Here is a 64,762-nt window from a genome sequence, read left to right as displayed (position 1 = left end):
GGCACGCAGGGTTATTTCCTTTACTTAAACGTGCTATATTTAATAGCCTGTTGCCAATGGAATGTTTCATCTTTTTCTCCCAAAAAACAGCTAGTTAGATATTTTCCTCCAGGGCCAAATCCTGAGATGTTTTCCTAGCATCAGAATTTCCTCCTCCTAGAATTCTCCCTGGTATTCTACCTCTTTCCCATAGAAACACACTCCTAGAATTCTCCCTGGTATTCTACCTCTTTCCCATAGAAACACACTCCTAGAATTCCTATTCCTGATTCCCCATTCTGAAATGTAATGCTGTCCCCTAATAATTTTGCCCTCTCCTATATCTCCTTCCACTAATGGGCAATAACGCAATTCTATCAGAACCATCTTTTCCTGGGAACCATTTGCTCGACCAAAATAACTTGTCTTTGATGAGCCAGATCTTCCTTTATCTACTTTGCAAGAAAGTAAACATTCTAAACAATCAAAAGACAATGTTCAGGGCGTCCCTGGTGGCGCAGTAGTTAAGAATTCGCCTGCCAACGCAGGGGACACGGGTTCGAGCCCTGGTCCAGGAAGATCCCACATGCCGCGGAGCAACTAAGCCCATGTGCCACAACCACTGAGACTGCACTCTAGAGCCTGCAACCCACAACTGCTGAGCCTGCGTGCCACAACTACTGAAGCCCGCGCGCCTAGAGACCGTGCTCCGCAACAAGAGAAGCCACCGCAGTGAGAAGCCAGCGCACTGCAATGAAGAGCAGCCCCTGCTTGCCTCAACTAGAGAAAGCCCGTGTGCAGCCACGAAAACCCAACGCAGCCAAAAAAAAAAGAGAATAATTTTTTTTTAAGTTAAAAAATAAAAATAGACAACATTCACGGCTGTACACCATAGAAGGAAAAAAAAAACCTTCTAGAACATCCTTATGACATCACCCCAAGCAGCCACTGGACTTGACCCTTTGTTACCACGTAGCAGTCCCAGCCTGGAGCCAGCCAGGGCCACACGCTCCCTCCCTCAGCCTGTCTGTTGTCACCATTGTCAGAACCCTCCTTAGCAACCAAGTAAGACCACAAAGAGAAAGCCAGGTCCTCTACCCAAAGCAGGTGGAAGACCCATCAACACTGGAGGCCAAGTCAAAGGCCCTCAATGATGAGTCACACACTCATGTTTCCTGAAGATATTTATTACCATCCAAACATATTTTCAACAGGGAAAGGCATGATTCCTAATTTCCCCAGGATCCACGTTTTCAAAGTCTCCCAGGGAACCCACCTTTCATGGAACCCTCTGAGGACTTGATCTCTGCAAAGGGTAAACTAATTAAGACCCCGGTTTCCTCTGCCAATTCCTGGGCTGACCTGCAAATTCCATCTTACTATTTCTCTTAGGTCTCTGGTTCCTTTTTGTTTGAGGTGACAATTACATGCATGACCTGCCAATGAGCCCTACTGTCAGGCCACTGAGGGCAGCACTGTGGTGGCTGCCCGGGATTGCTTGTGGCTTCTCAGCCAGGACTTCAGAAGAGCTGCAACTCACCACCAGTCTTTTGGTGCCTCCAGCTGGTCTCCCAGGAGACCTGGCCCCTCTTCTTTGGTCTCAAGGGCTTCAGGAGCCCAAAAGCTCCTGATGAATGTCCCAAGTGAGGAAGCAATACCAGGAAGTCTGTGGATTCCCAAAGTTGTTGGGATACACACTGGACACAGTAAGGCACCCAAGTCTCAAGTTGGCTAAATATGCTGAGGGGGTAGGTGTGCCCTGAGACTGGAAAAACTTCAGAGGGGATTCCACCCTGAGAGGGTCACTTCAAAGACGTGCCATCCTCATGAGTTCCAACAGAATTCCTTTTCAGTTTTCCGCTAATCCTTTGCTGCCTCTGCACCTCCCTCACAACGACCCTCCCCTGGTTCCTCTTTGGAGTAATTACCTTAAAGATGCAGATCATGCTGGGTAAGGAATACCAGCTCTTAACAAGAGGCCCCTCTGAATATGCCACCTTATGTGGGCCCAAAAGAAATCCCATTGTTTCTATCCAGTGTGAGTTCTCTGATGACTCATAAGGCGTGAACTCCGAGAAAAGCTTTCTCCACATTCGGAACATTTATAGGGTCTCTCTCCTGTATGGGTTCTCAGATGACGAATCCGATTGGAGCTGTGAGAGAAACTGTCTCCACACTCATGACAGGTATAGGGTTTCTCTCCCGTGTGAATTCTCTGGTGTCTGATTAAGTTGGATCTATGAGAGAAGTTTTCCCCACAGAGGGTACATTTATATGGTTTCTCTCCTGTGTGTGTTCTCTGGTGTCTGGTGAGGTGCATGCCCTGCCGGAAGCTTTTCCCACAAGTTAAACACTGAAAGAGTTTCTTCTCTGCCTTGTGGGTCCCATGATTGGCAAGAAAGAGGGTGCTGTCACTCACTGCTTCCCCACACTCAGAGAAGGGGTACAGCCTCTCTTTCTCGTGAGTTCTTTCATGAATGACAAGGTGAGAACTGCGAGAGAAACTTTTCCCACACTCGGAACACTTATAAGGTCTCTCTCCTGTGTGAATTCTCTGGTGCCTAAGGAGGTTGGAACTGTGAGCAAAGATCTCCCCGCACTCAGGGCACTTGTAGGGCTTTTCACCTGTGTGCGTTCTCTGGTGCCTGTGGAGGTTGGAGTTGCAAGAGAAGCTCTTTCCACACTCCTTACATTGATAGGGCTTCTCGCCTGTGTGGGTACGCTGATGCCGAGTCAGGTGGGTATTCTGACTGAAGCTTTTTCCACACTCAGGGCACTTATGGGCCTCCTCTCCCAACTGTGCTCTGTGTAGTGACAAAAAGTGTGGATTCCTGCCGAAGATTTCAGCACGCCCCACACCCATACACAGTCTTTCTGCTGCATGTATTCTCTGGTGCCTAATCAGGTTCGAGTTGTTAGAGAAATTTTTGCCACACAAGGGACATAAATGGAGCTTCTTCGGCCGCAGTTCCTTTGGCCGCCCCAGTTCTCTGCAACTTGTGGCTCCCACTAAGGACTGCTCCATCCGAACCTCTGGGGGAGGCTCCCAATGCTCTTCGGCCCTGTCACGAGGCCTTCCCTGCTCAGGACTCCAGGGTACCTCCCCTCCGGCCTGGCCAGGTAGCAGCGCCCGAGGGTGGATGCTCTCAGGGCAAACGGACTGAGCACTTTCTTCCAGGTTGTCAAATTTCTCTTCCCCTGGAAGATCGAGAGAAACCAAACCCGTGTTATTTCTACACCAGAGAAAAGGAAATCCCATGTGTGCTACTGCCTGTAGGTCAGAAGTCCAGAAGGGCTGGCTCTACCTCAGTTTCCCATCTTCCCCATATAGGTAAAGCACCGTAGACAGGCATCCACATAAGGGGTGGGGCCGTCACTCAGGAATCAGAGCTCAAACCAGTCTTGAATTCCCTTGTAGGGGCCCCGACCTCCCTCTCCAACTGAGCCTCTGGCTTCTGCCCTTGGGAAATGGGTGAGATGGAGCAGGACTGGGACTAGGGTGGGCAAATGAGCCCAGGAGTGAATGCCTCCTTACACTTTGCACCCTGGGTACCTCGCCTGCCATCATTGGGATGGAAGTGGGCAGTGGGGACACTGGAAGAATGTACCTCCCTGGCAGTGGTGATGGGCTAGCCTTACACCAAGACCCTCAAATGCCTCATTCCCAACAGCGGGAGGATAGCTGCGCAGGCAGCTCAACTGTGTTTCTTACCTGGAGCTGGGCTCCTGGGGCTCAGGCCCTCCTTGCAAGTCTGGACACTGGGATCCCAGGGCTTTCCTTCTTGTTCCACCTGGGTGCTCAGGGCCTCCTGACTGGGAACCTGAGACTCTGTTCACAATGAAAGAAAAGGATTTCTATGTCACCATTTTCCTCTACCAGCCAGGGCAAACAAAGATAGTCTTGTTCCCTGCCTTCAGTGAATGGATACAGAAATCTGACAGCAATTACTTGGAACATACACTAAACTCTTCCCACTGGTTACCCCTAGAGAAAGAAATTAGAGGAAGGAGACTGTGGCTTTTTCTTTTTACACTTTTGTAGTACTGGGGATTTTTTGCAATGAGAATGTAAAACTTTTGTAATTAAAACAACAATCAAACAAACAAACATGGTCAGGGTGGTCAGTTCCTTGAGGAATCAGTTTAATACTGTGAAAGAGCCTTGACTCTTACGGATACATATAAAATACAACTAAGTTTGACTGGGCAATTCCAGAAGGAGAAAATGTAATATGATGGACAATCAGAAAAGGACCTGGGGCTCTGAGAGGACCCTGAGATTAAAACCCAAAAGTGCCACCCTGTGCTATGCTCACTCTAACTCCAGCAAACACGGACTTTAAAAAGTTTAGTTTCAAGAACTTGTGATCCGAACTCTTCCTATTTAGCACTCACTAAAACAGCTGTGCTCAACTTAGGGCACCAAGCCACAGCACAGTGACAGAAAACCTGGAGAAGGCCCCCGTGAAGGCAACCAAACCCAGCAGTGACCCCCTTGCAACATTAGTGCAAGTGAGATGATAGCTGTGCTTTTCTTTACGAAAACCTCATGTATGAAAACAAAGTGCAGTGTGACTCTTCTACCGGGTGTGCATCAATATAGCTATAATGGTAACGTACACAATCCTGTTTTATGCTGTTTTTTAAGACTCCCCCAACTTTTTATTATGAGAATTTTCATACATGCAGAAAAAATGAAGGAATTATACAATACCCACACACTCTCCACCTAAATCCAACTACCAGTTTTTGGTCATATTTCACAGACCTCATTTTTAATCTCTGCATAATAGTTCAACACATAGATGCATCTTAATTTATATCTAACTTACTCAGACCCTGTTTTAGATATATATCATTTCAAATTTCCACAAAGCCTTCCCCTTTCCTGAATTCTTAAGGACTGGGACAGCCACTGAGCTGGAATGTTGATGCCAGTGCCCCTGAAATTTGTGCCTCTGGGGAAGAGCCCAGAAATACTAATGGAGCATAGAAAACATAAGTGAGGTCAGAAGAATAAGCATTTTGAACTTGCAAGGTATCAAGAACTTAGAGCCCTATAGCATCCTGTGATCTGTGTGTGAGGGGTGGGAAGTGGGGATGGGGTGGGGGGAGGGGATGGGCACCATTTGATTTGACGTGTTCTGCCTTAGTAAGTTCATTATGGCTCAGACTCCCCGCCCTCAGCCCTGGCAGCTGGGGCCCTTAAGTGTGCCAACTGTGGCACCTGGCAAATATTTAAGTGATCTTAGTCCAAGGGACTTTAGACAAAGGCAGGTCGTCTGGCTAAACTCAGAACTTATACCCGGGAGGTGAGCGCCTAAGGGACAGGACCCTGGTCAGAAATGGCTCAGCCTTCATCCCTGGAAAAGAAGTCCTTACCCAGTGAGTCCACATTCTCATAACTCTCCTGCACCGTGTCCTGGGAGAGGGCCCTCTTACTAGGATGCTGATGCCCCCACTCCTCCTGGGAGATGTACATAGCCACGTCCTCTAAGCTCTCAGGCAACTGAAACAGCACAAGATCGCCTTTAGGCCCTGAGGCACCAAGAACAATTCAAGCAGAGTCATGGGTTAAAGGGGCAAAACCCAGGTGTGCTGAGGACACATTTGAAGGGGAAGAAGGGGGAGGTCTACAAGTGAGGTGTGGAGGACAAATAAAGAAGGTGGGGGAGATGCATGTGGTGAGGTAGAAAGGATCCTCTCCAAGTGGCAAAAGGACCCCACCCCCACAAGAGCAACTTCGGGGAGACAATGGGAACTTCCACATCACCTGGGGCCCAGTCAGCTCCTTGTCTTCCATGTTTCCTTCGGGAGGAAAGAGAGAAAGCCAGGGAGCAGATAATGCTGAAGGTGACAGAAATTATGATGAGAACGGCATTCCTAATTCTTGGCAACCCAAGGATTATCACAACACAGTATCCATTCCCCAACACCCAGTCTCCGCTCTGAGGATCGAACACTGAACAAAAGAAGGCAATCGAGGAATAATAAAGCGATATTCAAAACAACAGAGTACCAGCAGTCTTCCCTGCTGGCCCAAGCATTAAAGCCCTCAATCATTCACTGAGCTCTAAATGTCTCCGTTCTGCATACAAAAGGGCTTACTAAGAGATCCCCCTCCCTCCACCCACCCCAAGAGGAATCCAAACCACTTCTAGGTCTTTCACGCCACATCTGGAAACCTTCAGGTCAGAAATGCCCCCTCCTTGGCAGCCATGCTGCATTCTGCTGGTGTCAGGGGCAACCCCAAAGCGCCTCCTCCCTCCCACTTGCCCAGAGAACTGTTCCTCACCCCTCTCCTTTACAGTCTGGGGATCCCTTTTGGGGCTGGGGCCTAGCAGCTCCTGCAGCCTGCGGCCAGGGCTTCGTTCAGTCTCCATTGGCTCCAGCTTGAAGCTCGGTGACTCTCGTGCTGTTTCCAGAGGCAAAGGCTCCTCCAAAAGCACTTCTGTTCCCCGCCCATGGTTTGTCACCTGGGAACCAACCCACATCACTCACCATCACAACAGGGCCCGAAAGGAAGGGAAATTAGTACAGAATTCTGAGGGCAAGCCTTCAACGGAGAACCACTGGCAATCCCTTTGGACCCACCAAGAGAGAAGAATGGATTACACTAAAACCAAACTTTTCTGACCCCGTGTACACCTGAGAAAACGTGTGTGAGGGGTGGGGGGAGTTCACTTCCAGTGCACACCTTCCCCACACAGCTCTTCTGACACACCTCACTCCCTCTCGCTTTCCCCCACCTTTTCAAGATGCGTCCATTCCTGACTACTGGGTAAGTTAAACTTGGGTGGCCCTGGGGCAAGTGGCCTCAGAGCTTCAGTGCCAGTTTTTTAAGTCCACTATTAACTGCCACCCAGCTTTGTAGAGATTAGACTGCTGACTGTAATTTAACAATAGCTAACAGCTATTAAGCACTAACTGTAAACCAGTAGTGTGATCAAAACTACATCCTGCTCTCTCTAATGCTCAAAGCAACCCTAGAGAGGTATTTTACCAAATCTGAGACCCAAAGAAATTAAGTAACTTGCCCAAAGTCCCAAAGCTAGTACGAAGCAGAGTGAGCATTTGAACCTAGCGAGCTAACTCCTGGGCTCACACTGATGCAGAGACACTGCCTCCACGTGGAAACAGGGCACTCTTCACTGCTCGCTCTGTCCACTTGGGGAAAATCTGGAGAATAAAAGTTCCTCGCTAAACTACAAAAAGGCTTCTTGCCCACCTAAGGTCTACTCAGGGCAACCAAGTAAATTCGTAGGGGTAACTGGGCCAACGCGATGTCCCAGTCCTCAGGGCCAAACAAACCGCAAATAAAACAGCTCTTTCTCTCACCTGTTGCCTCAGTCTCCCAAGCTCTTTCTGCATATCCTCCACCAGAGTCACCGCTTCCTCGCCGCTCTCCGGATGCAGCTCCTGCACCCTGCTCTGGATCTCCTGGGGCAGGATGGTCAGAAACTGTTCCAGCACCAACACCTCCAGGATCTGCTCCTTGGTACGCATCTCAGGCCGCAGCCACCCATGGCAAAGCTCCTGGAGCCGACTGAGGGCTTCCCGGGGCCCAGCGGCCTCTTGGAAGCGGAACCGTCTGAAGCGCTGATGGGAGGCCTCCGGACTGGGTGCTGGGTCTGTCGGGGGCAGCTCCTGGCTCCAGGCGAAGTCCTCCTCCAGTTTCACTATCAGGAGCCCTTCCCGGTCTTGGAAGCCCGGACCCGACGCCATCTTCAGGTCTCCACACCGCCTTGGCCCCGAAACCAGCTGCGCCCAGTTAGGAAGGCGCCCCGGGCCCCGCGCAAGGATGGCGGGCGTCCACAAGAGCCGGGGGCCCCGAAGCCCCAAATCCCGGCCGAGGAGCCCGGCTCCAGGGCGGGCGCAGCCGTCTCCGGCGCCTCGGCGTCAGTCGTTTGCAGACGCCGCCGCACCACCCCCTGGCCCGCCCCCGCCAGGACCGCCCCAGGGCAGGACCTAAGCACCAGGCTTTCCCCCTTGCCGCGGACTCACGCAGGACTCGGAGCTCGACTCCCACGCCGGAAGTCTCAGAGCGCGTTAGGCGTCAACAACCAACGGCGCCTGCTCCGGACCAACTTCCCGGTCACGTTCCGAGAACTCTAGCGCCCATTGGGTCAGGTCTCGCCACACACTCACCGCTGACCAACCAGAAGAAAAGATTTGCCTGCAGGGGCGGGACGAGCGAGGGGCCAATTGGGGACGAGAGGCGGGGCCATCGGGCGAGCTCCGGGATCTCGGAAACCCCTGGGAGCCGGAATCCGTAGGTCGGTTAGTGGAAATTAAGCCCAAATCGGGTGTGACCGGCGGACTACCAGGGTCAGAATCCCTCGTAAAGCTTACTTAAGTGCAGATCTCCGAGTCACGCGAGATCCTGTGCCTCTGAGTGTCGGGGTGGGGCCCGAAAATCTGAATTGTTAACAAGCTCCTCCACAGACAAGTGGAAAAATTCTTCCCCCACAGACAAATTTGAGAATCGCTGTCCGGGTCAAAACGGATTTCAAGGTGGTCCCCACCCGCTGCAGTTAGGCGGAGCTGCAGCAGAGGGTCCACCCGCCCGCGCAGCCTCCAAGGCATTTGAGCCAGGGTCCACTCGGCCGCCTGCTCGGTGCCTGGGAGAGGCGGAGAAAAGTGGGCCCCGGACGGGTGAGCACCGCCGCAGGGCCTGCGGAGAGATGCCGTAGGCAGCGCGGCCAGCGCCTGCGCCCTTGAGGTGCTGGCGCTGCGGGGCCGGGTGCAGAGGCCGTCAGTGGGGAGAATGGGCTTGTGGCCCGTGGCGCTCTCGCGGCTGGACGTCCCCTAGGGCCGCTGCGGACCCAGCCGGCACCACCGGCTTCCGATTTTAAACTTGCCGGGGGCGTGCCTTTTATTGTCCAGCCCTGAGGGGGCGAGATCCTTGTTCATCTCCCTCCTTGGTCCGCCGTGAAATTTCATCGTGAGGGGCAAGTGGAAGGAAACCCGGAGGGTCGATTCCCTGGCCGGCGCAGTCGAGGCTTTGTGCTGGTGAGGGGAGGGCTGCCCAGCTGTGAGACACGGCCCAGGTCGGCCCACCTCCTCCATTCCCGCCAGCGACGGTCAGGCCCGTGATCTCAGGAGATAAAAAGGTCGTAGGGTTGAATCATGACAAACAGTAATCGTTTATTGAGCGCCTGCTTACATGCAACTGGATCCTCACAGCACACAGAATTGTAGGAACGAGACGCTATTATTATCATCCCCATGTTACAGAGTGTCAGTTAAGTCACTTGCCCAGGATCACACTTTAGTCTGTCGCTAAAGTTCAGGCTGCCATGATGGTAAAGAGTGATGTGGGGACGGAGAGGGTCAACTTTCAATGATGGGGTGGAAAGAGTCCTGAGTACTGTATTTTTTTTTTTTTTCTTGTTCCACTTGTCTACTTAAAAAAAGAAATGCACAACGTGAGAGTTGTGAGTTAAGTTTTATTTGGGTCAAAATGAGGACTGCAGCCCAGTAGACAGCGTACCAGATAGCTCTGAGAAACTGCTCCAAAGAGGCAGGGGGGAAGGTCAGTATATAAATGATTTTGGTGAAGGGGGAATACATGCAATCAAGCACATAGTTTTTACAGAAGGTTTCTGCTAGTCTCGTGTAGGTTACTGCTAGTCACGAGGAGCAGACGTCACCATGAAGGATTTTAGTGCTTTTCTAGATATGAGGAGATACAAGAATTGGGCTCATAAAATTGGCTCCTGAAAATATCTAACTATCTGAAGACCTGTTCTGCCAGTTTTTCCCAGAGCACAGAGTGCCTCATTTCAGCTCTCCACCCTGAACTCCTTTCAAGGCGTGTTGAAAGTCAGCAGCTGCAGCAGCACGATTTAATCTTTGTAGAGGTAGATGGCAAGTGCCAATGGAAAATGCCAATTTGTAGTTGACACCCTCCAGAGAAAAGGTTCACCAGCTGTTGTGGCAAATTCAGACCCAGAGGCCTCATAGCACACAGGCTGGTGCAGGTCCATTTCAGAAAGCCTTGTTGAGACATGTGACCACAGAGTCCTGTAAGACCATTTTTTTCATGTTTTAGATCTTCACATTTCAGGAGAAAATAGATTCTAACCTAATAACCACCTCTCTGGCATTTACTATGTCATCTCAGATAAATTATTCAATCTCACTAAGCCTCAAACCTCAGTTCCTTCACCTGTTTTGAGGGGATAATACTATACCCACCTTATAACACTGGGTGAGGATTAACCGGGCTAGCATATGTAGGATGCTTAGAATCATACCTGTCACTTAGTATGAACTCAATATTAGCTGTTACTAATGCACAGCAAATTCCTGAAGGCTTACCCTATCTCACAGAAAAGCCACTCGGATTATTACTGCAGGATGTGGAGCATGGGAATGTTTGCAAAACTACACATACCTTGAGATGGTAAGAATGAAGGATAAACCAATTTGCTAAGTTCCCTTTGATTTTAGGTTATTAACAGGTACTTAAAGCTAGATAGACTTTCAGAGTTATTCACAATTACTGATAGTATTCCTCCATTTCTTTGAGGCCTATCTATATTCAGGCAGAGAAAATAGCTTTTACAGATGGTATTTTATAGTCAAATACCAATTTGACTGGGAGTGGTGTTACAGGCCAGCAGAACTACAGGGGTTCATTTGGGGCAGGAGTTCTTAACCTAGGGTCTAGAAATTCTAGAGCAGCAGTTCTAAGTACAATAGAACTTACTGTGATGGCGGCTACTGAGCACTTAAAATTCAGCTAGTGTTGCTAAGACCCACTAGGTAGTGGCTACCATCAACACAGTTCTGGAGGGTCACATGGGTGGATCTGGAGAGTTTGTAAACCTTTTGATATTGTACACAAAACTGCATGTGTACATGGACTAGGAAGTGGATCCATGGCTTTCATTAAGTTCTCTAAATGATGAAAAAGATTAAACCCACTACTTTAAGACTGGGTGAAATGTAAGTTAAGGGAAGTAAGTATGCCCTCTAGTAACCACTGTTGATTTCACTTTCTTATACAGTTGACCCTTGAACAGTGCAGTGGGGGGTTGGGGCGCTAACCCTCTGCACATTGGAAAATTCATCTGCAACTTTACAGCCTTCCATATCTGTGGTTCTGCATCCACGGATTCAACCACCAGTGGGTTGTGTAATACTGTAATAAGTATTTATTGAAAAATTTTCATGTGTAAGTGGACTCACGCAGTTCAAACCCATGTTGTACAAGTCAACTGTATTTTCTTATCCTTAGCTATCGGTGGCTCCCTATTATGTAGAAGAAAAAGGATTTTGAATTTCAGATTAAAAAAACCCTACTACTGGTCTTAGTTCTCATGGGTACTAAATTCTGTCTCTAGAGCTACTTTCAGTCCTTACCTGAGTCTTATAGATTCCCTTGCACTCAAGGGGCGGGGTGTAGCTGTCTGTGCCTGGTTTTCAAAATGACATTTGATGAAATCTGCAGCGTTAAGAATTTCACATCTGTGCTCTTTGGCATAGGAGCAAATAAGCAGCTCCTGTCATTCTGAAATGCTTTTCCTGACTCTCATCTTAGGATATCCTGGCCTCCAGGTTTCTGCCACCCTAAGCCTTTGCTATTTGCCACTCTCTCCAGTTTTGGTTTCTTCCCACTTTACTTGACTACAGTTTTCCTGTGATCTATGGCTTCAGGTTTGCTTTTACCTGTAACACATTATTCTTTGATCCCACAGTTAGCTTTGAATCCAAACATAAACAAAACAGTGACTTTAAGTGGCATTTCATTTGAAACACATTTTCTTTTTTAAATAATTTTTTTAAAGGAATGAACTGTTTTTTTAAAAATTTATTATTTATTTATTTATCTTGGCTGTGCTGGGTCTTAGTTGCGGCATGTGGGATCTTTAGCTGTGGCATGCATGCAGGATCTAGTTCCCCGACCAGGTATCGAACCCTGGCCCCCTGCACTGGGAGCGTGGAGTCTTACCCACTGGACTACCAGGGAAGTCCCGAAAGACATTTTTTTTTAATTGATCTGAAATATATTGCCCTTTCTCCATGAAAATATAAGGCATTTTGATAAAATGTTCTGGAATTTAAATTTTCCTTCAAATTAACGTTAAACTAACTTGCTAATATTGTTCGGTAACGTTAATATTTAAACACTTTTCTCTATTTGGATCTTAAATCACTATTTATCAACTCACATTTTACTGCAGACCAGTAAAGTTTGTTAGATGTGAGGAAGGAGAGGAAGGGACACAGAAAAAGGGTACAAACCATAACTGCTCTCAGTGAGAAAAGGAATGGTAGGACATGGCAGGAAATTGAGCTGGAGAAAATTTTACTAGTTGTCCTTAGATTGCCAGAAACACTGTTAGATAGTTGTTTTGATTAATTTCAAGATAATCCACTTCTAGATTTCAGCTGAAACATATAAAGACATTTTTTGCTGGTCACCAACCAACCCAGTTCAGATACCAATTTTTATTTGAAAATCTCTTAACTGAAGATAATCCAGGACATAGTTCCAAAACTCCCACTTTTACCTCTCTCTCTTTCCTTGGGACTCAATAAGAGAATGTTTCTCAGCCTTAAAAGAGTCAGAATTTTAGGAAAATTACTTTACATTTTAGTCCTAACTTAGATAATTCTATTATCAAAATATTCCAAAGATAATATAAAGCTAATTTAGTTTATTGACTTTAACACAGAATTCACTGCTCTTCCGTAGACTGGAGGACGATGGCCTTAATTAACCACAAAAGGAGCTTTCTCCTCATTTTAGTTTTGTCCTAATGTTGAAAAACTGCCTGACAGAAGTTCCAGGGGAAATAATCCTAACTGAAAACAGAAATAGATATAGAGAGGCTGTCTGCCCCAGAAATCAGTCTGAATTCAGAAAAACCAGTGGTGACCCAAACTAACATGCCTCCTGTCAAGATATCCAGTACCAAAGCTGGCCTGAGCTTCCCTGTGGAGCACAGAGAAGAGTCACGGGTGAAGGAATTGCAGGATTTCAAAGAAATCCTTTCAAATAAATGAAACAATGATTTGACTTCAAAATAGTTGGGTTTTCAAGGAAAGAAAATTTCAGTCTTAATTGAAGCAAAAAGCTTTGGGATCTACTTAAGAGTTTCTATCATCCCATGACTGGTTTAGCACAACTCTTTCCCCCACTCTCTTTCTCCGTGGGATAGTGTGACATGTTCAACTTCTGTTTCTTCTCTCAGATTTTGAGATCAGGAGAGAAAATGAAGAAGCTTCTTCAAAGCAGAAAAAAAACCTGTGAACTCTGCATCCCTTCATTGTTCCTTTAGAGAGGGATGCTTCCCATGGTTCTATTTTACAAAAAAAAAAAAAAAAAAAGACTAAAAACATTTAGAAAGTCAGAGGAAAATGTTTAAATATTAACATTACCGAAAAATATTAGCAAGTTAGTTTGGTTAACGTTAATCCAAAGGAAAGTCAGTGCTAAATCCCCAGACTTAGCAAAGCTTAGGTCATCATAACCGCTCTATAGAAAGAGAACCCTAAGAGCTCCAACATGGAAGAACCTCTCGACATTAGACCTACTGAGCACCAGAGGACTCATTCAGGAGAGGAGCCTCACAAATGCCCTGGCTGTGAGAGAAGCTTTCTTCATTCAGACGTTTATAGATACCGACGTCTCCACATAGGAGAGAGACCCCATGAATGCACTATACTTTATGAAAAGCAATTTGACAGTGTGTTTTAAGAATCTTAAAATATTTCTCCTCTTTTATCAATCAGTTCCACATTTGAGAAACAATTCTGAAGGGAAAAAACAAAATAAAACAGAATTGTAACAATAAAAATAAAGTCCATGGGCCTCCCTGGTGGCACAGTGGATATGAATCTGCCTGCCAATGCAGGGGACACAGGTTCTATCCCTGGTCCGGGAAGATCCCACATGCCGCGGAGCAACTGAGCCCGTGCGCCACAACTACTGAGCCTGCGCTCTAGAGCCTGCGAGCCACAACTACTGAAGCCCGAATGCCTAGATCCTGTGCTCCCCAACAAAAGAAGCCACCGCAATGAGAAGCCTGCGCACCGCAACGAAGAGTAGCCCCCGCTCGCCACAACTAGAGAAAGCCCACGCGCAGCAACGAAGACCCAACGCAGCCAAAAATATAAATAAATAAATAAAAGTCTTTACACAAATATCCACCCACACAGACAGAACCTCCAATGGTGCCTCATTGCCCTGATAATAAAGCACAGATTCCTCAACAAGGCTGCAAAAACCATCATGGTGCAGGCCCTGAATTGCGGCAACAAGTACTGCAGTTGACTCCTGCCCCCTCCCCAAGTCAGAATTACTTTCTTTTGGGCTCCCTCAGTGCTTTGTTTAGAGATCATTTTTAGCACTTAACACAGTTCTTCTTAGCTGGGAGGATTAACTGCAATCATACTATGACCTGTGTCCTCTCCTGCCCTTCCAATATACATACATCAACATCACACACATGACTAGAGTTTTACAAGATTGAGAACAGCGGTAATTCATTTCTTTATCTCTTAAAGTACCCTGTACATACTAAACATTAATAAATGTTTGTAGCTTTGAATTAAGAGATGTAAAATAGCTCTTGGAAACTAAGAACATGGAACATTGCATGGATATGCCTTATAACTTTTGAGCATTTTGAAAAGATAAGGGCAAAAAACAGTGTCCACCTCATAAGTACTATAAAGAAATATATTTAAATATATATTTTAAAAATATATTTAAATATATTTAAAGAAATATATTTAGGGCTTCCCTGGGGGCGCAGTGGTTGAGAATCTGCCTGCCAATGCACGGGACACGGGTTCGAGCCCTGGTCTGGGAAGATCCCACATGCCGCAGAGCAACTAGGCCCGTGAGCCACAATTACTGAGCCTGCGCGTTTGGAGCCTGTGCTCCGCAACGGGAGAGGCCGCGATAGTGAGAGGCCCGCGCACCGCGATGAAGAGTGGCCCCCACTTGCCGCAACTAGAGAAAGCCCTCGCACAGAAACGAAGACCCAACACAGCCATAAATAAATAAATAAATAAATAAAATTTAAAAAAAAAACTGAAAACTTAAAAAAAAAAAAAGAAATATATTTAAATGCAGGCTCTATACAAAATAAATTTTCAATAAATATCAATGTATTTTATTTCTAGTCTTTGTTGTTTAATGGTAAAAGTGTTTAAGGCTATGAGTTTTCCTCTAAGTGCAGCTTTAGGTACATCCCATAATTTCTATATAAAATATTCTCCTTATTGATGATTTCAAAATAGTTTGTCATTACAGTTTTCATATTTCCTTCCTTCCTTCCTTCCCTCCCTCCCTCCCTCCTTCCTTTCTTTCTTTCCCCATGCAGCTTGTGAGATCTTAGTTCCCCAACCACTGGACTGCCAGGGAATTCCCATCATTGCAGTTTTTATTATTTCCTCTTTAAGCCAAGAGTTGGTCAACTGGTCAAGCTGGTCAAGAAAGTTTTCCTCTAAAAAAATTTTTTTTTACCGCATTGATTAGAAAATGAGATTCATTCTACTTCTTCTTTGAAAAGTTCATTTCGGTTTTCCTGTGGACTTATATTTTAAAAAATGTGTTAATTATCCCCCAAAGCCCTAGAAAACAAGGGTTCTATCCATAGGACAAAATCTAGAATAGTCTTGGACCTCTCAAGTATTTTTGTATCTTTGGAAGCATCTTTGGTGCTGTGTGAAGGGGAAGTGAGATGGAGGAGTTTAAGTTGCTTCCCAATTCTGCCTTCTGTTTTTTTGTTTTGTTTTTTAGCTTCCTCTTCCCTTGCTAAGAGTTTTTAAAAACAAACAACAAACAAAAAACTACTGTATGGATCTTTTTTTTTTTTTGGATGGGCCATGTGGCTTGTGAGATCTTAGTTCCCTGACCTGGGATCAAACCCAGGCCCTCAGCAGTGAAAGCACAGAGTCCTAACCACTGGACCACTAGGGAACTCCCTGTATGGATTTTATATAGCAATTGTTAATCACTGCCTAACTATTAAAGCTGGCAGTAAAAATAGGATACGAAAGGACCTAGGAGAGGCTCATCCCTCTCTAGTTGAGACAGTCCTCCTTAAGATGCCATGTTTTTTGTCTCTTGAAAGCAGAGAAATCCTGCAGGGGCCACTTTAAGATTTTTTTTCAATTGTGACTTTCCAGAATCTGCAGTAATTCTTTCACAGTGTATTGAGGATGTTGTATAGGCTAAAATCAAGGAAGTCAAGGAAGAGACTGGTGAATCCACCTCCAAGGGGCTCACAGTATGGTAGGGAGTGAGATACAGTACACTTCGCCCTGCTTACCTAGTCATTTTCACATTCCCAAAAAACCATCCTAAGGGCCCTCCAGGAAACTTCATGATCTTTAATTCTTTTTTTAAAAAATATTTATTTACTTATTTGGCTGTGCTGGGTCTTAGTTGCAGCATGCAGGATCTAGTTCCCTGACCAGGGATCGAACCCGGGCCCCCTGCACTGGGAGCACAGAGCCTTAGCCAGTGGACCATCAGGGAAGTCCCCCATGATCTTTAATTCTGAAATGAGTACACACTGTGAAATCCTCTCATATTTCTAGCCTAGTGATCTGGGCAGAATAATCTCAGAAACACCCAAAGCTCAGACTTAAGCCTCCAGGCTTGGCTCCCAGCTTCCTCTCAAGTCCCCTGTGAAGATGTAGAACGGGGTGGGAAGGGAAGCTCAGCTATTGGCCTCTCCTTAGCACTTATAATCAATTTATTCAGCCCCTAAATCTGGGCATTTTAACAACTGGAATGAGGGAAATTCTCCCCAGAATGATATAGGTTAGCCTCCGTCCTGTCTTTTCCAGTTGTCAAGACCTCCCAGAGGTCTAGCAAAGCCTATCCCCACATTTTTAAGGCTCCTAAAAAATTAAAATATTATTAAAATTGTGATATATTTTATGTATTTGCATTTAGCATCTTTAACACTCAACACAAGAATACGACTCGGGTGTTCTACTGGAGATAACTTCAAAACTCTAAAACTTGAGGCCCTGGGACTTCCCTGGAGGTCCAGTGGTTAAGATTCCACGTTTCCAGTGCAAAGGGCGCAGGTTTGATCCCTGGTAGGGGAACTAAAATCCCACATGCTGCGAGGCCAAAAATAAATAAATTAAAACTTGAGGCCTTTCATAAAGGTGAGACCATACCAAATGGCCCCAGGAGAGGCCTATCCATCCCTATTTTGCATTTTGTATTAACTGGGGCTCCTCCTAAGGGGGAGGGAGAGTGAAGGGCAGCAGCAAAGAACTAGCGGCCCTCACCTTGGTCTGGAGTGGGGCATACTTCCATTGCCCTAACTCCCCAGAAATACAGTTCACCCTGGACAGGGCGGCACTCCTCCTCTAAGATGTTCCTCTCAGGGTCCTCCAAATGCTAGAGAGCCCCCAACAATGACCAAGGCAAGGTGGTAAAAGGCCTTGCAGCTTCCATCTTGTTGGCTAGGAGAACTCGCTCTAGAAGGCCATGAAAGACATATGACTACCCTGCCAGCAATAAAAGTAGATGGTCCAGAGATGCGTTGTTTCTTATAAAATAGAAATAACAAAGTCAAGCAAATAGACACCATAACATTAATTATGAGTGTGATTACATAGGTATTTATGTTCTGTGTATTTGAACTAGTTCATTAAAAATATATCCATCTCCAAGGAAAGAGGCATAATGGCATGATTAGCAAGGTTATCCCAGGCAATCTTGCTGTTGGTTTGAAGCAAGGCTTGCACTCCAGCCTCTCCAGAAAGGAGAGGAAGAAAGTTGTAGGTTCTGCTAAGGCGAAGGCGCAGGAGAACACAAGGGGCAGTGAGGGACCTGGGGCCTTGGCCCTGACAGGTCTTCCTGTCGGTTCTGCAGGCTCTGAGATGCTGGGAGTATGCCTTGAACCTTTGCATTTTTTTTCAAGACCTTGCTGGCAGAAAAATAAGCCACTAACCTGAGTCTTCTTCCCAAAGGCTCCACTCTGTGTTCTTCTCCAGAAACTCAGGGTTTGCCAAAATCCCTGGGGGTCTATCAGGCAACTCCAATGGGGTAGAGCTTCCCCTGGGAAGTAAACAGGCAGCTTGTAGGATTTATGTTATTCCCCAAAGTGCTGTTTTCTGTCCTTAGAGCCATTTTGTTCAACAAGGCCCGTGAGCAAAGGACTTACAGGGTAAAAATCAGACGAGCACAGGCAGAACCTGCTCACAAGTTGTTCCATCCTTGCAGCTGGCTGTAGCAAGGGGGTGAAAGATGCCACCTCCTTAATTGTAAAGTCGAAGGGGGGCTCCCTGGGGAACAGGAGTCATCCCTGGAAAGGGAGGACCCAGCCTTTTACCATCAGTCAAGGCTTCTCAAGGCTTCCTGCAATTCCATGACCAGGTCCACACAGCCAATCCACTGCTTTGCCAACAATGATCACTGGCTGACGTGCTAAGGCGCTGCTTCTGGAAACTACTGGTACTGGAATAGTTATAATCTAGACCAGTGTTTCCCAGCCATGTGCACATTGGAATCACCTGGGAAGCTTTAAAAAAACCCTCTGATGCCTGGTGTGTCTTAAGTCTATTAGAGCTTCCAAAACAAAATTCCACATCCTTGGTAGCTTAGAAACAACAGAAATTTCCCACCATTCTGGAAGCTGGCAGTCCAAGACCAGGGTGCCAGTATGGTCAGGGGAGTGTCCTCTTCCAGGTTGCAGACTGCCAGCCTCTGTGTCCTCAAATGGTGAAAGGGGTAGGGAGCTCTGTGGGGTCTCTTTTATAAGAGGATTAATCCCATTAATGAGGGCTCCACCCCCATGACCTCAGCAACTCCCAAAGGCCCCACCTCTTAATACCATCACATCAAGCATTAGGATTTCAGCATATGAATTTTGAAGAGACATAAACATTCAGACTATAGCACCTGGGTACCACCCCCTAGAGATTCTGATGTATTTGGCTTCTGGACATCAGGATTCTTTACAGCTCCCCAGATGATTTAATGTGCAGCCAAAATTGAGAACTACTGATCTCGACATTAATTTGAAGAATTAATAGGAAACTTGGAAGGAAGCAATAGGCCTGGCAGAGGATTTCCAAAAAGGCTGTACATTTGTAATGACTGATGAAAGACATGTGAGAAGTGGGTGTGCTCTGTTTCAATGAAGGTTACTATAAATCATGGGTCAGGTTGAATTTCCTGTTAAGGGTCTAAGTGTAGTAAGTTAAAAAATGGCTGCAACTTCATGATTACTTCTCCTATTAAGAGGGGGTGTCAAATCCTCTTCCCCCGAATCTAGGCTGGCTGTAGTGACTTGCTTAGGCAATAGAATGAACTGGAAGTAACTTTCTGGGACTTCATAAGAAGTCTTGAAGCTGCCATCTGGGGCCTCTTGGAATGCTAGCTCTGGGAACACCAGCCACCATCTAGAAAGTCTGGTTACCTTAAGACTGTCATGCTTCGAGGAAGCCCAAGCTATAGAGACATGGAGAGAGATGCCTAGTCATCTCCAGCTGTTCCAGCCATCCTAGCCCAGGCACCAGACACAGGAGTGAAGAAGCCATTTTCGACATTCCAGTCCCAGCAGACACAACAGGGAGAAGAACCCAAGAATCACCTGCAGACAGCCAGTACTGATGCCTCAGACACACAACCCCAGTCGATTACAGCCATTCTAGTGATCCCCAGACATCTGAGTCACCCTAGCTGAAGCTCCAGTCATGGGGCAGACATAAGTTGTCCCTGCTGTGCCCTGATCAAAATCCCAACCACAAAATCATGAGCTATTATAATAAAAAGATTGTTTTTACACTAAGTTTTGGTGTTATGCTGCAAAAGATAACCAGAACAACAGTAATACACGCATGGTCATGGTACAAGAATCAAAGAATAGAGATAGATACAAAGAAAATGAGGAAATTTTTCCATCACCCCCTAGCTTCACTTCTGCTCCCTTTTTTATAGGTAACGGTTGTACATCCTACCGGTCTCCTTCTGATGTGTTTACATATGTATATGTATTCATTATATGTATTTATCATGCTACATATATAATATTTTCCCAGACTTTTTTAACTTCACAGTGTGCCTCTGAAATCTCTGAATCAAGATGAATAGGCCTTTCTTACTCTTAACAGCTGCACAGTATGGCACAGTAGGGGTGTAACATAATTACTATTTCTTCTGTTGATGGACATTCAGGTTGTTTCCAATTCTTGCTTTAATGAACAATTCTGCAATGAACACCTTATAATGCAACTTTGTGTACATTCAATAATTTCTTTAGAATAGAATCCTCAAAATGGAATAACTGAAGCAAAGGGTATGTGTATTTTTCAAGTTTTTTTTTGAGGGGGTGGTAAAATATACATAACATAAATTTTACCATTTTAACTATTGTTAAGGGTACAATTCAGTGGCATTACGTGCATTCACATTGTTGTATAACCATAACCACCATCCATCTCCAGAACTTTTTCATCATCCCAAACTGAAACTCTACCCATTAATAAACCCCCATTACCCTCTGCTCCCAACCCCTGGTAATCACTATTCTATTTTCTGTCTCTATGAGTTTGACTATTCTAGGTACCTCACATAGGTGAAATCATGAAATATTTGTCTCTTAGTTTTTGGCTTATTTCACTTAGCACAATGTTTTCAAGATTTATCCATGCTGTAGCATGTAACACAATTTCCTTCTTTGTCAAGGCTGAATAAGTAAGTAGGTACATCACTCGTCCAGTGTCACACAGCTGCTTAACTGTAGGGACATTATTCTCACTCAGGCAGTCTGACCCCAGAGCCTGTGCTATGAAGGCATATAAAGCACTCACATGATATTTGGTATATATAAAGTGCTCAGTATATGTTATCATTCATTGCTGTTCCAAAGCCATGACTTTTGGTATATTGATACCCCCACCCACCTCCACCATCACATCAGCCTTGGAAAATATTTTTCTGTGGTCTTTGATGTCCAATTTTAGCTTTGACTCACATAGTCATTTTCTCCTACTTCCTGCAGCATTAAGAATTGTTTCCAGCTGCTGGCTTTGGTGGAGGCTTGTACTTGTGGGTGGGGATGGGGGTGGGGTGGTGTCTAGTGTGCTTCCAGCTGCAGCCCCAGAGACCACGTGCGAGGGCACCCTCTATAGGACAGCAGGTGAAATGCCACCTGAGTTTTCTTTTTTTTTTTTAAAGAAATTCACGTTCTTTTATTTATTTATTTATTTATTTATTTATTTATTTATTTATTTATGACTGTGTTGGGTCCTCGTTTCTCTGCGAGGGCTTTCTCTAGCTGTGGCAAGTGGGGACCACTCCTCATCGCGGTGCGCGGGCCTCTCACCATCGCGGCCTCTCTTGTTGCGGAGCACAGGCTCCAGACGCGCAGGCTCAGTAATTGTGGCTCACGGGCCCAGTTGCTCCGTGGCATGTGGGATCTTCCCAGACCAGGGCTCGAACCCGTGTCCCCTGCATTGGCAGGCAGATTCTCAACCACTGCGCCACCAGGGAAGCCCCCACCTGATTTGATACTAATCTGTGCGTGAAGGACTTGTCCAGATACTAAGGCTTTGCTGAGCAAATATCCTTTCAGTCATTTTAGCTTATTTCAACCATATTTTTAAAATGTAAGCTTCTGCTCTATATCTTCAGGGGAGTTAAGGCATGAGCCCTTATGCTCTTGTTAAAGACTCTGTTGTCTGCATTAATTTGATGCCTGCAGTGTTGTATGTGTGTGTGTTTACTTTGGAGTTAGGTCTGTTCTGTGTTTCCTTCAGTATTGGCAAACCTCACATATTACTTGAAAACTTCACATATTTGTTTCTCTATGGACACAGACTGCTTTTTAAAAACCATTCCTAATCCTCTGCATTCCAGTGAATAATATTCCTGTTAATGAGATTTTTGGAAAGTTTTTATTATAAAAATAATGAGCGAAGCATGAAAGTCTTCCTCTAAGACTGAGCTTGGTATACTTTCTGTTTTGCCTTATTATTTTACACTGAAAATAAATTCACAGACTATGTTTCATGTGTCATAAAATGTTTAAATACTCATTGAAAACCACACAAATGTATAGAGGACATAGAGTAAAAAGCACAACCCCCACCTCCAATTCTACTCTCTAGAGGTTGCCACATTATTTCTTGAGTCTATCTTCAGATATTTAAATTTAAAACACATTTTTCCCATTATTTACAAACATGGGATTATACTATCACAGTGTACGGTAAACGTGCTCTTCTCATTTAATCATATATATTGACCATCTTTGCACATTAACACATGGAAATCCACTGCACTGTTTTCAAGGGATGCAGCGCAGCACACGGGATGGATTCACCAAAACTTACGAAGCCGGTCCCCAGGTGATAGCCATTTAAATTATTTACAGTTTCTGGTAATTCCCTGTCAGTCCAGTGGTTAGGGCGCATCGCTATCACTGCCCAGCCCAGGTTCAATCCCTGGTGGGGGAACTAAGATCCCGCAAGCCAGGCAGCCAAAACAGAAAAAAAATTGTTTACAGTTTCAAACTAATTGGCAAGTGTGGCAGGCAGGGGAATGTTCCAGAAGAATGACAAGGATCTGAATGAGAAGGTGCCCTTCACACCACCATGCTGGTGAATTCAGTCTGGTTATGTTTACCTGAGACTAGAAAGTAGTCTTGATGGGAAGGACTTAAATAGAATGTTGGAACTAGAATTACAGCTAGACCATCTATTTGGATGTTCCTTCTTTTTCTTTTTCTCCTGCAGTAGATTTGGATCAAAGGAAATCTTTCTTGAAGGTGAAATATGTAAAACAGTTAAAAAGCAGGGGCTGGACTTCCCTGGTGGCACAGTGGTTAAGAACCTGCCTGCCAATGCCAGGGCACACGTGTTCCACCCCTAGTCTGGGAAGATCCTACATGCCACGGAGCAACTAAGCCCGTGCGCAACAACTACTGAGCCTGCGCTCTAGAGCCCGCGCTCTAGAGCCCGCGAGCCACAACTACTGAGCCTGCGTGCCACAACTACTGAGGCCCGTGCGCCTAGAGCCCATGCTCCGCAACGAAGAGAAGCCACCGCAATGACAAGTGCGCGCACCGCAACGAAGAGTAGACCTCGCTCCATGCAACTAGAGAAAGCCCGCGTGCAGCAATGAAGACTGAAGGCAGCCAAAAAAAAATAAATAAATAAATTCAAAAATAAAATAAAAAGCAGGGGCTGCTCTAGCTGACGTGGGCGGAGGGGTGGGGGGAGGAGTGTCTGTCGAAAGACCCCTGCTAGATTTCTCCAGGTGGACTTCAGAAAGTCCATGAACCCCCTGAAATGATATACTTAACTGTAGAACTGTAGATGCATGTACTTTTTTCTGGACACACACACACACACACACACACAAAGAAAAACAAACAAAAGGGAATTCCCTGGCGTCCAGTGGTTGGGACTCTGGGCTTTCACTGCCGGGCTGGGCTCAGTCCCTAGTAGGGGAACTAAGATACCGCAAGCCGCGTGGCGCTGCCAAAAAACAAACAAAACCCCAAAAAACAAAAAACACTGCCCTTATGGTCCATAACCATATCACTAGATTTTTCAAAAAGTATCATGCTACAGAGTAGTTTAAGAATCTGCACTCTAGGGTTCCTAGGGGTAGCGTTTGAAAACCGAGAAGACGGCAGTGCTGGTGTTGGGTTCAATGATCCACTTCACAGCTCTTACCAGCACTGGAAATTACCGTTTACCCACCTCTCTCCTCCCCAGGAGATAAGCTCCTTGGGGCAGGGATACTGCCTGCCGTGACCACCCTCGCTGCTGCTGACACAGTAAGAGGTCCACAGTAGGCACTCGGTAAATATTCGCCGTAAAACATGAATGATCTATAGGCTTATCAGGGGCGGAAGACTAGGGATCTACGGCCCCAGAGCAGCCCCGTGGCGCCGAATCCCGCGAGCCCGGGGTCTTCACGTGCCGCGCTGACTCCACTTCCCAGCGCTGTGTCCGGGATACCAGCAGCTTCGGCCGCTCCTGCTCCGCGCCTGGAGTGCGGCCGCTCGGGCGGGAAGCAGCTATAGGCCATTGCGGTTGCCAATCTTATTAACGGCGGCTCAACCCAGCGCCCCCTTATAGACGTAGGTGCCGGAGGGCCCGCCCACCCGCCCTCCGATCGGCTCTTCATACTCCTGGAGCCTCCTGGGAGATGTAGTTCAGAGAGTCATCGCACAAATGCCGACGCCGCGGGTGCAGACCCCGGGGTGAGTCGCACGTCTCGGACTTTTCCCTCCCTCCGGCAGGCCCCGCGGGGTCCCGGCAGGGACGGTGTGCCGAGCGGGTCTCCATCCCAGCGCCTGCCCGCCTGTCGTTGCCCTGCGCAGACACTTCCCCTTTATCCTGGGGCCGTTCTTCCCGCAGACAAACCGCTCCTGCCCACCTCCGTAGACACCACCCACGACGTGCCAGGCGCTGGACACCAAAGAATGAAGCTGGCACTTCTCCCACGGTGCCAGGCGCGCTTGCAATCATTATCTCATTGAATTCCAGAAACGACCCGTTTGACAGACAGGAAAACAAGTTCAGAGAGGTCGAGTAATTTGCCCAGGTCACACAGGTCCTAAATCTTGGATTCCCATATCTCCTCACCACTCCGGGCAGCTTCGAAACTCATAAACAGTTTCACTGCAAGGTGGTGAACAGGAATGACCGGAGCACCAGGCAAGAGGGGTCAGCTCTGCCAGTGGGAGGTGGGAGTTGGGAGCAGGGGCAGGATTATGTAAACCGAACGTCAAAGGGTGCGGGGAAGGGAAAGCAGTTGCCTTTGGCTGTCAGGGACTGTATGCTCAAGGCGAGCCTCCTAATAGGGTCCATATAAACACTGGTAGAACAAAAAAAAATTTTTTTCAATTTTTAAAATTGTAAAATGTTGGGACTTACCTGGCGGTCCATGGTTAAGACCCCGCTTCCACTGCAGGGGGTACAGGTTCCATCCCTGGTCGGGAAAACTAAGATCCCAGATCCCGCATGCCACGCGAACGGGCCAAAAAAAAAAAAAGTTTAAATACATAGGAAAATTTAAAGAGTAAAATGAACACCCACTTACTCTCCATCTAGATTTAACAATCAGAATAATGTGTACTGCACTTTATAACTTATAAACCCTCTTGCTGAAGGTTACCATAGTGCAAACAAAGCTCTCATTTGGTAAGCCGATTGGAGACCTATTCTGACACCCCTACTCCATCACCTGGGACAGGTCAAAGCCACCCACTGCAACCTACTTTGGGAAGCTGGCTTCCTCTCCCTGCTTTCCCATTCTGCTCAGGGGGTCGGAGGTTGTCCAGAATTTGGTTCACCCTCAGAGACCACAGTTACAGTATGTTTCTCAGAGGGAAGTTCATTGCCTGGAAATTCACTTTGAACTTGAATGGTTAGCCTCTCAGTCTCAGATTTCTCCCTTAAAATTCAGTATACTGGTGGGTGAGGGAGAGTTTGGGTCACAGTAGGATCCATTATTTTCAGTTCCAGGTTAACACAGGAACTCTTCCACGATCTTCTCAACAGGTCTTTCCATTCTCTTAATAAGAGATATGTATTATATTCAAATACAGTAAACCTCCTTTATCATGATGGTTGCGGGGACAGGACTGAAATCAGCTTTGAAGCTAAGTTAATTATAAAATACTTTTTTAAAACTATCTTTTTTATTATAAAAGTAATACATATTGATTTTAAAATCCCAAAATGATACAAAAATGAATGTGGTAGAAAGTGATACCCCTGATGACCAGGAATGGAGAAAAGATCCGGGTGTCTGAGCTGTGCATCACTTAGGAGGAGAGCAAAAGTTGGACCCTTTGCAGCAGTTGTATTGGTTTTAGATTTGTCATGTCCCCAAATAAAGGCACAGAGGTACAAGACTGAAATCTGCTTTGAAGGTTACAGAGGTATAGTCACAGAGGTACAAGAAAGAAGAGTTCATCAACAATCCATTTTACTTGTTAAATCAAACATTTAAAATGCATCCCAAGGACTATAATCCTATTTTCACATTTCTTCATTTTAAATCACTGGAACCTCAAAAAATGGAAGTTTTGTGAACCTCTCTTGACCTAGAAAGGCCTCAGTGGCAACAAAACACTGCCTTTCAAGAAGTCCCTGCTTTAGAATTGCCCCTGTTGCAAAAAGTGTCACTAAAATTGCAAAATATCCTGCTGTAGACTGGAAAGCCCCACTTCCTACCCGATTCTGTCGTAGCTGCCTTAGTCTTAGCTTAGAGGAGTTTCCTGGCCAGACAAGACGGCGTCAGAGATCCCAGGAACACGAAGGATGCTTTGTGGCATTGCATGATTTCATCATTTCTGTCTCAGCAGTGGGAGACTGCCTTCCGGAATCTTGTACAGGTCCTGGTCCCAGAGAAACCCCAGTTAAAACCCTTCTGGCCTAACCTGAGAATTTCACACATCTGACATTTGCACCATAAAGGTGCATTTGGGTTCATTCATTTTTTAGGGAAGTTGTTGGGTTTGGGTATTATTTTCTCACCAGGATCCAGAAAACTGGATGCTGTCAGCTGTTAAACCCCAAACACTGAATACTCTGTAAGATATAAAGCCCATGGACCAATCGGACAATAAAATAAATTCAACCAACGAGAACTCATGGAAGCCTTGATCCCAGGTTGGTCATACAGAGGGGCTGTTTGTTCAGCCAGGCATCAGAATGCTGTCACTGACCTGAGGGAATGGTCAGCATGGCCCATTTTGAGCCTCGTTGGTCGCTGAAAAGGTGACATCTACGGTTAGTGATGAATAGTAAAATAACAAAGTATCATCATGCAGGGAGACAATACTGCAAAGTGGTTAATAGAGTGAGTTTGAACCCTGGCTCTGGGCAAGTCTCTAAGCCCGGCTGTAAATGGAGATGATGAATCCTGCACTGAAGGGATACTGCAGAGATTTTAGGGAATAATGGATATAAAGCACAGAGCTAAAAAAAAAAAAAAAAAAAGCACAGAGTAAGCATCGTTGAAGGGTAATTGTATTACCAACAAAACATCTGTAAGCCAAACATTTCATGAGGAAGACAGAAAGTTTAAACCAGGATATGCAAATGATGCCAACTAAGTGATAGAAATACCATTTTGCAACCACCACTCTAGCAACTGATTTAGGAAAGGATCATCAATGAAGGCTAACACCATGGGGTGAAAGATTGTGAGGGAGCGAGACCTTTCCATACACCGAGGTTCCATATTAATTACAAAGAAAAAAATGGCCTTTTACAATGGAGAGATCTCAAGGAGGCGTGGATGGACCCTCAGTCTAATAATGAGGAAACAATCACACAAATCTACATTGAGGGACACTGTGCTTGGAACGGACTTTTCAAAAACAGTAATGTCTTTTTTTTTTTTTTTTAAATAAGAGGGCTTGACGAAGCAAACCTCCAGGTCTGAGACCTCACCCACTGTCCCCACTTTATTTTTTATTTTTTATATTTATTTATTTATTTAATTTATTTTTTGGCTGCGTTGGGTCTTCGTTGCCGCGCGCGCTTTCTCTAGTTGCAGCGAGCAGGGGGCTACTCTTCGTCGAGGTGCGCGGGCTTCTCATTGCGGTGGCTTCTCTTGCTGCGGAGCACGGGGCTCTAGGCGCCTGGGCTTCAGTAGTTGTGGCTCAAGGGCTCTAGAGCGCAGGCTCAGTAGTTGGGGCGCACCGGCTTAGTTGCTCCGCGGCATGTGGGATTTTCCCGGGCCAGGGCTCAAACCCGTGTCCCCTGCGTTGGCAGGAGGATTCTTAACCACTACGCCACCAGAGAAGCCCTCAAAAACATTAATGTCTTGGAAGAATTTTAAAAGGTGAGGGGAATGTGAAAGTGTTCTAGATAAAAGGAGACTACAGAGATTTGGCAACTAAAGGCAATGCAGGATCTCTGATTGGATCCTGGATTGGGACAAAAAAAAAAAGCTGTCAAAGACATTATCAGGACAATTGGGGAAGTTGATTATGGAAAGCTTGTAGTATTGTAACAACATTAAATTTCCTGAGTGTGATACTACTACTGTGATTATTTAAAATAATATCCTTGGGAATTCCCTGGCGGTCCAGTGGTTAGGACTCGGTACTTTCACTGCAGAGGGCCTGGGTTCAATTCCTGGTCGGGAAATAAGATCTGACAAGCTGTGTGGGGGCAGCCAAAAATAAATAAATAAATAAAATTTAAATAAATAAATAATAAAATAATATCCTTGTATCCTCATTCTTAGCATTTAGGATAGCTAGGGTATTTGAAGTGATATCTGATATGTTTTCAATTTATTATGAAATGCTTCAAAAAAACAAAAAAGTGTGTGCATGTGTGAGAGAGAATCACTAAACATGAAATGTAAACGGTTGCTGAACCTAGGTAAAGGGTATGTAAGTGTTCATTGTACTATGCTCTCAAATTTTCTGTGGATTTGAAATATTTTGAACCAAAAAGTTGAGGATAAAAATCAATGTAGCAGAAAGACACAGCAGTTAATGGAGGAAGCAGTCAGCTCCCCCCATACAAACTCCATTAGCTTCGGAGCCACCGCTGGGGCCCCATACTGGGCTGCAAGCCCTAAGAACGCCTATGCCTTTTTCACCCTTGTTTCTCCAGCATCCTGGTCCAGAACATGTGTTCAGTACACATGCATGCATGACACCCTCCCTCCGGAGTCTGCTCCCAGGAAGCCACGGCAGAGTTAGTGCTGGGACAAATAAATCAGGATGGTGGCCCCAGGCGTCGCATTTCGAGGCCTTTGTGTTGCTGGAAGAACCAGACAACTGGAACTACGTCAACAGGGGCGACCCCAGGGCTTGTCTCCTGGCGGTGCCCTTCTGGCCTCACCTGCCTTCTTGGGCAGGGAGGGGCAGAGCTTGCAGGGCTGTATTTGCTGCTCCCCATCCCCCTGTCATTGGCTCCAGAGGGTCAATAAAACCCCAAGAGTCTGGAGGAGAGCAGTTGGCCAGAGGGGCTGACCTTCATCATGGTTCTCTCCAGCATGGGACCAGGGGCTCTGTTCACCCCACCCCCACCCCCGTATCCTGGGAGGGGACAGGGAAGCATCTGACTTCCTGCCCAAAGATCCAGAATCTGGAATCCAATCCCAGACCCTTCCTCAAAGACTTATCCACCACTCTGCAGCCCAGCCCAAGTCAGTGAGAGCTGGGGTGCTGACGACCACGTGTCTGACAAGGCATTGAGTCCTCCCAGTTGGAAAAGCCTCTGAATATGTAAGAAAGAGAACACAAACCAACAATGACACACTCACAGCCTTAGTCTCAGTTCCCACCAAAACACAGAGCATTTCCTGTGCCTTTTCCGTTATTTCACAAGCTGCTTCTTACGTCTCCCTCTGGGCTCCAGGACAGACAGCTGTTTCTCCCCTCAGAAGCCAGACAGTTGCCTCCAGCCTCTCCTGGTCAACGCCATGGCCAAGACCCGTAGTGACCATCTGCTGTACTCCCTGGAAGAGCTGGTGCCCTATGACTTCGAGAAGTTCAAGTTCAAGCTGCAGAACACCAGCCTGGAGAAGGAGCACTCCCGGATTCCCCGGGGCCAACTCCAGACAGCCAAGCCAGTGAAGCTGGCCACTCTGCTGGTCACCCATTACGGGGAGGAGGACGCCGTGCGGCTGACCCTGCAGGTCCTGAGGGCCATCAACCAGCACCTTCTGGCAGAGGAGCTCAACAGGGCAATCGGCCCAGGTAAGCGGCCCCACGCGCCCTCCTCTCCCACTGCGACTGCTGGCTGTTTGCAGAGTGGGGTGGAAGGTGCAAGAGGGACCAGTTCGGACCATTGCGTCCTGACTTGGGGGTTAGAAGTCCGAGGTCTGCAACAACCGCGGTGACTTCAGCCAAGCAAGTCCTTTCCCCCCTCTCTGGTCTTGGAAGCTGGAGTAAAGCTAAGGCTCAATGGCTTTTTTTAAAAAAACCCAGAAGTATGAGGTTCTGACTATGGGGCAGGATCAGGAAAGGCAGGAGCTGGATGCCTGTTGGTAGAGAATTCCTCACTTCATTTGTCATTAACACTTACCTACAGATGAGTATCTTTGGGTGAGCAAGAAACTAACCACTCCTGTCAACAGGGTTGATGGGTAATCTCATTGTTATCCACCTCATTTCAGTTTTGAGTTTTTCTCTAACACATGTTACAAAGATATTTTAAAATTCTAAAAGGACTTTCTCCTTCCTTTTCTTTTCCTTCCTTCCTTTCCTCTTTGTCTTTCTTTCTCTCCTTCCTTCTCTCTCTCCCTCTTCCTTTCTTCCTTCATCTTATCTTTCTTTCCTTTTTTCCTTCCTTATCCTTCTTCTGCTACTCTTTTGCCGTAACTTTCTGATTTTATTACATTGTGATCAAAGACTGTGGCCTATTTGATTTCTGCTTTTAAAGACTTTTTTTGGAGATTTGGGGTGTGGGGGGGCTAATCGGTGATCAGTTTAAAAAACTATTTTTCGATGTTTGAATTTTTCTTCTATTTCTAGACTTTAAGAATACATTAGGAATGCTTTCCATGTGCTTCTATGAGGTAGAAGAGTTTACATAACATAAAAATTCTCTGCTCTTTGAAAGAGTGATAAAGCTAAACTGTAATCTGAGTCTGGTGTAATTTGATGAGTAGAATTTTAAAATTAATTTTTTGTATTTTAAAATCGGGTTATTCATCTCTTCAGGATTTCTTACCAGTTCTTGAGCCAGTTTTCATAACATATTTTTCCTAGAAAGCCAATAGCAAAGTGTTTTAAGCAACTATAATTTTAATAAGGGCTTTTCAAACCAAAAATTAAGGTGCTAATTATAGGTTATTTTCATTTCTTTATTAAAGTAGTGGTTTTCAAATTGTATCCCAGGAATACATTTCAGGGATTCTTTAGAATGTTAGCAAATACTTGATTCAAATTTTATTAATTGTTTAACTTACAAAACTAACAAATTCATATTAAAATGAGTCATTAACCAAATTTTAAAATATTGGAGGCCATCAGTGTGACAGTTCATGCTTGAACTCCTTTTTATGGAGACCTTGGAATTCAGCCCTTCCTGTCATTTCTGTTTAATTAAACATTGTTCTGAAATTTCCAGGCAAGCTGTCTTTTAAAAAAAATTACCATTTACACTTATCTGAGTTAGGATTTTCTTCACTTCATGAAACCAAAGGGGGAAAAAAAACCCCCAAAATAAATTAGTTTCTGAAGTTTTAACTGTCCTTCATGACCCCAATTTCAATTTTTTGTGCCGATCTTTATTGACTGATAAGTGAGCTTTGTAGATCTGTAAATCGCACACAAATGTATACCAATAAACTAGGGTTTTCACTTATATATTAAGAATTCTATGTAAGACCTTATATTGGAAACAAGCTCTCCTGCCTAAAAAGTTTGAAAAGCACTATTTCAGAAATAAGATAGCAGATAATTAGTATGTTCTTATTTAATGGTAATTGACTGCTGTTGTCTAGAATGTCCTGAACTTCTCTAATTTCCAAAGGGATTCTGTCTTCTCTCCCTTCCCCCAAACCTTGAACCTGAGCACCGGACATTTTCATGCCTTTTCATCTCATTGTCTTTTCAGGGTGTCAGGTAAAAGAAAGTGACACAGACAGTTCAGCAATGTCTGGTTCCTCTGCGGAGATTAAGCCCAAGAGTCTGAAGATACCAGATGGCCTGGAAGGTGACAAGCAGCAACAAAGTGGTGACGGGGCTGGCTGCCCACCACCCATCCAGCCTGAGGCTGGAAGGGGGCCCCAGAAGAAGCCTCTGGGCCAACGGAGAGATCAGAAAGGCTCTGAGGGCCTAGATGTGCAGGGCAAGCCAGGGGCCAGGAACACAACTCTGTCTTCCAAGAGAAGCCCCTTTCCCAGCAAGCCACAGGGGGAGAAGGGGAGCAATGTGGGGGTCAGGCTGCGTAGGAACGCCAGCTCTGCAGGAAGGCTCCAAGGACTCTCCAGCGGGTCGTTTGCTGGGTCCCTGGGAAGGAAAGAATTTAAGATATCTGAAGCATATTTACCTTCAGGAAAGAAGCGACCCAAAAGTCTTGAATTTACCATTTCTCCAGGAGAGACAGAACCTCTCAACCCAGAAACTCTTCTGCTTCAAGAGAAAATGAGAAGTGAGAATCCATGCTCAGCAGCCACTCTGAACACAGGGGCTACTGTGGCTGCAGAGAAAGGCTCCAGGAATCCAGAACACGCCATGACTCTGGAGGGGGGAGCACTCAGGAATACACTTTCCAGTGTATCATTGGCTGGAAAGAAGATCTGGGAGCATCCAGAGTCCACAGTACCTGCAGAGAAGAGTGGAACTGAGGCTCCAAAGACCTCTAAGACCTTGAAGGAGGTGGTAGGTGGTGTGCTCCATGATCCTTCAAATCCAGAAGTCCCTCCATCTTCAGGTAAGAAAGGACCTCAGAATCCAGAAGACCTGGCATCCTTAGGAATGACGACCTTTGCAGGTTTCCCCCTGCAAACCTGCTTTTATCCCCACTGTATTCATTTCACTGGATCCCTGGGTCCCCCTTGAGATCCTCCACCCTTTGAGAATCTGATGTAGGCTCTGAATTCTGAAAAATGCATATCTGCACATTTTCATAAAATGTTGCAAACATTTCAGTTAGTTAGTTCTTAGACACTCTAAAGTCCTTCTTTAGAATTCCCAAGGGCTCCATGGACCCCAGGTTGAACATCTGAGAAAGACTGGGTACAAATATCACCTTCTCACAATACCTCATGGCAGTATGTCATGGGACTGCGATTCTGCTATTCGCCTCTCTCTGAGCAGGGAGGGAGCTGTTGGCTAAAGTCCTAGGTCTCTTTTACTAAAGAGGCAGAAATTAGGATGGTGATGGGTTGTGAATGACAGAAACGCCAAAATAACATAACTGAAACAAGATAGACATGTGTTCCTCTTTCACATAAATGACACACAGGTGGTCCAGGACAAATGTGGTACCCCATGGTCAGGAACCCAAGCTCCTGCTGCTTTTCTGCTCTACGGAGTTTGCTCTCAAGGTTGTGGTCTCAGATGGTGGCATCCTCATTCCAGGCAGCAGGATGGAGGGACAAAGGAGAATAGTATCACTTAGGGAAGGTTTTCGGAAGTTTCTAGATGCCGCTCGTCATGCCTCCATTTACTTCCTCTTGGCCAGAATGTACAGGCACGTCGTGGGTTTGGTTCCAGACCACTGCAATAAAGCGAATATTGCAGTAAAGCAAGTCACATGAATTTTCTGGTTTCCCGGTGCATATGTTTATACTATACTATCATCTATATTAAGTGTGCAAAAGCATTATGTCTAAAAAAAAAAAGTACCTACCTTAACTTAAATATACTTTATTGCAAAAAAAAAGAAACTTTATTGCTAAAAAATGTTCACCATCATCTGACAACACAGGGTTGCCACAAACCTTCATTTTGTAAAAAATGAAGTCTGTGAAGGGCAATAAAGTGAAGTGCAATGAAGTGAGGTGTGTCTGGAGTCACATGACCACATCTAACTGCAAGGGAAGCTAAGAAATGTAGTTTTTTGGGGGGAGGGGGCGGGGAACAGCCATATGGACAGCAATCAATGCTATCACAAGGGAAGGAGGGGAAAACGGTCACTGGGGAGCTCGCAGTCTCACTTGCAGATGTGATATGAATTCCTGGGACCCTGCGAGAGGAGGTGGCAGGAGGGGACTCGTGGATTGAGTACGTTTCTATTCCTCCTGTATCTCCTGTCATTTCTGCTTTATGAATCTGTGCTATGGTCTTGGGGCAGAGCTGGTCACAGCTGTAGGTCATCACGGTGGGCTATACCCTTCAGTCTTGTAAAGTCCCCTTCTTTACTTTCACTTCATGCTTCCTGAATCTGGATGTGAGCAGTGGCCCATTCATTCCTTCATTCAACACGCACTTCCCAAATGCTCACCACATGCCAGGGATTCTGCTAGGGGCTGGGGGTCTGGCCATGAGCGAGTCATCATCCCTTGGGAGCCCTACGCAAGTTATGAGCAGTCTAGGTGGTGGTTAAGTGGCAAACACCAGTCAGAATGTCTTACTATCTTTATATCACCTGTATCAGTGTACGTGCAGGAGGAAGGCATAGAATTTGTAGCAAAAGGCCTTTCTTTAGGATAAATGCCCAAGAATTCCAATCCTCAGGACTGGTATGAGATCTAGCGCTTAGCCCTCAGTCCCAGTGGCTCCTTTGCTACCTTGCTGGAGGGAAGTCGGGGGAGGACAAGCTAGGGAGAGGCCTCAGTCTAACCGAGAATGTACGTATCCCAGGCACGGACTCTCGCTAAGCTGTGATTTGCAGCATTCCTTGGTAACATCTTGGGTTTGTCACTCATGAGATTTTTCCACTGCTATGTCCCCAGGGAGGCCGCAGGACAAGGCTGTGTGTCCCCTTTGCCGTGTCCAGGAAGGAGACCCGGTTGGTGGCAGCTGCGTGCATGTTTCCTGCAGCTGCTCCGTTGCTTCTAGGGATCCTGAGGCCTCACGCGGCCACTCATCCAGCTGCCCTCGGTGCCAGGACTTGCTCCCGGGGGAGAGCCATGGAAGCCTCGAGTGGCAGGAGGGCCTGCAGATGGCCAGCCTGAGCCCCAAGTCCCTGCCACAGTGTGAGCGTCACATGAAGCAGGTCCAGCTGCTCTTCTGCGAGGACCACGGGGAACCCATCTGCCTCATCTGCGGGCTGAGTCAGGAGCACCGAGGCCACCGGGTTCGCCCCATCGAGGAGGCCGCCCTGGAATACAAGGTAGGGCTTCCTGCTTTGGGGTCCTTCTCTGCTGGGCACTTGAACACATCGGGGCTTGCTTCATTTCCCCCAAAACCCTGGGAGTTGGTGCATTGGCCAGCATCTTTGGGCTGTAAATGGCAAACACAATACAAAGCAAGCCAGCAAAGAGGGATTTACTGGTTCATGTAGCTCAGAGGTCTATGGGAATCTAGCTTCAGGTATGGCTGAATCCAGGTGCTCACAAGAGGTCATTAGAAATCTTTCTCACTGCCTCTTGGTTCTGCTTCCTTTGGTGTGATGGATTCATTCTTCCTCTTTCCTGGGTACCTCTCCCTGTGCTCTTGGCTGCCTCACCCTCAGCTTTATTCCCTGAAGCAAGTTTTCCCATCTAGAGTTGGCACCAAAATGGCAGGAGCCAAGTTCAAGCTTTGACAAGTGCTCTTTTTTTCCAGGAACAAATTCAGAAGCAGCTGGGGCATCTGAAGGAGTTGAGAAAATCTGGAGAGGAGCAGAGATCTCAGGGGGATAAGAAGACAGCAAACTCCCTGGTAAGGCTAGGGTGGTCTGTCGCCAGTCTTTGCCTGGATTCACCCCTGCAGAAGGAGGGAGGGAACCGAGAGTGAGCAGGGGTCCCTGAGGTCCTGTACTGGTTCACAGGGAAGCAGAGCCGATCACATAGTTAGAATCACCTGCTCTTGGGGGGCAGGGAATAACAGGTGTCAAAGGATGAGCTTGTCCCAAGGGAAACCACCTCCAGCAAGAAGTGGCATCTCCCAGGACCCTGTCATGCTTTCTTAGACTCACCACAAAATGGTTTAGAGAAACGAATGCCAGTGGCTGTAGCTGAGGAATGGGATTGAGGAAAGGGGAGGAGAGACTTTTCAACTTTAAATACTCCTCTGTATTGCTTTTATAATTGTTGTTGTGGTCTATTGTACTTTTTTTTTCTTTACAAAAACCATGTTGATTTTTAAAATTCAAATGCTTAAAGTAGACATTTTCTTTAAAACTGTGGTTTTGCAACGCCACAGATTTCAATAAGTACAACTTAGTGGCCTTCCTGTTAAGCTGTTGTCCAGACTCGGATGCGTTAAGTTGCTCCTGTTTTCCCTGCATGCGAAGGAGCCTACCCACAGAGCCTTGATTTGTCTGGTGCATTTCTGTTGGTTGGATCCTGTCTCCCACTCTGAGTTCCAAACTTCTTCAGGGACCCACCACACTGCAGTGGGAAACAGGCAAAGACAACAAAGGGCAGAATGGGAGGAGGGTGGCATTGGTCCAGGGGTCTGACTTTTGGGAAACTCTTGAGTTGTAGTAAAATGAAAACCCTTTCCTATAATCCCAGGTGGCTTGGAACTTGTGGATGGAGCAGAGGTCAGGGGTGCCCCCCCAAGGAGGGTGAGGCAGGAGCCTGGGCTGCTCAGGGAAACCCAGGGAGACAAGAGGGTCCAGCCTTCCCTTAAGATACAGTGTCACGGGCTCTGTGGAAAGGAGATGCTGTTTTCAGGCCTTTGCCTTCTACTCCTCCTTTTTTCAATAATTAAAAGAAAAATTTTTAATCATAGGGAAGGGGTAGGGAAAGCTCTTCTTTATAGCAGAAAGCCAGATAAAACAAGTATAGAAGAATAATTGAATTAGAAAATTTCCACTATACAACTGACACCAACAGGGATCAGCAACAGATACTAAAATTTGTAGAGAAAATCGTTAGAGAACGGGATATTTACACACTCTCAAAGTACCACTCCCCAAATTACTTAGGAATTATAAAGGAAATAATATATATTTACAGTAGCGATATCTGGTAGACGCTTCCTTAACCAAGCATCAATCCTAGTATGACTATAATGGTGACGGCAAACTGGACAGTCTTTGCCTCCCAGTGGGGTATGCTAGAAAGAGCATGGCATTAGGTCTATGGTATTCTTGCCCCAAATGTTTCTCCTGAATTTAATCATGAGCAAAATTATAGAATTTTAGAATATAGGCCATTGAATGAGACAACTGACCTGTCCTCTTAAAAAAAAGTCCACGTTACTGCCATCAACAACAACAAGAAGTGTTCCAGACTCCATGTTTAGGAACATCACATTGGAAACTTGAAACTGGCCACGGTGGGAATATCAACACCACAGAAATGGCAAATGCCACAGCCCAGCCTTGATTGATTGTTTTGTTGATGGTCTAGACTTAGAAAGTGTTGGAGAAAGTGTGACTCGTGCAGACCAGATGCACAGGTGCATGTCTGTGGTGCTGCATTCTAAAGACTGAGAGAACACTCTTCCGCACCGGAAACCCAGGACGTGATTCAGCAGGGTTGCTGATGTCACAGAGGAAGGAGTGAGGTTCCACACACATCGAGTTTATAGACTCACTCCTTAATTACAAGAAAATACCAAGCAACATCAGAACCACTCTCGAATGTCGACTAAGGGACTACGGTGGGCGGGGGAACAGGAGCCGGGCAAACATCCACGAAGCATCCTGTGAGGCCCTGGGCTCTCTGGAATTTACACCAGAGTTCTATCCACTAGTATTTTTTGTTAATTGTGTATCAGTTTAGCTAATAAATGAATGTGCCCATATTAAAAACAACAACGACAAAAGGTGAAGAAACTTTTTTGGTTCAAAAGAACTAAAGACTTAATCCTGTCCTTTTGAGCCAAAAATGAGATTTCCTCTGTCCAGTCCTAGTAGATCTGAAGGGCCCTCTCCCCCCTTGGAGGACGGAAAGATGCCCTAGAGCCACTTCACATGTCCACAGAAGCTTTTTAGTGATGATGAGAAAGAGGACGGCAGAAGAGGTCATGGTTGGCCAGTGTGCAAGAGTATTGGAAGTCAAGTTCACTTGCGTTCAAATAGATGGACTGACCCACCCCTTTCAGGGCAGTCTGAGACTGTCGGGGAGTGGAGAGAACTCTCCCTCCTGGAGACTTTGTGGTCCTGACCTTGTCTGTTTATGACTCCAGACATATGCAATCCTCACGCTGCCTTTCAAGGAAGGAAGAAGGTGACACCAGTTATCTTAGTGTTCTGGGGCTGCCCTAACAAAGTACCATAAACTGGGCGGCTTAAACCACAGAAATGTATGCCTCCCACAGTTCTGGAGGCAAGGTGTTGGCAGAGCTGCTTCCTTCTGAGGGCCGTGAGGGAAGGCTGCTCCAAGGCCTCTCTCCTTAGCTTTTAGGTGTCTCCTTCCCCCTGTGTCTTTACATGGCATTCTCTATGTGTGTGTATCTGTGTCCAAATTTCCCCACTCCAGTGGCCCACTCCACTCCAGCACGACCTCATCTTAACTAATTGCATCCTCAATGACCCTATTTCCAAATAAGATCATACACTCAGGTACTGGGGTTAGGACTTATAACACATACATTTTGGAGGGGACACAATTCAATCTATTTTACCAGGTTTTAGGGCATTTTCCAAAAGCCAACCTGTTCTGGAAGGTTCCAGCCCATTTTGCCTCCTACTCTGGAATTCAGGCCTCCAAGAGGCTGAGAAAGCCTGCTCTTACCCACCTCCAGGAGGTGGGCTTCTGCGGGTTCCCTGGGCACACACGTCTACCTCACCGCATAGGCCCCTACACCTCCCTGACTTCTGTTCCCCAGAAACAAGCTGAAACCCAGAAGCAGAGAATCCAGTACCAGTTGGAGCAGTTATGCCAGTTTTTAGAGCAGCAAGAGCAGCTCTTTGTGGCCTGTCTGGAGGAGCTGGGCCAGACCATTGGCCAAGTCAGGGAGACATATGGCACCCGGGTGACAAGGGACATCGCCCTTCTCGACAAGCTGATTGGGGAGCTGGAGGCCAAGCAGTGCCAGCCGGAATGGGAGCTTATGAAGGTAAGTGTGGCTGGGTCTGGCCTTCCCCCATCCACTGTGCACAGTAGGGTGACATGGGCTCCCAGCACTGCCATCAGCTCTGCCCAAGCCAGTGGGTAAGGCCCTTAGGGCCGGGGGTGGGATTTGGTCTTGGTGACCCACAATGCCCAGGCCCCTTCAATGAATTCTCAGGAGCCCAGGATGGCCCAGTATCTAGGGGATCCCGTGACATCTCCCAGAAGAGATCAGCAGAGTTTGGGTACAGTTATGTGCAGGCCCCAGCAGGGGTGCCACCTCAGCAGATTAGAATTAGAACTGGGGAGAGGTGCCCCGTTTTTGCTGACACTGTGGGGCTGGGAGCCCAGGAGGAGAGGCCAGGAGTCAGCACAGCCCCTATGAGACTGGTAATAGAGAACTTCCCTCTTTTCTCTCCTAGGACATCGGAGTCACCCTGCACAGGTACCAAGAGGTCCCCTGATGATCCCTTGGGTGTCCTGCAGGAAGCATTTGGGGAGGCAGACCTAGGAGGGAGATGATCCCAACCCGGGGCCTGTGGCTCCTCCCTGGGTCCTCCCCTCTCCTGCAGCTTCCAAAGGTGAAGGCCTTTCTGGACTTGTGTAGCAAGAATGGGAGCACAGTCAGGAGGGGGAGCATGGGGTCAAAGACTGGACCAAATGAACATGGCCTGTTGTGTGGTGGTGGCTTCATAAGAACCTCCCCCTAACAGACTGTGTCCCATGCAATTCGCCTTATGAAAACTGTTCCTGCAGGAGTGCTTGTGGCCACAGAGAGGGAAGCACTTTCCAGGAGTGGATCTGCTAAGCCCAGTAGGCAGGGGAAGGGAGGGAAGAGGAGGGGAGGGAAGGGGAGGGGAAGGGAGGGGAAGAGGCTGGACCTTCCAATCGCCTGGGGGAGCTTTACAAAATCCTGACATCCAGGTCCCGGCAGACAAATTAAACCTGAATCTTCAGGAGTACAACCCAGGCATCAATTTTTTAAAGTATTTTTTTGGTGGTAAAATATACATAACAAAATTTACCATTTTAACCATTTAAAAATGTACAGTTCAGTGGCTTTAAGTACATTCGCATTGTTGTGCAACCATCACCATGATCCATCCCCAGAATTTTCTCATCTTCCCAAATGGAAACTCCCTACCATTAAACAACTCCCCAATCTCCCCTCCCCCAACCCTTGGCAACCACCATTCTACTCTCCATCTATATGAATCTGACTACTCTAACTACATCATATAAGTGGAATCATACAATATTTGTGTTTTTGTGTCTGACCTACCTCACTTAGCATAATGTCTTCAAGGTTCATTCATGTTGTAGAATGTGCCAGAATTCCATTCCTTTTTAAGGCTGAATAATATTCCATCATGTGTATATACATTTTGTTTATCTATTCATCCATCAGTGGATACTAGGTTGCTTCTACCTTTTGGCTACTGTGAATGATGCTGCTATGAATATCAGCATACCTATATTTGTTTGAGTCCTGCTTTCACTTCTTTTGGGTATATCCCCAGAAGTGGAATTGCTGTATCATACAGTAATTCTATGTTCAGGTTTTTGAGGAACTAGAGTACTGTCTCCCATGATGTCTACACCATTTTACATTCCCACCAGCAATGCTCAAGGGTTCCAATTTCTCCATATCCTTGCTAACACTTGTTATTTTTTATTTTTTTTAAATAGTAGCCATCCTAATGGCTGTGAAGTGGTATCTCATTGTGTTTATTTTTCTCACTTAATATCATTTTTATTTCAATAGAAAGAAAAAGACTCAGGGAAGTGTAATTAATTTGACATAGGTAATTCTGGGCTGAGCATTTCAACATCAGTACCACTTTATGGCCATTATCAAAACTCACTGTGATTTTGATATCAGTGGTTTTTAAAACTCCCCCAGGTGATGCCAATCCATGGCCAGAGTTGAGGACCAGTGTTTAGAACTTGAAGCCCAGGGAGAACTTTCTTTGCGAAGCCAAGGCTGGACTGGGTGTGCCCTGTGGAGGCTGCACCTCCCTTCCAGCTCATGAGACCTTGGGCTACCCCCATGCTCCAGTCCTCTTTGGCCAACGATCTTTTGTCTCTAGGGCCAAGAAGGTGACTGTCCCTGAGCTGTGGGCCACCCCTCCAGAGGTGAAAGAAAAGATCCACCTGCTCTACCAGAAATCACAGTTTGTGGAGAAGCGCATGAGGCACTTCTTGGGTAGGTGGGCTTGTGGGAAGATGGGAGGCGCCTGCTCACCTCCTCCCTGAGAGCCACGTAGCCTGGAGCCCCCTGGTGTCCCTTCTCCATCCCCCATGGCCTTTCTGACTCTGCCTTCAGCCCCTCCCAGATCTGTCCCTATCCGGGAAACTAACTCAAACTCCTTCTCCTTTTAGAAACCCTGCGTTCAGAAATGGAAATGTTCAACGGTGAGTCCGGTGGTGGTAGTATGTGTTGGCCAGGGATTACGGCAATTTCCCCTTGTGCTGTTGATTTCTGGGAATTATTTAGAAAAGAGAAAACACCTGTAACAAAGGTGGGAGAAAAGTCATGACAAGTCCTCACAGGCTCTGTGCCAGGGTCGTTGGCTGTCAACTCACCAGAGCACAGAGTATCCAAGGCAGGCCTGTGTACCAGAGAGGAATGGGGTTATATCCAAGCAGAGGAAGCCATGTCCTGAGCAGGGGGAGGGAGTCACTGTCTTTCCTTGTTGTGGGGACCAGGGTAGATTTAGCCCTCTGAATGGGAATGCTCAGGATTTTTCCCATCTCCTTTTCTCTGTAGTTCCAGAACTGACTGGTGGTCAGGCACCCTGAGGCAAGTAGACTTGGCCTGCTGGGTCCCTGTGCTGTCCCCCGGTGCATTCCAGAAGAACGACCCTGTCCACGTTTCTTGGATGTGGGGAGAACCCTGTGGGGATGTTGCCCATGGACCTCAAGCTAGGAATTCTAATTCTCTCTGCAGTTAATGTGATTCTGGAAGCAGAAGCTGCCCACCCCAACCTCATCTTTCATCTTCTCTGATGACTTGAAGAGTGTGAGACTTGGAAAAAAAGTGGGACCGTCTACCTGCTAGTCCAGAAAGATTCTATAGCTGAATCATTGCCCTGGGCTCTCTGAGTTTGCTCTCTAGCTGCCATTACTGAGAAGTGAAGGTGGGAGACAAGACAGGGTGGGTCCTGGGTGTCTGCAAGGCAGCCACGAGCAGCAAGGAGAATATGGCTCTCTCACCGGAGAATGGTTATTGGGTAGAAATGATGATGAAGTAAAATGAGTGCCAGGCGTCCAGCTTTCCCTCCACCCGGATGAGGGAGCCCCCCAGGCATGTGGGCATCTTCCTGAACTACAAGACTGGGGACATTTCCTTTTACACTGTGACAGCCAAATCCCACATCTCAACATCCACTGGCTTCTTTTCCTCTCGGCCCCTTCAACCTATCTTCAGCCCTAGGACACATGATGGAGAGAACATGGATCCTCTGAATATCCATCCAGTGGGTGGCCAGGGGCCTCACTGAATATCCAACACTTTGCATCTTTCTTCAGGCTCCTGCCCTGTATCTTGAATCCATACATTCAACAGTCATTATTGAACACCTACTGGGTTCCAGCTGCTGTGGGGAATATAATCAATAAGAGAATAGGCCCTGTGCTCAAGGAGCTTATGGAACAGAAGCAGAAGTAAGCTGGGTAAACAAATATTGGTAAACCAAGGGTAAAGAGAACACATGTATTGATGACATGCCATGGATTTCAGAGAAGGAAGCACACAGCTGTTGCTTAATAAATCCTTGTATGAATTAGCACACTAAGATGCTCCTGAGACAGAGAGCCCACCCTCGTTTTCCCTCAGGACTCCATGGCAAGGATGTGTTCCCTCATTCTATCCTCCCTTTTTTTTTTTTTATAAATAAAATTATTTATGAATAATAACATCATAGAGCTTACAAAAATGATCATTAACCATAACTTTTTAATTTTACAAATGAGAGTTTTGAGGCCTGGAATTAATGCATTTTGTTCATTTACTTATTTTTCTACCAGTGTTTGGGGACTGATTTTGGGCTAAAAGCAGCACCAGCTGCTGAGGTTACAGAGAGAGCAAGATAAAATTTCTGCCTTTTAGTGAAAACCTTAACTGTAGTAAGGATCTGAACAGTAAATGTATAAGCCCAGAGCAACATAGGTACTAAAATATAAATATATATTGGAACAATATGTGAGCATATTACAAGTAGTAACTGAATAGAGGATTCTGAGAGAATTTCACAGAGTATTTTAAGTGAGTCTTAATGACTAAGAATTATTTTGAAAAGGAGTGGTGAAAAGGCTTTTTAAGTGAAGAATGGCATATTAAGTGTCACAATATGAAGCAGCATGAGATTTACAGTTTAAAGCGCTTGATGGGTTTTTGATGGTATGTCAGTGTGGTATGAGAATGGAAACTCAAGACTCATATTGTCAAGAGCCTTATGCACTATGCATAGGAATTTGGACTTCATTGTGCTGTCAGGGAGAGCTAGTAAAGTGTTTCAGGGAGGCCAAATAGAGGTTAAGTGGCTTGTTATCATTCACAGGAAGTAGAGTTAAAGTCATGATTGAAATCCAATGTTCTTGTTCTTATTAACAAGTAGACTATAATAAGAGTATAATATATAATAATAATATTTATTATACATTTACTGTGTGTTTAGTTCCATGTTTTTATTTTAGTTAATCACCATAAAGCTATGGAATAGAGAAGAATTCTGCCTAGAATGACTTGCTGATTATAAGTAGGAAAAAATACTTTTGAGCCACTACGCTTTGATATTTGACCAAACCCTGTATATGTCTGCAGTTTCTATTTGCCTGAGAACTGGAAGAGTGAGTAAAAACAGCTATACCTTTATCACTTCAGGAAACTGAGAGATTATTTTGTGAATCTGTAATAAAACCCATTAAACTATCAAGACTTCTCAGCTAGATTAGAGTAGGTGGTAAGGGAAAAAAAATCGTTTATCGACAGAAAAAGACCTTGAAAAAAATCACATGAATGCCTTCAATAAGTCATTACATAGACCAAAACCATGCCGATGTCAGTCCATATCATGCTGGAGCCACCATAGAGCATCAGAGTTTAGGGTACAGGGAAGCAGGAAGAGAATGTCGGCCTACAGGGCAACAGTGAAAGATTTTAGTATCCACCGAGGAGACGGGATGAACCATTTTGAGACTCTGCCAGGGGTAGGAGGGCTTTTATAGGGTGAGATTAAGACGACTTTCCTTGTATTGTTTTCTCTAGTGGGTGTCTAAACTACTATTAATAAGATCCATAGTTTTGGTTATATTCTCCAAGGTTGCAGTGGAAATCAGAAAACTATAAGACAGTTGAGTTTGGCTAACTGAAAATTACCAATTATACTCAGAAAAGAGGAGAGGAAGCAGTATGAGACCATTAGTTAAATGCTACAAATATGACTTCCTTTAGTTGAGCATTTCTATCTCATTTATTGTTAAAAATGTCTTTTGAAGTCTCAAGATGAAAAATCACTTAGAAGCAGAAATCATTTTTAGGGCTTCCCTGGTGGCGCAGTGGTTGAAAACCTGCCTGCCAATGCAGGGGACACGGGTTGAAGCCCTGGTCCGGGAAGATCCCACTTGCCGCGGAGCAACTAAGCCCGTGCGCCACAACTACTGAGCCTGCGCTCTAGAGCCCGCAAGCCACAACTACTGAAGCCCATGCGCCTAGAGCCCGTGCTCCGCAACAAGAGAAGCCACCGCGATGAGAAGCCCATGCACCGCAAAGAAGAGTAGCCCCCGCTCACCACAACTAGAGAAAAGCCCGCACGCATCAACGAAGGCCCGACACAGCCAAAAATAAATAAATAAATAATTTTTTAAAAAAAAACTTTAAAAAAGAAATCATTTTTAACAGAGTCAATGATTAAGCCTGCGGGTACTAACAAAGCCTTTTATTACAAAGAGTCTGGTATATAAGATGGTATTCTCTGTAGTATATTTTTTCTATAGATCTAAAGGACTAATCATTTCAGCAAAGGCTGGAACTCTAAAGCACTAGAATTTGTTTTGATCATATATTGCATTACTGTTAAATGCCCAGGCAATAAAAGTTATCCATTCTGTCTTCCTGGAATATTAAATTGATGGAAGAACTGAATTTTCGTAGAATGTTCATCTGTTTGATGTTACACTGTCAGGTGTGTGCATTTAAAAGTGACCTTCTGGGGCTTCCCTGGTGGCGCAGTGGCTAAGAATCCCCCTGCCAACGCAGGGGACACGGGTTCGAGCCCTGGTCCGGGAAGATCCCACATGCCGTGGAGCAACTAAGCCCGTGCGCCACAACTACTGAGCCTGCGCTCTAGAGCCCACGAGCCACAACTACGGAAGCCCACATGCCTAGAGCCCATGCTCTGCAACAAGAGAAGCCACCACAATGAGAAGCCCGTGCACCGCAATGAAGAGTAGCCCCCGCTCGCCACAACTAGAGAAAGCCTGTGCGCAGCAACGAAGACCCACCGCAGCCAAAATAAATAAATAAATAAATAAAATAATTTTTTTAAAAAAAGTGACCTTCTGTGCACTCACATTATGGATACTGCCCAGTAATATTCTGTTTGCTTAGAGGGAAGAAGGATGACACCTCTATATGCTCCTAGTTTTGTTTATTTTTTAAACTTTAAAAAAAAAAAAACATTTATTTATTTATTTATTTATGGCTGCATTGGGTCTTCGTTGCTGCACACAGGCTTTCTCTAGTTGTGGCAAGTGGGGGCTACTGTTCGTTGTGGTGCACGGGCTTCTCATTGCGGTGGCTTCTTTTGTTGCGGAGCATGGGCTCTAGGCGCATGGGCTTCAGTAGTTGTGGCATGCAGGCTCAGTAGTTGTGGCTCGTGGGCCCTAGAGTGCAGGCTCAGTAGTTATGGTGCACGGGCTTAGTTGCTTCATGGCATGTGGAGTCTTCCCGGACCAGGGCTGGAACCCGTGTCCCCTGCATTGGTAGGCGGATTCTTAACCACTGCACCACCAGGGAAGTCCCTATATGCTCCTAGTTTTTCTCCAGGTTTCTCCTGATTTTGTGGAACTGGGGGTTAGTGCACTGGGTTAACCCAATTCCGGTCTTTCAACATTTTCCTGTTGGCAGGCTATAATCAGAGTCAACCTGCCTGCATCTCCAAAAACTGCTCTGATTATCCTCACCTCCCAAAGGAACAGAAACAAGACACTTTAGGGTTTTGAGGATTTTATACAATTCACCTATCAAGTTTCTATCGATAGAGCTACTACCTAGCTAGTGAGCTAGTCTTTGAGGAGCTGCCTTGTTAGAACTTCAGGGATATTATACTAATGGCTAAGACAAATCACTTGGAAAAATATCCTTAACACATAACTTTATGGCCAGACTAAATATCTGTCCTATGAATAGTCAGAAGGAGATAAGACAGTGGAGAGAGGAAGATTACAGAAAGAATGAGAGATGAAGCAAAGGGAGACAGAGAGGAAGTTTAAATCAAGTTGATTTATGGGATATCCTCCCTGTCTTGAGGACTTAGGAAGCCTTAGGAAAAAACAAGCAGACTGGATTATTATAAATCACTTTTGTACCTGTATTAATGAACTGTGGTTCTTAGAATTATTGGCTGGGCCCCATAAATAAATCCATTAGAAAATGTAGTTGTAACTGCATTTGTTGTCACTCAGTTGATTACTGTGAGATCCCACTTCCCTACAGGAGACCAAGAAAGAGATGGGGCTGCTGTCATGGAAAAACATTTGACACACATCCTAAGTGTCAGATTATTCTGTAATGAGCTATATCTGCAAATCTGTGGGCCTGTGGAATATTAGGTGTTTTAGTTCACAGATGTCCCTCTATCATCCTCCATTTAAAGAGACATAAAGAGAGGGGGGAGGGAGAGGGATGGACTAGGAGTTTGGGGTTAGCAGATGCAAACTATTACATTTAGAATGGATAAACAACAAGGTCCTACTGTATAGCACAGGGAACTATATCCAATCTCCTGGGATAAACCATAATGGAAAAGAATATTTAAAAAAGAATATATATGTGTATAACTGAGTCACACTGCTGTACAGCAGAAATTAGCACAACAGTGTAAATCAACTATCCTTCAATTTAAAAAAATTGCCACACACACACAAACAATAAAGAGACGTAGAGAGGGATGTAAGAGAAGAGGAGGATTGGGAATTCCCTAGCAGTCCAGTGGTTAGGGCTCCATGCTTCCACTGCAGGGGGCATGAGTTTGATCCCTGGTTGGGGAACTAAGATCCAGCATGCCACATGGCACGGCCAAGAAAAAAAAAAGGAAAGAAAAAAGGAGGATCAAATGAAGATTGAACCCCAAACTCCTCCTACCCCAACTTCTCTTCCCATCTTCACACTACAGCCTAGATTGGACTTAGGTTCTCCATGGTTGTTGATCAGAGCACAAAACACATGCTTCGCTTTCTTCATGGAGCTTTGTTCTACATGCATAATCCACATGCTGGCACAGCTCACGTTCCCTATTTGTTTAGCCGTTCCCTACGGTTGGCCATTTGTTGTTGCCAATTCTCCCTTGCTATCGTTCCAGAAACAGCTTGGTGTATATATATATATATATATATATATATATATATTTTATTTTTTGGTGTACATTTTTTGCCACCTCCTCCCCATACACATATTTTTTCTCCTGTTATTCCTAAAATTGTTCCAGAATGTGAGCTAATTGATAACACTTGCAGTAGTTGGCCATACAATATTTTGGAAAGAATGTTTCACGCCCAAAGCAATGTTTGCCGTTTAAAATTTTTGCTGATATAATAGAGATGTAATGAGGTTTTACCTGTGTTTTAATTTATTTAATTACCTGCTGAGGCTATGAATTTTTCCATGTGTATTTCTACTTTTTTGCTTCATTCTGTCAACACACATATTTGATAAACAACTATAATAGTAATAGAAAAGAGTTTTATTCAAGCCAAACTGAGGACTACAGCCTGGAAGATACAGATTTAAGAAGCACCTGAATTGTGTTCCATCAGACTACAAAATGGGGGAGGCTCGTACAGGCAAAAACCGCAAAGCTACATATGTTGTTTGTCAAGAACTACAATTGAGGACTTCCCTGGTGGCGCAGTGGTTAAGAATCTGCCTGCCAATGCAGGGGACATGGGTTCGAGCCCTGCTCCGGGAAGATCCCACATGCTGTGGAGCAACTAAGCCCGTGCGCCACAACTACTGAGCCTGCGCTCTACAGCCCGTGTACCACAACTACTGAAGCTCGCGTGCCTAGAGCCCACACTCTACAACAAGAGAAGCCACCACAATGAGAAGCCCGCGCACTGCAACGAAGAGTAGCCCTGCTCGCCACAACTAGAGAAAGCCCGCATGCAGCAACAAAGACTCAATGCAGCCAAAAATTAAAAAAATTTTAAAAAAAAGAACTACAATTGAAGCTGGCAAGAAGAGTGCTTTTTAAGTATGGACTGGTTGGGGTCCAAAATAGTTGCAAAGTTACAAGGGGAAACGTTGGACCATTAGGTTGCAGCTGGCAGCTACAGCAGATACTGTTTTGAAAATGGCTTGTGGTATCCTTGAGTTTGATACAGTTCAGAAAATTCAGGGTCTCAATGATGCAGGCACATGTCTGAAACTACATCTCAATTGCCACCCGGCTCTATTTTTCTTTTAATATTTATTTTTAAATTTATTTTGGCTGCACTGGATCTTTACTTGCAGCATACAGGCTTCTTAGTTGCAGCATGCATGCAGGATTTAGTTCCCCAAACAGGGATCAAACCCAGGCCCCTTGCATTGGGAGGGTGGAGTCTTACCCACTGGACCACCAGACAAGTCCCACCTGGCTCTATTTTGGATACCTGAACCACAGTTTTATATCTTGTCAGAACAAAGAAGAAACATCAAACATGACAGAGGTACATTCCTTCAAGGTTTCAAAAGGGACAGATCAGCATGCACACAGCTAGTTAGCATGACCTTGGTGTCTGGGTAGAGAACTTCATCTTCAAAGGAGTACCAGCATTGGCATCATGGGGGCAGGGAAGGGGGGGCATTTATCCCTATCTTCAAAGTGGACATTCTAGACAATCTAGTAACTGTATTCCTTTTTCTTTTTTCAAATGGTTAAAGCAGATGTATAATGTATGTTTGACAGGCCATAAGACAGGCCTGTTCTAGTTAGTATAAAGGTCAAGCCAAATCACGTATAAGCCAGAATGACTTCCCTATACTTCAACATGTGAAAATTGCTTCCATCAAGTCTATAAAAATGGTACAGGTCCTTTAACTACTTGCCATGTGGACTCTAGATTTTGAACTTAGTTGTCTGTAGTACTTCTTCATAGATATTTTACATACTAAACACTTGTATTTGTAGGACGTAATTTTCCCTGTCTGGTGGTCTTTTTTAATTGAGATATAATTCTCATAGCATAAAATTCACCCTTTTAAATACACAACTAAGTGGTTTTTAGTATATCCACCATGTGTACAAACATCACCACTAATTCCAGAACATTTTTATCACCCCCAAAACAAACCCTGCACCGCTCAGCATTCACTTGCTATTCCCGTCTGCCCCCGGCCCCTGGCAACCACTAACCTTTTTCTCTCTATGGATTTGCCTATTCTGGACATTTCACATAAGAATCACACAAAGTCTTGTGTCACCGGGTTCTTTGGCTTAGCACAATGTTTCAAAGTTCATCCATGTTGCAGCATGTATCACTGCTTTGTTCCTTTTTTACTGCTAACTAATAACCCATTATATGGATATACTATATCTTGTTAATCTGTTCAATACACAGGTTGTTTCTACTTTTCAGCTATTATGAATAATGCTGCTATTCAGGTACAAGTTTTCACTTCTCTTGGGTTTATACCTAGGAATGGAATTGTTGGATCCTATAGTAATTCTATGTTAACATTTTGAAAGACTGCCAAACTGTTTCCAAAGTGGCTAAGCATCTTTTCATTCTTTCTTTTCTTTCCTTCCTTCCCTTCCTTTTCTCCCTTCCTCCCTTTCTCTCTCTTTCTTTCTTTCTGCCGCACTGCATGAAGGGGCATGCAGGATCTTAGTTCCCCAACCAGGGATGGAACCCATGCCCACTGCAGTGGAAGCACAGACTCCTAACGACTGAAACACCAGGGAATTCCCACTAAGCATCTTTTCAAATGTTAATGATCATTTAGTTTTCCTCCTGTTCGGAATGACTTCATAGCTTTTGCCTTAGTCTTTGGTCAGTTAGCAGGAGCTCTTTGTATGATGGGAATGCCTTAGTCTTTATCTGGTTTATCTTCTACAATTATGTCCCAGTCTACTGCTTGATTTTATTAATATTGTTTTCTAAAGTTTTTTTTTAAATACAGTCACACAAGCTTATATTTTACTTTAAGGCACCTCAGTTTCCTATTTTGCCTCAATATTAAACTTAACCTTCTTTTAAGTGTTCTTTCATTGGCTATTAAATTCCATCTTTTTGTACGTAGTGTAAAGACAAGAGCCTTTTTTCCCAGAAGAATAGACAATTTCTGCTAGCACCAAGTTAAATGCTATCCTTGCATACAGGTCCACATATATTCAGATCAATTTTGGCTATACTGTTCTATTTATTCACGCATAGTTCAAACTACACTGCTTTGATTATAAAGGTTTTTTTCCGTAATTTTGATGTCTGGAAAGACAGGTATTCGTTTTGGTTTTTTTTTAAGTTTTGTTGCCACAGTTTTTTCTTTCTTACTTACTTACTTATTTATTTATTGCTGTGTTGGGTCTTCGTTGCTGCGCAAGAGCTTTCTCTAGCTGTGCTGAGCAGGGGCTACGCTTCATTGCGGTGTGTGGGCTTCTCATTACGCTGTCTTCTCTTGTTGAGGAGCACGGGCTCTACGCACGAGGACTTCAGTAGTTGTGGCTCAGGGGCTCTAGAGCGCAGGCTCAGTAGCTGTGGCGCACGGGCTTAGGTGCTCCGCCGCATGTGGGATCTTCCCGGACCAGGGCTCAAATTCGTGTCCCCTGCATTAGCAGGTGGACTCTTAACCACTGCGCCACCAGGGAAGCCCCTGCCACACACTCTCTTTATAACATGTTTTAGATCACAGCTGAGTGAGTCACCTATAGTTACCGTTAAGAAACAGAACTCATATTTTCACTTTAGTCATCCTGCCTGAGGCTGGCGTTTACATAGAAGAATAAGGCAATCCCTGCTCTTGTGTGGCCCCAATTCCTGATCACTGCCTCACTGGAGAATGAACCGAGTATGGGAACAATGCAAAAAGAAAAGACGAATTGAGGACGGTAACGGAGATGGACAGCTAGAATTCCTGAGAAAATAAGATGGCCGGTCCAGACCGCTGTGTAGAGGTTGGCCAAGACGGGAGGGGAGCTTCGCCCAGCTCTGACCGAAGGGCCGCCCCTGCCGAAAGGGACGGCTGTAACAGGACCCTAGAGCCGACAGAAACCACGACCTACCACCACCTCGCCGCCACCGCAGTTTCTTGATAGACCCCAACGGCTTGGTCGGAAACTGCGTCGGCCTCTCACAGACCTTCCGGTCCGTAGACGGCCCACTTCCGGTCGAGCCCCGGCCCTGCTCCGCCCCAACCGCGGCGCCTGGCGATCTCCCATTGGCTGTTTGGCACCGAACTACATTTCCCAGCATCCCTTGTAGCTAAAGCGTCCGTACCTGGAGTGGTGCCAACCTGTCTTGGAGGGTTTGAGTCAGCCTTCTGCTTTCCATCTCCCACGTGCAGCCGCAGAGAGAGTGGCTGCTGCCAACCTGGCCTCCCTGCGTCCCTGAGAGCTCCGCCGGCCGGCCTCGAGCCTCGCCTTCTCAAGCGCAGACCGTTCGCTCCAAGCGAGGAGACCAGGCTTCCGCACCGGAAACGGGGCACCGGGCGTGACGTCACTGCTGCCTCGGCGCACGGCCTCCCAGAAGGCACCGCGTCCCTGCCGTCCTCCCCAACTGACGGCGGCGCACACCAATAGTCGCCGGCTGCCTGTGAGGACATTCCGAAGGGCGAGGGGTGGGCTTGGCCTCTCGAGCCTAGTTTCCCGGTCTCTCCCCGAGTCTGGGTCTCTGGGTTGTCCCCAGTGAGCGCCCAGGGGCGGCAGAACCCCAAGAGGTGAGGGATTCCGGGAGGGCGGGAACCAGGCTGAGGCGGCCTCTGGGGAGCGGAACAGAGTCTATTGCTAGGGGATCCTGGCCGGATAGGTATCCGGGAGCGCACCCCAGGCAATGCCACCAGCTGGGCTTTGCGGTGAAGGTGCCCCTTGGCCAGTGGGAGAGGCTGCAGAGCGGGCCTGGCTTGGTGGGCCCTACTGGGATGTCCCCTGTCGCTCTTACAGGGCTTTGAGGGTGGAAAGGAGTCAGCAGGCCACATGTAGACACCTCATGCGGCCTTGCGTTTGCTCCTTGAACCATCAGCAGCCCCCGGAAGGGCATCCGAGGGACCTGCGGTCCAAGGGACGCAGTGAGGCCAGATTCAGTGGCCCAGTTGACTTGTAAACAGATGCCCTCGGTATTGGACCCCTGATTTCCTGTCTTCTGGCCCATTGCTTCTTCTACCAGCATGAGTTAAACCTTTCTTCCCAGTGGAGTTTGCACTTCATTTTCTCATGAGGATGGCTCTTGAGGTTTGAACATCTTCTGCTTTCATTCTCAGGATATTCCTTTCAGGCCTTGCTAAGAGTATCGGGTCAGGAATCTTCCTTACGGTTCTGAGTTCCCTACCGTAGCTTATCTTTCCTTTTTGATTTAGATCTCATGTGGCCTCACTTTGCAAGACACATACTGGAGTGCAGGCATCTCCAGCCTGACTCATGGTTTCTCTCATCTGCAGCGTGACTGACAGGTTTCCTCCAGTAAGAGGTGACTCTTGAAGCTCTGCAGAAACAAGTGTGTGTGTGATTTCAAGGCACGATGGCTGCAAAAGTGGTTCCTATACCACCAAAGCCAAAGAGGTCCTTTATACTGAGAGTTCCTCCTAACTCCAAGCTGGGCCAAGACCTACTTCGAGATGCTACTAGTGGGCCCAAGACCATTCACCAGCTGGTTCTGGAGCACTTCCTCACCTTCTTGCCCAAGCCAAGCCTAGTCCAGCCCAGTCAGAAAGTCAAGGAGACCTTGGTTATTGTGAAGGATGTGAGCTCAAACCTTCAGAACAGAGGTAAGAAGCACATACTGTTTTACTAGAAGAGAAGGGGATAGTACTGGGGGCTGAGCTAGACTTCCCTGTTAGTAATGAATTCAAGTTAGGTTGGTGGGTGTCAGAAAAAAAGAGTTGATTCCAATAAGTCAACATGCCAGGGAGAGGGAGTATTTTTTTCTCAAGCTGGAGCTTGAATGGTTTGCTAAGTGTGTGTAAAGCCACAGAATAAACAGTGTGTATCTTTTCTGTAGTGTCAGTTTTACCCAGACACTGGGGGAGGGGGAGTATCTTTTTAGGATAAAGGAATGTGGATGAATTATTGAATTGACTTCAGCTTATGTGGAATTTTGTTAACTTTTGTGCTTGCTGTGGGCATCTTCAGACTTTACCTTTCCCCATCCTTCCCCTTAGTAGTAACGGGAATTTTAAAAGGTGCTTAGGGGAATATCCTTTTCGTAGTGAAGAGACCCCATATAGGTTCAAGACCCTGTGGTTTGTGGATTGATCTCTGACTGGGCTCATAGGAACAGAAAAAGCTTTGAGTTACCTACCAAAGGAATGAGGACAGCCTGGCTTCAAGGTGTGGATAGAGTCTCCATATTAGAGTCACTGACTTTTCTATTAACTACAGCTTCCTCTTTCCCCAGTGCAATCTCATACCTTAGTGAAGCTTCTACCCAGAGAAGGAATCCAGCAGAAACAGGAGGCAGTGTCTCTGTGTTTGAAAGCTGAGTCTGAGGTGGGTTCAGTTTTCCTGTTCACTGTTTGAGTGCATCACCTTCTCTACTCTTGCAGCCCTCCTGTGTATATAAACCCATTCTTGGGAGTCAGCAGGGAGATGGGGCTCTTTCTTCACTGCCTCCTTGGACAGTCATCTTTTTTTTTTTCCTCTGGCTCCTCTCTGAGCCTGGCTTTCCTATCTGCGTGGGACTTCTAGATCCCTTTTGCCATCCCTTCCCTGATCTTGGTCTTTCTTAACAGCAGGGCTGTCAAGGAACCTCTGTTACTATGTCAAGGAACCTCTGTTACTAAGAGGAAGGGGGCCTGTTGCTCTTTCAGGAGCTGGTGGTCTTTGAGGATTTGAATGTATTTCACTCCCAAGAAGAATGTGTAAGCTTGGATCCTGTTCAGCAGCCCACCTCAGAGATTCAAGACAACAGTATTGGGGAGATGATGTTACTGGGTAAGAAATCAAGTCCCTTGTGTGTTCAGATTGAAGGCTATGGGAAAAGCATGTTCTATTTCATCTTAGACTTTTTTGAGACATTGTTCACACCAGCTAAGTACATGTTCATGCACATTTAATTTTTGATTTATTCCATGTGGCAGAGCCTTCTCCAGCTGTGAGTGGCCATTTTCCCTGTATCTTGGGGGCAGTAAGGAGGGGACTTCTCTTGGTAAGCAAGACTTGAGGTTGATATACTCACACATCAAATATTTAAACAGATAGAAAATACAAGTATACTGTTTCTGAATCTCTGCATCCAGTGGTATTCTCCCCACAGATATATTTTACATCAGTGTATTTATTAGACATATGACTAATTCTTTTAAGTCTTTTTTTTTCCTTGATGTTCAATAATTGTGAAGCCTACTAGTGTAAGAGAAAATATATCCCACTTTTGATGGAAATAACATCTGGCACTTATTAAGTACTTGTGTGCCAATATGTGCTAGACATTTCTAACTACTTTGCATGCATTTATTATCTCATGTAATTCTTATGATAGTACTGTGGGGTATAGGAATCATTACTATTTCATAGATGATGGAACTGAAGCAGAGAAAAGTTAAGAAATTTGCTAAAGGTCACACAGCAGTAGGTAGTAGAGCAGGGATTTGGACTCAGGGAATCTAACATCAGAGCTTACAGTCTTGGCCCAGTACAGTACTGCCTCCTTGCTGCATTTCTCATAGTTTCACCAGTGAATTTCCTATATGGTTGGTGAATGAAGCCTTCTTCATTTTTACTCATTTCCCAGTAGTGGCTAACAAGTGCTACATAGAAACTCATCTGGCAGCAGCTTCTCTGTAAGCTGCTTAGAGATGCTTCAGTTTTTCCCTAGAAATATACTGCTACCCTAGAGCCAGGGTCCCTCAAAAATCATTTTGCTGAGTGCCTAATACTTTTTACCTTGCCTTCAAGACTGGTTCTGAGGCTGAAATGGAGCAAAGAGTGGGTTTTGTGAGTTGCCTAGGGTGACAGAAATGCATAATGATTACTCAACTCTGTAGTTGTCTTATCCTGTATGGTTGGGGTGGTGGTACATAATAGGCCTGGTTAATTTCCCATAGATTATTATATGTAATATTTTCTTTATTTTAGGAAACCGTATAAACAGATCAGATTTATTACACTGAGTTTTTCCTGAGTCTTAGGCAAAGCTAGCATTTATTTTGGGTGACTGACTGTTGGGCATGTTGCCAACTCCAGGAACACTTTGGCCCTGCACGTTGAGGCCCTGAGACCCAGTCCTCACCCTCTCCTTTCCTCTCCCTTGTCCATACTCTGAAGCTGATGATTTAAGCTTAGAGTCATTCACCACATTTAATAAATGCTGTTTTCCCCTCAGGCAGGGTTGGGTTTTGGAGTTGATATTCAAGGTTAAAAATATATATAATGCTCCATTTCTACCCTCTAAGAGCTTCTAAGTTACAGTTGTAAAGAGCTATGATAAGTCAAGGCAGGATTTGGACCCAGGAGCAGAGTTCGGAAGAACACGGATTTGATTTTAGATGAGATTCAGTCCATGGCAGGAAATAAAATGAGGTTATCCTCTGGGCACTTGGACATTGGGGATTGGAGGTCAGATGTAAGGATGTAGAGATTTGGGAGTCATCAGCATATAGCTGATAGTTGAAATAGTAACATTTGGTCGGTTTGCAAAGGGAAAAGTGTAAGGGAATGAACCTCGTGGGGACAGGAATCAAAAGGAAGGCCCTTGACGGAGGAAGACAGAATTTGTGTTTCAGTCCAAGTAAACCACATGAAAACAACAACCAGAAAGGTTGAGCACTTAAATTCTCAGTGAGATAGTTCTTATGGTTGTATCTGCCCTCTACTGTGGTAAGAGAATATACCTTTCCAAGATTGATACAAATTGACTACATACTATGCAACAAAAACACAATAGAGTCCAAAGAGTAGAAATTATACATTAGGATCTATCACAATACAACTAGAAATTAATAATGAAATCAGAGAAAACAATTTCTTTCTACCAGTAAAGTTTAAAACTATTAAGTAACTTTGGGTCAAAGGAGTAATACAAATTAAAATCGCATAATTTTTCTGCAAAACACTATGTATCAGAATCTATGGTATAATCTAAAGTGGTACTCATAAGAATATGCAGGGATGTAAAAACATGTATACTGGTTTACAGAAATTAATTAAGCCTCTGGCTCAAAGTTAGGAAAACAAGATAAGGGAAAACAGGAACAAAATATTAATAAATACAAACTTAGAAATCAATAAGTTAAAAATAGAAAAAATAGAGGAACTAATAAGTAGAAAGATTTACACACAAATAGATAAACCAATTTCCATACAGGAAACTGAAATTGTCAAAAAACTAGTCCCACACACAAGAAAAAGGACCAGCCTTAGTTTCACAGAAAATTCTTGTAAATCTTTAAAAATTTGACAGTTCAAATTCTATGAGAACTCAGAGTATAGAAAAAGAAGGAAAACTTCCAGGTTCTTTTTATGACATTAGTGTAACAAAGATATCACAACCTGATGAAAATTGCAATGACCAAATAAGATTTATTCCAGGAATACAAAAATGATTTAGTCATAGAAAGTCTATTTGTTATAAGTCTGTCCATCTGAAAATAAAAAGGAGAAATAGCCTATGATCATTTTCATAGTTATTGAAAAGATATTTGACAAAATACAAACCTCTTCTTCATAAGAACACTTAACAAACTAGTGACTAATGGATACTTCCTTAATGGGCTACATATCCTTTCAACCAGCATCATCTTTAATGGGAAACACTGGGGGCATTCCCACTAGAATTAGGAATACAACAGTGAAGCCCACTACCACTACTACTATTTAATATTTTGTTTCAGGTATTAGCCAGTGCAGTTAAATGAGAAGGAAATTAGCCGTATTATAAGAACTTAAGAGAAAGATAAAACTACACCTATTTACATATAATTGTGTAGCTGGAAAACCCTAGAGAATGTCTGAAAACTTATTCCAAATAATAAGCATTTAGTAAGGCAATGAGATGTAAAATTATTATACCGAAATCATTCATGCAAACACAATCATTTAGAAGATATACAATAGGAACAAAAAAGATTAAACACCTAGGAATAAACTTAAGAAGTGTGCAAAAATTGTGAGGAAAACTTTAAAACACTTCTAAAGGACACAGAAGTAGATTTGAATGAATGGAAAGAAGTATCATGTTCTTGGTGGGGAAGATTTTAACATAAAAAAAGGTCAGTTCTCCCCAAATTGATTTATGAATTCAATGTAATCCCTTTAACAAAACCAATAGGATTTTTTTCCCCTGGAACTAGGCAGTCCGATCTCAAATTCAAATGGAAAAATAACTACAAGTAACGGGGAAAATTGAAAAGAAGAGCAGTGGCGCAGGAGGGTTCTAGCCCTATCAGGTATTAAAGCAGCCTCTAAAGCCTGTCATGAAAACAGTATATAGTATTGGCATGTGACTAGATAGACCAATGGGATGGAATAAGAAGTCCAGGGACCTCCCTGGTGGCGCAGTGGTTAAGAATCCACCTGCCAGTGCAGGGAACATGGGTTTGATCCCTGGTCGGGGAAGATCCCACATGCTGCAGAGCAACTAAGCCCATGCGCCACAACTAGTGAAGCCCGTGTGCCACAACTGCTGAAGCCTGTGTGCCTAGAGCCTGTGCTCCACAACAAGAGAAGCCACCGCAATGAGAAGCCCACAGACTGCAACGAAGAGTAGCCCCCGCTCTCTGCAACTAGAGAAAACCCCGCGCACAGCAACGAAGACCCAACGTAGCCAAAAATAAACTAATTAATAACAAAATTAATTAAGTAAAAAAAAAGTGCAGAAATAGCTTCAAGTACACATGAGGATTTAGTTTGTGATAAAGTTGGAATCTCCAATCAGCAAGGTAAAGAGGGACTTTTTGATAAAAGGTGTTGTGACAACTTAGTAGCCATTTGGTGAATCATACCTTACTTTGCACACCAAGAAAAACTCCCAGTGGATCAAAGGGTGAAATCCTTTATAACCGTGGGCTAGGAAGACTTTTCTAATTAAGACTCAAAAATCCAGAAGTCTTGAAAGAAAATATCAATAACATAAATACATAAAAATTTTAAAACTTCTGTATGACAAAATAAAAAACAAATATCTGAGCAAATAAAATGCAGTAAATTGGAGATAAATATTTGCAACTTATATCAGACAAAAGCCTAATCTTCCTAATTAAGAATTTCTAGAAATTGGGAAGAGAAAGATCAACAGATTTTCTCAGAAATACAAATTACTCTAAAATACATGAAAGAGGGCTTCCCTGGTGGCGCAGTGGTTAAGAGACCGCCTGCCAATGCAGGGAGCACGGGTTCGAGCCCTGGTCCAGGAAGATCCCACATGTTGCGGAGCAACTAAGCCCATGCGCCACAACTACTGAGCCTGTGCTCTAGAGCCTGTGAGCCACAACTACTGAAGCCCATGCACCTAGAGCTCATGCTCCGCAACAAGAGAAGCCACTGCAACGAGAAACCTGCACACGGCAACAAAGAGTAGCCCCTGCTCATCGCAACTAGAGAAAGCCCACACACAGCAATGAAGACCCAACGCAGCCAAAAATAAATAAATCAATAAATCAATAAAAGAAATTTTAAAAATAAAATACATGAAAGATGTCCAGCCCTACTCATAATTAGAAATGCAGATAAAACCTTTACTGAGTTACCTTTTTTTAAAAAAAAAAATCTCAGATTTATAGAAATCAGAAACTTAACACATTGGTGGTGAGGTTGTTGGGAGATGGGTATATCGCTGGTGGGCATGCAGAATGGTACAGTTCCTGTTTATGAGAATCTGTAATTACCCATATTACAGACGCATTTACCTTTTGATCTAGCAGACCCACTTCAGGGAATCTGAATTACAGATAATAGCAGTAGCACACATTCAAAATAATGTACAAACAAGGTTTATTCATTGTGGTATTGTTTGTAAAAACACAAAGTTGAAAACAAGTGTTTCTGCAGGGGCTGGTTGAATATGGTATGTTTCCACACATGATACCATGATAATCTCTGTGCACTGGAATATAGCGACTGAAGTAAGGCAAGCAGCAGAAATATACATAGTGTACTACCTTTTATGTAAGAAAGGGGGAGAAAAAGAAAACGTATTGCCTAAAGAAACAATGGGAAAACAAAAAGAAATTAATAAAAACTGCTACCTGTCTGGGGAATGAATAGAATGGATGGGGAGAGGGATGAGAGTAAGGCTCTCTGTGTATACTTTCTCCTGTTTTGATTTTTTGAGCCATATAAATATGTTAGCTACTAAAATTATTTTATTTTTAAAGTTAGTACAGTAAAGGAAGGTAAAATACAGTTTCCCATGAACAACACAGGGATGAGGGGTGCTGACCCTCCCAGCAGTCAAAAATCAATGCATAATTGATAGTCAGCCCCCCATACCCGCTGTTCCTCTATATCCTGGTTCTGCATCTGCAGATTCAACCAACCTTGGATTGCATAGTACTGTAGTACTTATTGTTGAAAACATTCTGCGTATAAGTGGACTTTCGCAGTTCAAACCTGTGTTGTTGAAGAGTCAACTGTATTTTCATTGACCCTTTCAGAAAAACAAGAAAAATCATATGAGTTTCAACTAATTGTTCTGAAAACAGATATTTAGCTCTTTAATATAACCTAATGTTCATAATCATTCATAAAATGCTGATGGTAATTCCTGAAAACTGAGAATAAAGAAACCTGCTATCACTATTAATATCATTAACTAATTTTCTAAAGCAAGAAGATAAGAAAAAGGGGTTGAGAAGAATGAATATTGGAAAGAGAGGGAACCAAAATATGATTTGTACTTAGAAAATCTAAAAGGATCAACTAAAACATTATTATATTTAATAGTTTTAAAGTAGGTTGATAGGAATAAATATTTAACAATCAATAAATAGCATTCTTTTTTTTTAAAATTTATTTTTGGCTGCTTTGGGTCTTCATTGCTGTGCGTGGGCTTTCTCTAGTTGTGGCGAGAGGGGGCTACTCTTCCTTATGGTGCATGGGCTTCTCATTGCAGTGGCTTCTCTTGTTGTGGAGCACAGGCTATAGGCTTGTGGCACGTGGGCTCAGTAGTTGTGGCTTGCGGGCTCTAGAGCGCAGCCTCAGTAGTTGTGGTGCACGGGCTTAGTTGCTCCGTGGCATGTGGGATCTTCCCAGACCAGGGCTTGAACCCGTGTCCCCTGCACTGGCAGGTGGATTCTTAACCACTGCGCCACCAGGGAAGCCCAATAAGTAGCATTCTTAAATAAACGCAAAATAATGAGAGCTCTCATTCAGAATGTAAGATAGGAGTAAACTAGAGAAATGTTTTATTGGTAAATAGAAAAGAAGATTCTTAAATATTGGAGAGAAACAGGTCTAAACTGAAAAACTAAAATCATGTAAAATAAAGATAGCAGTGCCCTCCAGATTTATTTATACTGTGAATACACTCAGTCAAATTTGTGAAAAGGTAGAAGTGGATGTTCTGACTGGTTTTACCAATATTAGACATGTTACAAACAACAAACAGTGTGATACTAAACTCCAAATGTATTAGGGTTAACTGTAAAAATAAGTCATAAAAGAATGGCTAGGAGACTTCCCTGGGTGCACAGTGGTTAAGAATCCACCTGGCAATGCAGGGGACACAGGTTCAATCCCTGGTCCAGGAAGATCCCACATGCCGCAGAGCAACTAAGCCTGTGCGCCTAGAGCCCCTGCTCCACAACAATGAGAAGCCACCACGAGAAGCCTGTGCACCGCAACGAAGGGTAGCCCCCGCTCGCCACAAAAAGAGAAAGCCTGCGCACAGCAACGAAGACCCAATGCAACCAAATAAATAAATAAAAATACCTTTTTAAAAAAAAGAAAGAATGGCCAGGAAACAATAGAAATTTATCAGATTTTAAGACTAATTTTTTTTTCTGGTTTTAAGTTGTGGAGTTATTATAGAGGGAGACTTCCATTAATATATCAGTAGTGATTGATAAAGAGATTAAGATTTGTAATATATAAAATTTATTTAAATTTATAAAAGTCTCAGCCCAATAGATAAATTACTAGTTTGCAGTAATCAAAGTGCAAAGTAAAGCTACAATGAGAAACCATTGTATACCTATTAAATATTTGAAAATTATATCTACTGCCAGCAAGATTAGGTAAAATTGATAACCACATGTTGATGATTGTATTGAAATTTGTACAGCTTGTTTGGAAAGCAGTATAACAGTTCATACCAAGAGCTGTGATAAAAATTGGCATGTGCTTTGACCCAGCATTTTCATTATCCTAAGGGAATCGCTAAAAGAAATAATTTAAAAGAAAAAATTCTATTGGTGTGAAACTGCTAAATCCAGCAGAGATGCATATTCTAGCTTCAGGTTCAGTCACATTATCTAAGTGGTTGATTTAATCCTTTACTTTAATCTCAGTAAGTTGCCTGGAGTCAGACAAGTCCCTTGTCACGTCACCTGTTCAGAGCATACTTTTTTTGTTTTTCACTTTGTTGCCTAGTCTTTATAACTTGTTATTTTACACAGACTTTTTTTGGGAAATACAAATGCAGAAAAGTCTACAAATCCTAAGTGTACAGCTCAGATTTTCACAAAATGTACACATTTGTCTAACCACACCCAAAACTGACTATTCCTAACAGCCCAGAAATCCCACTGTGCCCTCTTCTCAGTCACTACTCTCCTTCCTCCCCAAAAATGACAACTATTGACTTCTACCATAGTTTCATTTTATCAATTGTAGTAATCCTTTAATGTCCAAATAATAATCCATTGTGTGACTATGCTATACCTCCTTTAGTTGTGGTCATTTGAATTTTTCCAGTTTTTCACTATATCGGATATTATAATATTACCTAATACTATAATATTTTAATATTTAATGTAGTGAAAACCTGGAAGTAACTCATCTTACCATTCACTTACTAGCCTCCTAAAGATTACAAGTAGTACCCTTCAGTATTTATGTCCTTTATCCCCTGGTCCTTATTAGCTCAGTGCTCTACACAATATAAGGTCAGTATGAACTTGTTGAGTGAGTAGTTGGTGCTTATTCAGAAAACAAACAAATGAAATCTTTTAATGTAGTCCCACTCATTCCAATTTTTAAAGAAAAGTAAAAAGAGGACTGTGTGCTTGCATTATGGGGTATGGAAAGATTTATCAGTCATGTATCCCACCCTCATTAAGGGTGGAAAAGTGTTGATGGCAATTATCGGCCAGTCCTCAGACTTCTGACTTTCAAGGTTATTGTTTCATGAGAAATCTGACGTGTTTTTTCCTGCCTGGTATCATAGCCCTCAAAAGTTATTAAATTCTCTCTCTGTTTCAACAGTCAGTGACAGTAATCCTGAGGGTGAAGATCTTCAGAAAGAACCTGTAGAGAATGAAGATCAGAGAGAAAAGTCTTCAGATTGTGATGAAATTGATTGCTCCGTGGTCTCTGAGCAACCTCCAGATTGCCAGAAAGAGGAAAGACTAAATACATCCATTCCAAAGGAAAGGAAAATGAGAAATCTTTTAGTTACCATCAAAAATGATACTCCACTAGAGGAACTCTCAAAATATGTGGATATCAGTGTTATTGCACTTACCAGAAATCGGAGAACAAGAAGATGGTATACTTGTCCACTGTGTGGGAAACAGTTTAATGAAAGTTCTTACCTTATTTCCCACCAGAGGACTCACACTGGAGAAAAGCCCTATGACTGTAGTCACTGTGGGAAAAGCTTCAATCATAAAACAAACCTTAATAAACATGAGCGAATCCATACAGGAGAGAAACCTTATTCATGTTCTCAATGTGGGAAAAACTTTCGTCAGAATTCTCATCGGAGTCGCCATGAAGGAATCCATATAAGGGAGAAGATATTTAAGTGTCCAGAATGTGGGAAAACCTTCCCAGGAAACAAAGAATTTGTGATTCATCTGCAGAGTCACGAGGCTAAGAGGCCATATGGTTGTACAAAGTGTGGGAGGAGGTTTGGTCGGCTGTCAAACTGTACCCGGCATGAAAAAACCCATTCAGCATGTAAGACCCGAAAACAGAAGTGGGATCGGGAAAGGTCTGATGGTCCTGCCTCAACCTGAAATACTCCTTAAGGAATTCTGAATTCCCAGGCTATCTGAAAAGATAGAGATAAGAAAACCTCATTATAGCCAAAATTGGATAAATACCCATGTTTGCTGAAACCTCAAGTTTTTAGAAAATTCACAGGGGGAAGAAAAAAAACAAAAACATCCTCAAGGGCTGTACCTCAGTTAGCAACCAGGCGTTTTGGACTAGAGTGAGCTTTTGTGAACTTGTATAACAATGTACAGGTCACAGATCCCTTTCCTGAAAAATGCTTTGAAATATGAGTCTGGGGGCTGCTTACCTTCAAGGTGAAGAGTGGTGAGTGTCCTGAAAGTATATCCAGCTTTTCCCCCACATAGGAATTCACACTTGAGAAATAATGTAAAGGTCCTTATCTGGAACTCTGTTCCCCTAAAAGAACCAAACTACTGATTTGTTAAGTCAACAGCTTCTATTAGCAATTCATATAACCCTCTAAGGATACCCTTAAAGCCTGAGAGTTGAAAGGGATTGTTTACTTTGGAATTTAGGAAAATACAGCAATTGAATGTCAAGGACGTATTCTGTCATTTGTATGTGATCTAAACTAACGATGAATTTCAATAACATTTGCAGTTTGTGGTGAAAAGTGACTGTTTTACAGAAATCCTTTCACAGCGTAATTTAAAAGTGTCTACTGTTCTCACTGTATTTTGTTCTGCAATTAATTGCTCACACAGCTCTCTCATGCCTTTCCCTTGCCAAAAGAAGTTTGGGTCGCTCAGGCCTGGCCACCCAGCCCTGCTCCTGGAAAAGCTCTTTAGAATCTTGCCCCTCTGTTGAGTCGAGAAGAAAACCTGCTAGGAAGGAAACCCCAAGAGGAGGAGGAGGACGTTGGCTTGGATCCATGGCTGGTCAATAAACTTGCCATATGCGTATTTCCCATCAGACCTTTGGCAATGGGTGGTCACTACCTCACAAGCGAAGTGTTTTTTACTTTTAGAAATTATGTCTCCAATAGCTAGCTCACATTACCCCTCAGGAGACAGGGTTCCAGTGTCCTCACTGTAGTGGATATTTGTTCTCTTTGGCCTCCTGATACCCAGACTTTCCTGACTTGTCTGCCAGAGGCAAGGCCAGTGGTGCCTTCACGGGACCGATCCTGTGGTGCGTCATTTTAAGGATTCTTGATCAGTCTTGCTCTTCTTAGATTTCCTAAGGTTTTACGTTGGTATTTTGATTGGAATAGGTTAAATCCTATATATCAGTACTATTGGGGGAAAATTACCTTTACAAATTTTGTTTCCTATCCAGAAGCATACCTTTCCATTGATTAGAGTATTCCTAAGTTTTTCTAATTTTCTTCATGTAAGTTCTACACAATTTTGTTACTGTAAATAGTTTTTTTCATTATATTTTTCTAGTTGGTTATTGCTTTTACATAGGAAAGTTATTTTTAATTATATATTTGCAAAACTAGCCACTTCTCTGAATGCAATGTTCAGTAATTTTGTAATTTCTCAGTTCTGTTAAAATTTGTGGTTAAAAATTATACCATCTACAAATAGTAGTTTTGTTTCTTCCTTTATGCCTATTGCTCTTTTTTTGTTGTTAAAATATGTGGTTCTAAGCTTTGTTGTGGTACAAAGCATGCTAAAAGGACATTTTATGATACAATTCAGTCCTGAGTCCTAATTAAAGATAGAAAAAGAAACCCCAACATTTAAAACCACACTAAAACAGGCTTTATCAATGTTGTCTT

The 64,762-nt window shown here is 44.5% G+C and overlaps 3 protein-coding genes and 1 long non-coding RNA gene across 6 annotated transcripts; 2 read left to right on the top strand and 2 right to left on the bottom strand.

Annotated features, from left to right (window-relative positions):
- Positions 1 to 1,150: 1,150 nt before the first annotated feature.
- ZNF263 (zinc finger protein 263) lies at positions 1,151 to 7,997 on the bottom strand. The gene is made up of 6 exons (XM_059897628.1): positions 7,318 to 7,997; positions 6,275 to 6,455; positions 5,753 to 5,826; positions 5,362 to 5,488; positions 3,692 to 3,808; positions 1,151 to 3,177 (listed from the first exon to the last, which is right to left on the bottom strand). Exons 1-6 carry the CDS (start codon positions 7,702 to 7,704, stop codon positions 2,009 to 2,011), a joined length of 2,055 nt encoding a protein of 684 aa, XP_059753611.1. The 5' UTR covers positions 7,705 to 7,997; the 3' UTR covers positions 1,151 to 2,008.
- A 21,380-nt stretch (positions 7,998 to 29,377) lies between these two features.
- Positions 29,378 to 41,311, top strand: MEFV (MEFV innate immunity regulator, pyrin). The gene is made up of 9 exons (XM_059896714.1): positions 29,378 to 29,663; positions 31,528 to 32,346; positions 34,313 to 34,692; positions 35,127 to 35,222; positions 38,286 to 38,516; positions 38,932 to 38,954; positions 40,600 to 40,715; positions 40,892 to 40,924; positions 41,280 to 41,311. Exons 1-9 carry the CDS (start codon positions 29,387 to 29,389, stop codon positions 41,309 to 41,311), a joined length of 2,007 nt encoding a protein of 668 aa, XP_059752697.1. The 5' UTR covers positions 29,378 to 29,386.
- On the bottom strand, positions 33,269 to 51,078 carry LOC132348811 (uncharacterized). Of its 2 annotated transcripts, none has more exons than XR_009497563.1 (2): positions 50,992 to 51,078; positions 33,269 to 35,267 (listed from the first exon to the last, which is right to left on the bottom strand). It is a non-coding gene; the product is annotated as an uncharacterized LOC132348811 (long non-coding RNA). The 2 variants fall into 2 exon arrangements; XR_009497562.1 differs by lacking the exon at positions 50,992 to 51,078 and adding an exon at positions 50,272 to 50,982.
- A 205-nt stretch (positions 51,079 to 51,283) lies between these two features.
- ZNF200 (zinc finger protein 200) lies at positions 51,284 to 64,384 on the top strand. 2 transcript variants are annotated; one of them, XM_059896715.1, is made up of 5 exons: positions 51,284 to 51,644; positions 52,362 to 52,688; positions 53,318 to 53,409; positions 53,730 to 53,853; positions 62,281 to 64,384. In XM_059896715.1, exons 2-5 carry the CDS (start codon positions 52,442 to 52,444, stop codon positions 63,033 to 63,035), a joined length of 1,218 nt encoding a protein of 405 aa, XP_059752698.1. In that variant the 5' UTR covers positions 51,284 to 51,644; positions 52,362 to 52,441; the 3' UTR covers positions 63,036 to 64,384. The 2 variants fall into 2 exon arrangements, with proteins under 2 accessions (XP_059752698.1, XP_059752699.1); XM_059896716.1 differs by lacking the exons at positions 53,318 to 53,409; positions 53,730 to 53,853.
- The last annotated feature ends 378 nt before the right edge of the window (positions 64,385 to 64,762 follow it).

This window comes from Balaenoptera ricei, chromosome 15, assembly GCF_028023285.1.
Source record: "Balaenoptera ricei isolate mBalRic1 chromosome 15, mBalRic1.hap2, whole genome shotgun sequence".
NCBI lineage: Eukaryota > Metazoa > Chordata > Mammalia > Artiodactyla > Balaenopteridae > Balaenoptera > Balaenoptera ricei.
Note: the sequence above shows the minus strand (reverse complement) of the source record. Positions and strands in the feature narration are given on the sequence as shown.

Coding starts and splice junctions, on each gene's coding strand:
- MEFV (XM_059896714.1), top strand. CDS start 29,387: ATGGCCAAGACCCGTAGTGACCATCTGCTGTACTCCCTGGAAGAGCTG. Junction 32,347..34,312: donor AGAAGTCCCTCCATCTTCAG/GTAAGAAAGGAC, acceptor CTATGTCCCCAG/GGAGGCCGCAGGACAAGGCT. Junction 38,517..38,931: donor CGGAATGGGAGCTTATGAAG/GTAAGTGTGGCT, acceptor TTTCTCTCCTAG/GACATCGGAGTCACCCTGCA.
- ZNF200 (XM_059896715.1), top strand. CDS start 52,442: ATGGCTGCAAAAGTGGTTCCTATACCACCAAAGCCAAAGAGGTCCTTT. Junction 52,689..53,317: donor CTCAAACCTTCAGAACAGAG/GTAAGAAGCACA, acceptor CTCTTTCCCCAG/TGCAATCTCATACCTTAGTG. Junction 53,854..62,280: donor TGGGGAGATGATGTTACTGG/GTAAGAAATCAA, acceptor CTGTTTCAACAG/TCAGTGACAGTAATCCTGAG.
- ZNF263 (XM_059897628.1), bottom strand. CDS start 7,704: ATGGCGTCGGGTCCGGGCTTCCAAGACCGGGAAGGGCTCCTGATAGTG. Junction 6,456..7,317: donor TTGGGAGACTGAGGCAACAG/GTGAGAGAAAGA, acceptor GTTGGTTCCCAG/GTGACAAACCATGGGCGGGG. Junction 3,809..5,361: donor TGAGAATGTGGACTCACTGG/GTAAGGACTTCT, acceptor CATTGTGAACAG/AGTCTCAGGTTCCCAGTCAG.